Consider the following 72,089-nt stretch of genomic DNA (forward strand, 5'->3'; position numbering starts at 1 on the left):
AAGGTTTGGTGACAGCAAGCTTCCTCAAACAGCCCTTACCAAACACTACTGTCAAATACCAAAGGTGTCAGCAATGGTCATGGATGCAAGGATTTTGTTCTGATCCCTAACATGAGGAGACGAAGTCTCGAAGACCCCGAAGAGAAGAACAATATTCAAGCAATGAGTTTACCTCTTTCAGAGTATGGCTGCTTTAAGAAGACACAGTTATTTAAGCAGTTGAAACATGATTATCAACAAAGTCAGGCAGTAGCAGCTGCAGAAGCAGAAAAAAAGACAGGCATATTACTTCAAAGGCGAAATGTCTGATCAGAAGGGCTGAGTCAAGTCTGTGAGCTAGGAAAAGAAAGAAAAGTCAGCAAAATCTGGTGGCTATAAAGGGAGCAATTGAAGTCTCCAGGGGTAAGCTTAGTGATTAGTGAGGGAAAAGGAAATAATTTTATGAAAAATAGTGTAAAGCCCAGAAAGGAAAAGCAAAGTGGTACAAAAGGAAGTTCTAATGCCTCACAATCACCATTGCCCCCATTGAATTTGGCTCCATGAAGCACAGATGCATTGTCTCATCCTTGTAAATCTTTCATACACCTTCCCCAGTGCTTCTCTGTCTTTTCTGTAACTGACAGCAGGAATGTGAACTATATTCTCGGTGTGGTCAAACAAGTTCTCCCGTATGCTTAATAGAACTCAACTGCTTTTTTGATTTTGATCCTTTAAAAGTTAAAATCCATCTCTTAATTTGCACACTATATGGTCTTGCTACCTTGCATGGTTACTTCTAGCCATTTATCAATCAATACTCCTTGTTTAAGAAGATCTTGTGGTGTAGTGGGTAGCACCTGAGTTTAAGTCTTAGCCCAGGCCTTGATGGCAAAGGAAGGCACCTTCATAATGGAGTCAAACAGGTTCCGTATCATTCTACAAACCCTTCCAATAGAAACCGAAACTGGATGATAAGAATAGAAGAGATCTTGGGTCAGCCTTTCCTTTCTTTATTGATAGCTTCAGGCTACAATATTCGGGTACAATTGCGTGTGTTGCAGGAACTTGGACTCCTTGAATGAATAATAACACCTCCATCACCATTTATATATTCCTATGCTCTCCTCTCCCATTTGAACTCTTAGATCCTGTGTTCAAACTTATTTTAGAGACACAAAAACTGCAGATGCTGGAATGCAAGGCAGGCAAGCAGGACGCTGGAAGAACACAGTTACACCCGAAATGTTGACTTCTCCACCTCCTGATGCTGCCTGGCTTGCTGTGTTCTTCCAGCCTCTTATTTGTCTATCTTCAAACTTATGTTAGCATTCCTAACTAACTTGTCCCACAAGAACAAATTAGTGATTTATTATGGTCTTTGGTATCCAAACGCTGTGCTGCTCATGTTTTTGAGAAAGAGATAGAGGTAACCAATTCAAATCCTGTGAGTATTATTATCATCAAGAAAGAATCAAAAAAGAAAATCCACCAGAAATAAAAACACTTCATTTTTGTTGCAAATTACAAATTATATTAACCACAGAATAAGGAGGATATATTCTGTCTTTCCGTGTAAGATTATAAAGCCTTGGCAGAAATCCAAATACTTTACAAAGTTTCCTCATTCAAAACCATAACATAGGAGGATGGAAAAAAATACAACTGAAGTGTCTGGGAAGATAGACAGATCAGCATAAAATAAATAAAGTATGGTCGATCGATAAATAAGGATTTTAACTTGACCAGAACCAGTTTTGCCAAAACTGTACAAGGCACTAATCAGACCACAGCTGGAATACTGTGAACAGTTTTGGGCTTCATACCTAAGGAATGATAGACTAGCATTTTGGCTGATCCTGGGATGAAAACATCGCCTTGTGAGGAAAGGTTGAGTAGGTTGGGCTGTACTCATTGGAATTTAGAAGAATGAGACGCATCCTCATTGAAACACACAAGATTCTTATGTGACTTGACAGGGTATACGTGGAAAGGTCGTTTTCACTTGGGGGAGAGCACAGGACCACAGATAATAATTCCAGAATAAAGAGTTACTCATTTGAAATAAAGAGTTACTCATTTGAAATAAAGAGGAGGAATTTCTTTACTCAGAGGGTAGTGAAAGGCAGGACATGGAGTTGAGGATTATCAGACCAACAATGATCTCAATGACTAGTCGATCAGACTCACTGGGCTGAATGGCCTGAATTACATTTATGACTGATGGTCACAAAACAAATTGTGCTCAAATCGTATGTCATTCAATGGATCATAGTGGAGGCATAGTGGCCTAATGGTTATAGAAGTAGGCTTGCAAAAGTTAGCATATTATCCTAAATCCTAACATCAGAAGGCAAAAACATGATTTTAGGAAATATAGTAATTTATGCATCAATATTTTTAAAAATTGTTATGAAGCCTGCTGGATTATCCTTAAGTTAAACCTTATTAATGCTTCAGCAAGGACGCATACCTCTACCTCAGCTGGCCTACAAAAAAATTCAGCTTTATAATATGCTTTTGACTCAGTGAACATTTAACCATCAAAGAGAGCCAGGTTCAGGTGCAGGAGAATGGTTAAGGTCCTGAAAATTGGCATTGAGTCAGGAAACCAATATACTTGGCTTATCTCCTGCTTTCATTTTAACACAGCCAGGTTTGAGGCAAGCAGGAAATCCCTTTGAACAATTAGGTAATTAATTAAAATGTTCAAAATGGCAATTAACTGAGAACTTTGTCCAGAAATCTGGCAGCACATGGTTTTGCCAAGCTGTGTGGAACTCAACACATTAAACAAGATGTGAACACAGTGGGAGAGTTTCTTCCGTAAAACTAACAGGCTGGAAATTCTTCATACAGTGAGCCTAAAAAGCTGTAGCCTCTGGACAAGATGAAAGGTGGTTGCTCAAAACATCTTCTGAGAGTGTGCTTTTACTGCTTAACCAGTGATGCCCAATGTCTTGGCAGTCAGTTCACCTATCTTGGAACTTACTCACCTTGATCTGCACTTGCCTGCTGTCAGCTTTCTCCATGACATGGGAACAGCTTATGTAGCATTTTCTTGTGTCTCTGATGTGGAACAAGAGGAACAACATCACAACCTTCTCCTCAGGCAGGTATAGCTCTAGAGATCAGATGGGATGGAAGCAAGGATCAGATGGATGAAAATGAAATCCACAACAGAGAGTTTACAGAGGATCAACTCTCTCAATAACTGTAAACACCAGTACCTCAAGAGGGTCATAGTTTATAATACAAAGACAGAATGCGTTGGAGAAGCTCAATAGGTATTCCAGTGTCTGAATAGAAAACAGCATTAATGGTTTGAGTCCAGTGACTCTTTTCAGAACTGATAGCAGGTAGGAAAACATGGCATGATGATGGCCGGCATGGATGGGAAGGGGATGAAGGAGTGCATAGATAGGTGGGGAGGGAGCCAGAAAGAGAGAATAAAATGGTGTGTAGACAAAGGGATTGTTTTGTAGTTTCATAAATTGGTCATAATTTCAGGGTGAGTCACTGCTGACATCTGTATCTTGATAGTCAATGAAGAGTGGGCAACCCAGTGCTGAGATAATTTACAGCAGCCATACATGGACAATATCTTCATTATGTATATGATGCTACCTTGAATGTTAATGTCACAATTGGGCGGGAGGCAAATTCGGTGTCCAATTGACAACAAGGAGCTGGAGCTACCAATAGAGCAGGAGCAATGAAAGCAGACAACATTCATCACAGGGCTTGCTTCCTGTGTCTAGTGGAGGAGAGTAGGCAGCTCCTCAGAGGGCAAACAGCCTCACCATGTATGAACATGGACAAACAGCCAAATAAAATGAAATCCAAATTACTACCCAATCTCCTAGTGACAATAAAATTCTCTTTATATATATAATATATATATAAAACATTCCTGCTTTGAACCTGACAGTTATACACGAACATGCACCAAACTGTTTTCCAATCTATGGATTGAGAAACACCTTCTGGCCCTGTCTAACCCATTAACAAGCTCCAAAGCGGCGTGGTGGCTCAATGATTAGCACTGCTGCCTCACAGTGCCAGGGTCCCAGGTTTGATTCCATGCTCGGGTGATTGTGTGGACTTTGCACATTCTCCCCGTGTCTGTGTGGGTTTCCTTGGGGTGCTCCGGTTTCCTCCCACAGTCCAAAGATGTACAGGTTAGGTGAATTGGACATGCTAAATTGCCCATAGTGTTAGGTGCATTAGTCAGAGGGAAATGGGTCTGGGTGGGTTACTCTTCGGAGGGTAGGTGTGGACTGGTTGGGCCGAAAGGCCTGTTTCCACACTGTAGGGAATCAAATCTGAAAACTAGCTTAATAGCTCATTCATTTAAAGTGAATAAATCTTTGACTCCCTCTCCAACTGTGCCCATTTTGATAAGCTCAAAATGTTCTGAGGACATTTATACTCTGTCTGAGAATGCTACTTCCAAAACATTCCCGGTCCTTTCCTCAAACTGTGGGCAGCTGAAAATCAGAGCTCTGCAGGCGCCTGGAACTAAACTTCTTCCGAGTTGAGGAGAAAGTGAGGACTGCAGATACTGGAGATCAGAGCTGAAAATGTGTTGCTGGAAAAGCACAGCAGGTCAGGCAGCATCCAAGGAACAGGAGAATTGACATTTTGGGCATGAGCTTCTTCAGGAAGGCTTCATAAGGCTTTCAGAAGGCTTCATAAACAATTACTTTAGTTCTGTCTTCAACTAATAACTTACCAGAAATGCTGGGAAAGTCTGTTTGGGAAGGAGGAATTGAGAAAGATGACCATTAAAGGTGCTGACTAAATTAATAAAACTGAAAGCTGATGAATCCCCAAGACGCTGACGATCTATTTCCAAGAATGCAAAAGGAGGTTGCCATAGAAATAATGGGTTTGTTGATTGTTATTGTCCAAAATTCTATAGATTCTGGAGTAGTCCCAACAGATTGGAGGCTAACAAATATAACTGCAATATTTAAAAAGCAGGGAATAGAGAAAGCCAAAATTTGTAGATTGGTCAGCCTAACATCGTTATGAAGGACAAGTAATATAGTGATATTGGAAATGATGTGATAACAGGACACTTAGAAAATACTGACAGAATCACACAAAGTCAACATTTATTTGTGAGAGGGAAGTCATGTTTGACATACTTACTGGAGATTTTATTTTTGACAATGTAACTAGTGCAATAGCTGAGGGAGGACCAGTGGAAGTGGTGCATTTAGATTTTAGGTTTTTAATAAAGTACCACATAAGGGATTATTGTGAAAAATCAAGACTTATGGAATTGGTGGTAATATACTGGTATGGCTTGAGAATTGGTTAGCAGACAGGAAACAACAAGTAACAATGATTTTTTTTAAAAATGGATGATGATTTCAAGTGGGTTACTGCAGCAATCAGTGCTTGGGGGCTCAGCTATTCACAATATACATCAATGATTTGGATGCGTGAAGCACCTGTACTCTGAACAAGTTTGCTGTTGACACAAAGTAGGTGAGAGGGAGAGTGACGAGAAAGGTGCAATGAGGCTTCAAACAATTTAGACAAATCAAGTGAGGGACCAAACACATGGCAGATACAGAATAATGTAGATAAGTTCCACTTTGGAATGAGAAATACAGCAATTGAGTATTAGCTAAATGGTGATATTTAGAAATGTGTTGATGTACAGATGGAAATGGGTGACATTGCTCATCGGTCACTAAAAGCAAGCATACAGGTGCATGAGGCAAGTGGGTAAGCAAATGGCATTTTTTGTTTTTATTACACAAGATGGCCTCAGAACATGAGTAAGAAAGTCATATAGTACCTTAATAAAACTACACCTGGAGAATCAGTTTTAGTTCTTTACCTAAGAAAAGTTATACTTGCTGTTAAGAATGTGCAGCAAAGGTTCATCAGACTGATACCTGCAATGACAGATTTGTCTTATTGGGAGAGATTGGATCAACTGGGTCTATATTCACAGGCGTTCAGAAGAATGAGAGGGGAAATAATGAAACAAATACATTTTCTGACAGAGTTGGACAGATTAGATGTAGGGATGATGGTTCCACTGCCTGGGGAATCTAGAATCAGGAGTCAAGTTGTCAGGATACATGGTAGGCTATTTCAGGCTTAGATGAGAAGAAATTTCAGTGGTCAGTGAATCTGTGGCATTGTCTAGCTTCCAAGACTGCAGAGATCAAGTCACTGAATATATTTAAGGGAACGTTGGAAAGCTTTCTTGAGATGACAAATGTTAATGGGTATGGGGAGTATGCCATTGAAATAGAGGATCTGCCATGATCACGTTGAATGACAGAATGAGCACGATCAGACGAATGGCCTACTCTACAGGTCATTCAGCTATGACGTTGTTAATGCAAATTCGCTGTAACGTGATTGACGAATTGGGGACACTGTTTCTAAAGCTAGAAACGTGTGTTGGCTGTAACGCGATTACATCACCAGCACTTTAAGCTGTTTCTAAAGCGAGATTTTTCTACAATGTGGGATTGCTCAAGAATGCAATCAACGCATTATAGAAGAATTACTTATACTCCTATTTTCAATATTTACTATGTTTCTTGCCACTTTCTTTGCGATGGGTAGATTCAAGAAATAGCTCATCACAAGTGGAAGACTGATCATCAAAAAAAATGGAAACTTGTATTCTCGAGCAGCATCTTTACATCTTGTCCAAAGGTTTATAATTACTCACATTTTGGCCAATGTGGTGAGCAAGGTGAGAAAACATGATTAAGCCTTCTCAGCCAAGTTAGGCAGTGATGATCGAAGTCAACTATCCAGATCTGGCTTTGAGCTCTGATTCAAACATGGTGGTATGCGTTACACTGATTGGCATCTCTAATTTCAAGAAGGAATAATGAACTAGGTTTGCTGTCCCATATCAATAGTTTCTGTGTGTAAGTGAACATCGGTGAAGAGATGTTCACGTTCACTCTCTCCTCATTGCACTGCCAATAGTCACTTCATGGTTCACATGCAAATTATTCTAATCTGGGCAAGATACCATGGACCTGTACCCTGGTTAGAAGTTAACCCCTTCAGTAAAGATAATAGGGTGAGAAGATTGTTCAGCTTCAAAAAAGAATTGTATGCAAAGCAACTCAAAAGTAGTACAAGCGCCACGTTGCACCATCCTTCATAATTCCATGTTCTTATTGAGTACAATAATTTCATATTCTCCTTGAATTATTTCATGCATCTCTCAGCAAATAGGTTACATCTCTCATAGAACATGGACTGAGCATTATTGATGTTAACAGCATGAGAGTAGATATAAAACATAGAATCCCTGTTTTTTTTTAAAGATAAAACAAAATCTTTTTCTCTTTGGCAGTGATGCTACCGCAGTACTTACATGATAATTAATTGATCATCAGTCAAACCAATGTTTGCAGAATTTTCATTTTATATTTTTGCAGTCAGGTTCTGTGATTACTCTCTGTTTTAGCGTGCAGAATAATGTTTGATCACTTTTAATGCATTCTCATATGATTGTGGATCTGCCAGCCTTTTAATTCATCTGTAGGAGAGATGCTTAAAAAGATCTCAAAGTGATAAAAGATTTGACAGTGACCTCATTTAGCTGTGGCTGAGCACCAATCAATGAAGGAAACAGCTTGCTAAGCTATAAAGCCAGTTTTTATAAGGCAATCCTGTCGAAGCTTTGCAGTATTTCAGTTCATTCTGTACCTTGAATGCTGCATTGAGTTTTAATTTTTTGTTTGCTCATGGGACAAGAGCATTGTCAGCAAAGCCAGTATTTAGTACCCCTCCCCGATTGTCCTTGAGAAGATGATGGCATTCACCATCTTGAAACCGTTGCAGTATTTCAGTTCATTCTGTACCTTGAATGCTGCATTGAGTTTTAATTTTTTGTTTGCTCATGGGACAAGAGCATTGTCAGCAAAGCCAGTATTTAGTACCCCTCCCCGATTGTCCTTGAGAAGATGATGGCATTCACCATCTTGAAACCGTTGCAGTCACATGCTGCAGGTACATTGACAGTGCTGTCAAGCAGAGCATTCCAGAATTTGGACTCTGATAGTGAAGGAATAAACATGTTTTTCAGGATGGTGTGTGGCTTGATGTGGAATCTTTGGGTGGTGATCTTCGCCAAACTCAGTAATCTGCTCTTGCTCTCGAGGGAGTTAAGTGAAGGTTTGCCAGGCTGATTCTGGGAATGGCGGGACTGGCATATGAGGAGAGATTGACTAGATTAGGATTGTTTTCGCCGGAGTTCAGATAGCTGAGGGGGGATCTCATAGGGATTTATTCAGGGTTGATTCAGGGAAGATGTTTGGATGGTGGATGTGTCAAGAATGAGGGGGGGTCACAGTCTGAGGATTCACGGTGGACCATTTAGGATGGAGATGAAGAAGCATTTCTTCATCCAAAGAGTGGTGAGCCTGTGGCATTCACTACCATAGCAAGTAATTGATGTCAATCTTTGAATGCATTCAAAAGGTGGCTAGATATAGCACTTGGAGCAAATGGGATCAAAGGTTATGGGGAGAGAGCATGATTATGCTATTGAATTAGATGAACAGTCATAATTATGACGAATGGTGGAGCAGACTCAAGGGGCTTAATGACATCCTCCTTCTCCTATCTTCTATGTTTCTATGTTTCTCATGTTTCAGCTGCCCTTGTTTTTATAGGGATTAGAGGCTCTGGGTTGGGAATGTGTAAAGGAAATTGCTGCAGTAAATCTTATAAATGGTGCACGCTGGCCCCACTATGGGTCAGTGATGGACACAGTGATTGTTTAAGATAATGGATGAGGAATAGATCAGATATACAGCTTTGGTTGGACGATGCTGAGCTGCTGGAGTATTGGTGGAGCTGTACCCATCTAGGCAAGAGGAGAATGTTCCATCACATACCTGAAGTGGATGGGTTTCAGGGTGCCAAGAGCTGAGTTACTAATTGAAACATTATCCATCTCTGATTTGCTCTTGTACATACCATATTTAGGAAGTTGATCCAGTTTTGTTTCTGAGCAATGTTAACTCTAGTAGGGAGTATTAGTAGTTGGTGCTTGAGTAAAGTTAATTGAATGTCAAGGAATGATGGTTAGATTAATTGTATGCAACTTGTGCAGCATGAACGTTACTTGTCACTTATCAGCCCAAGCCTGAATGTTGTCCAACATTATTGCTCCATGCCACACAGATTATTTTCTTATCTGTGTCATTGTGAATGGAACTGAATGCTTTATAACCATTAATGAGTGCCATCATTTCTAATGTTGTGACAGAAAGAAGGTCATTAATGAAGCAAATGAAAATGCTTATCTCTAAGAAGTCCAAATAGAGATATCAGGGGCTGAGATGATACAGCCATAAACAACCCTCTTCAGAAGACTGCTCCTGCTCTCCAAGTGAATCAGCCTTCATCACATTCCCTTTTTGCAGGACACTCTGTCTGGAATAAACTGTGGCAAAGAGGTAGTAGCAGAGTGTGAGCGCTGCATGAGAACTGAACCTGTCTTTGTACATCTCTATAGAAAGGCATCAGGGTACGTAAGATTGAATTGCATTGTACTTACAGTTTAAGTTGAGAAGGAATCAATTCTATGCCCCTGAGTAGGCGAGGAGACTTTGCATTAGCTGTGTGTTGTAGCCTGCAGATGCCTCTTTCAAGGATGCATGTGATTACATTTGTTTCAAGAGAGATCAATGTACAATCTACATGGTCAATATAACATGCTACAAACATGTACATTTCACATGTATATTCAGATGCAAAATGGTATGATTTGCAGATGATTTCAACCTACCCTCTGCAAATGCATAATTTCTACAATTTCCCCTTGAAATAGACTCCTGTTTCTCAAAAGGGACAAGTGTCCGAGGTGGAGATCTGGAGGTGCAATTGGCAAGCTGGAATTGTCATGAATGCACATTAACTTTCATGTTAGGAATTCTCAGGCATATTAATGAAGCAAGATTAAGTAATTACGGTGGTAATAATGAACTGTCATCCCTGTAAATAGACCCCTCACCATTCATAAGTAAGAATCTCATTTTGATGTCCGGAATTTAGTTGAACAATGTGACTTGCCTGTCTTGATCTCAAGAAAGGCTTTGTGGGGGATCCAAGATGGCGGCGACCCAGCAAGACTGAGTCTATAGTGCTCCTCCCAAGACTTGGGTACAGTGGGTCACCCACCCCCTACCACGCTCACCAAATCATTTATAATAGTTGTGTAATTTAATTAGTTGTGTAATATTACATTTAAACAATTTAATCCTAAGTAAAAATGACTAAAGGGAAGGGAGCCCGCAGCTCTCAGAAAGCAGGAACCCTTCCCCCACCCTCTCCAGCTGCAGCAGAAGCGTCCACAGCCGCCCCGGGGGACTTGCCTACAGTGACAAGCCTTGCAGAAATGATTTCCAAGCTGGATTCGAAGATCGATGCCTTTATTGCAGAATCCAGAAATCGTTGGGACTCGCTCTCGGCCGCGCTGCAGAAGCACGACCGAGAAATCCAAGAAATCGAGCGCCGAGTCGGAGGGGCGGAGTTAAGGGCCGTGACCTCCGAAACTACCGCTCAATCGGCCGTGAATCAGGTCTGGACTCTCAAGCAGCGAGTTCGGACCTTGGAAAATCATATTGACGACCTCAATAATCGAGGTCGTCGAAAAAGTATTCATTTGCTGGGCCTTCCCGAACGGAAAGAGGAAGGCCAGCTTACAGCGTTCCTCAAGAAGTGGCTGCCACAGCTTTTAAATCTGCAAGCTGGATCAGGCCAGATAAGGGTGGAATGGGCCTACCTGGTCGCAATACGCGGGCCCGGCTTGAACCAGCGCCCACGCCCAGTCCTGTCCCGGCTGCAGAGCTACAAGGAGAGGCAGATACTCCTAGAAGCCTCTAGAAATCTCGGAAAAGACCCCCAAGCTATGATCTATAAAGGATCCAAGATCATGCTATTTCAGGACTTTTCCCCGGCTCTGGTTCAAAAGAGGAAGGCATTTGATGAGGCGAAGAAGCATTTAAGGGACTTAAATATTCAGTACTCCTTACGCTACCCAGCGACATTACGCTTTAACCATGAAGGATCCATATATAACTTTGGATCACCAGAAAAGGCTAAGGAATTCTTGGACTCTCTTAGATAAACTGTAAGACACAATGGATGTTGGTTTGCCTTTCCCCCCGCTTTGGTTTATATCCCCCCTTTTTTTATCTTACCTTACTGTTCAATATTATCATGGGGGGTGGGGAGAGGGATTTGATTTTCTTTCCCCCCCCTTGGGGTTGTTTTCTGTTATTATTTTATGTATATATGAGGGATGTATGTATATGTGTGTGTATATATATATAAAAGCTGGGAGGTTTGGTTAATGTTGGTGGGGGGAGGTGGTTACCTTATTCAATTTTACCTCTGTCTCTAGGAGCGGGGTTGTTTTCCCCTTGTTATTTTGTATTATTATATTTAATTATTATTTGTTGAGGTGGTAATTTTATAGTTATGTGTTTATATATGGTATTAACATTACCAAATATATCCAGGTGTTGGTATGTGTGGGGGTAGGGTGCTCACTGTTAACTCTAGCTTTGTATTATATTTGAATTCTCCTCATTTTATTGAGGAGTGCCTGGGTCAAGGGTGGGGCATTGGTTGGGAGAGGATATGATGGACTTTTGGAGAGGAAGTGACACCCCCTGGGAACAAGGGGGAAAATCTCCACTTAGAAATGTTTTATATTTTTTTTATTTAGAAATAGTTTTTTATTGTATTGTTGTGGGTGTATTAAAGAGGTTTTAATTTTGTAAATTTTATATGTTCTACGCTCGGGATGTTCTGGATAGGGTTCCCCCTCCCGAGGGGTCTCAGATTGGCCCAGAGGATTATGGTTGATCAGTCGGTTAAGTGGTGCACCTGGAATGTCAAGGGGAGTAATTCGCCAGTCAAAAGGAAGAAAATATTATCAAATCTTAAGAAGGAAAGAGTTGATATAGCTCTCCTACAGGAGACACACCTCTCGGATAAAGAACACTTGAAATTACGACAGGACGGATTTGATCAGGCCTTTTTTTCTTCCTTTAGCTCAAAAAGCAGGGGAGTTGTTATTCTTGTTCGGAAGAATTTCCCTTTCAAAATCCTAAAGCAGATAAAAGAAGAATCTGGGCGATATATCTTGATTAACGCCCTCATAAATGGAGAGGAATATGGGATTTTAAATTTGTACTGCCCCCCGGCACACCCCTTTAAATTTATAACGGAAGCCTTTTCAAAATTGATGGCTTTTGATGCCCGTCATACAATTATAGGGGGAGACTTCAATTGTATTATGGATCCGGAAATAGATAGGATTCCCAAGAGTACTGCAGGAGAATCTCCCAGATCTAGACAATTGATGGATCTGAACAAAGAATTAGGATTAGTAGATGTATGGATATGTCTTCATCCACAGGGCAGAGATTTTTCTTTCTACTCTAATCCACATAAATGTCATACCAGAATTGATATGTTTTTTGCCCCCTCGATTTTTTTAAATTCCATATCATCCTGTAAAATAGGTAGTATAGCAATTTCCAACCACGCTGCTGTATATATGGAAACTAAGGCGAGGAACAATAGGACATCCCCTCGGCATTGGCGTATGGACCCCTTCCTAATGAAAGATAGTAAATTTGTAAAGTACTTCTCTCAAGAATTTAAAACTTTTTTAGAAATTAATTCAGGTACAGCTAGCAACCCATCAATGATGTGGGAGACCATCAAAGCTTACACGCGAGGCTTGATCATCTCCTACTCAGCGACCCAGAAGAAATTGAAGGGAGAACAACAGCGTCTGCTTGAAGCTCGCTTAAAAGCGGCTGAAACAGCATACACTGATAGACCTTCTATTATTAAATTGCAAAGGATTACAGCTCTTAGGACAACTCTAAACACTACGCTTACTCAAACGGCTAAGAGGGAAATATTATTTGTAAAACAAAGATTATATGAATATGGCGACAAACCGGGTAGATACTTAGCATTTCTTGCAAAGAAAAAAAAGGCCCCTCAGACTATTACGTCTATCAAGGAAAGTACGGATATTGTGGCTCATGATCATAAAAAGATTAATGCGATCTTTAGAGAATTTTATTCTGAGTTATATAAATCGCAGGATTGTGAAGATAGGACGAGGAGGATGCAGTCATTTTTTAAAAATTTGACTTTTCCAGGCCTAACTCCAGAACAAGTATCGGTCCTAAATGCTCCTCTTATAACCCAAGAAATAGTTGATGCAATTAGGCAACTTCAGAATGGTAAGGCGCCGGGCCCAAATGGTTTTCAAGCTGAATTCTATAAAGAATTTACAGAAATATTGGCTGGTCCACTTATGGACATGTATAACTATGCATATAGCCAGGGCTGTCTCCCGCCTTCGCTGAAAGAGGCAAATATCTCTCTTATCCTTAAAAAAGGAAAGGACCCAGAAGATTGTACATCATACAGACCAATATCCTTGCTAAATGTAGATTTTAAAATCCTTTCTAAAACGTTAGCACTGAGACTAGAAAGGATACTGTCACATATTATAAAGGCGGATCAGACAGGGTTTATTAAGGGCCGTAGATCATCCAATAATATTAGAAGGGCTCTGAATATGATTCAAGCCTGTCATCAGGGAAAGATACCAGGAGTAGTGGTTTCATTAGTCGCGGAAAAGGCATTTGATAGGGTCGAATGGTCATATTTGTTTTACACATTGGAAAGGTTTGGCGTTGGACAGGTGTTTACCAAATGGGTCTCAACATTGTATAGTGATCCCAAAGCAGTTGTGGTTACCAATGGATTAGGTTCGGATAGCTTCAGTGTGGGTAGGGGCTGCCGTCAGGGATGTCCCCTCTCGCCATTGTTATTCACGCTAATAATTGAACCACTAGCAGAAGCTATACGAGCTGATCCTAATATAGTGGCCCCAAGGATTGGTACAGGTAAACATAAAATTACCCTTTATGCAGATGATGTTCTTCTATTCCTCAGTAACCCTCTGATGTCCATACCTCGCCTAATCCAAGTTATCAATACATTTAGTGCATTCTCAGGTTATAAAATTAATTTATCAAAATCGAAGGCTATGCCAATGGGTGGCCTTGTTATGATACCCCGCTTAGCGGACAGATCCCTTTTTCCCTTTCGTTGGTCCCTGGAGGGCTTCTTATATTTAGGCATTTTTATTACTCCAGTATTTGGTCAGTTGTATAAGGCTAATTTTGTGTATTTACTGGAAAGGATAAGGCAGGACCTCCAGCGATTGGGAGACCTATCAATTTCCTGGTTGATAGCACTAATCAAAATGAATGTCCTGCCCCGTCTCCTATATCCTATGAGAATGCTTCCGGTGATGCTGCCGAGGACGGCTTTATGTAAATTATATGGTTGGCTGGGCTCCTTTATCTGGAATCATAGGCGGCCCCTCATTAAGCTGAAGAAGCTACAGCTTCCACAGGCAAGGGGTGGATTGGACTTCCCAGACTTTAGGAAATATCAGTTAAGTTCCCTATTAAGTTACATAGCTGATTGGGTCTTGTCTGATCCACAATCAATCTGGTTGGACATCGAGGCCTCTCAAGTAAAATACCCACTCATTAACCTTTTATTCTCTGACAAGAGGAAAATCATTACAGATCACTGTAAAAACCCTATAATACTAAATACAATCAAGGCTTGGAATATAATGCAGCAAAATGAGGGCAATTCACATAAAACATCCCCCTATGCACCGATAGTGGGAGCATGGGGATTCCAACCGGGGTTAACAGATGCCACTTTTAAACTCTGGAGATCCAGGGGTATCTCATGTTTAGGGGATCTATTTAAAGATCCCCTGATGTCTTTTGAACAGCTGCGTCAGAAATTCGGATTACCTAATGGAGACCTCTTTCGATACTTCCAAATTCGAGATTATATACAGAAAAAGACTACGTTATTAGATAGTCTTTATAAATCAGATAGAGAATGTAGTGTCCTACTACCAGTGGGGGTATCTTCCGTCAGTACTATTTATCATTTACTACATGATGAAGTATCGGGAGATATGGATAATCTGCTTAAAACATGGGATCAGGATTTGGGACTAGAAATCTCCATAGAAATTATATTTGGGAAAATGCTAGAAGAATTACTATTTGTAATAGAACCCAGGCTATCCAGCTGAAGATACTTCATAGGGCCCATATAGCACCGGTTCGACTGGCAAAATGTAAGGCAGGAGCATCTCCAATGTGTCCCAAATGTAAAATAGAGGAGGGCACTCTTGTACATTGCCTATGGACCTGTCATAAGATCCGTAGATATTGGACTAAAGTAGCAAGTACCCTGACAGAAATTTTAGGAACGGAAATTAAAGTGGACCCTGTATCTCTCCTCTTGGGCTTTTCGAACTTTCCCTCCGTGGACACGTACGGGAAGAGACTATTTTCCATTCTTTCTTTCTGTGCAAGGAAAAATATTTTGGTGAACTGGGCGGCTGAGGGCCCCCCTGGACTTTCAAATTGGCACAGATTAATTATGGAATGTATTCCCCTTGACTTCCTTACAAATATGGTGCACCGAAAGACCGAATTATTTTATAAAATATGGCAGCCCTTCTTGAATTACATAAATACAGATATTTCGGCTATCCTAACAAGGGCTTTTATTTAATTGAGATTATAAACCTGGCTGGTCCGGGGCCCTTCGGGGGAGGAAACCCGCACGAATACGGGTTTTATTACATCTGATGTTAACACATTCCGAGCATGTAAGAGACTTAAATATACACTCTGGTTAGTTGTAGGTTAGATTAGTTGATAGTTGAGTTTTGTTTGTTTTTTTCTTCTTTTTCATTTTTTTTGTTTTTTTGTTAAATTTTGGCTATTGTATAATTGATTTAATTGTATATCAATGTTTATATTTGAGAGTTTTGTTTATTTTTGTAAACTTGTAAAAATGTTAAATTTCTAATAAAAATATCTATATAAAAAAAAGAAAGGCTTTGCCACAATTCTCACATGATTCTCCCAGATTTCCTGCCATAAATCCTGTTGTTTCAAGGTGAGAAGACTTCTGCCCATTGACTTCAATTCCACTGTTGAGGCACAAGCAAAGCCAGTGCAAAAAGGGGCAATAAATCAAATGCTGGGGGTTTAAAATTAAGTTATGAAAGAGGAGGAAAGAAACTTAGCCCAATTTTAACTCATTCAATACCAATTCTGTATTAATTAGATCCAAATGATTTTTGATCTGGAAGAAAAATAAATTAACTTTGTAGAATTAAAGAGATTAATATGCAAAGCACTGTTTTAACTGAACCAACGACTGGAGAAGAATGGAAACAGGGATGCAATCTAATGTTAAAAAGAATCAAACTCAGGACTGATGCCTTCATGCAAAAGTTGGACAAAATGTGAAATTATCTTCGGCATATGACAATGGAAGGAAATTGCAAGGCTCTTGCAACAATTAGTTAGATACATTTCTCTATACAGGTTGAATCTTATTAAAAGTCAGTTAAGTATAATTTTTTCCAAGATTCTTGAAACGTTATTGGCCCTGAGCCCTAACAAGTCATCTTTCCAAATCAGCCTTATTACCTGTACAGCACTCTCCTATTGTGCCCAATTCCCATTTGCTCCCACTTCTCACAGGTGTAAGTATTGGTCACTTCTGGAAAATCACGGGATTTGTGGCACCAGGGCCATCTTTAAAGCCTACCTGAGACTCAGTCAAGCAAGGGCAGTCCACAGTTGTCCTGTTTGCTTCATTTTATTTTGCCTCAACATGTTGGACAAGAGTTATTTGGCATCCTGATTTGTTGATGGGATCCTGGAGGTCCTGCTTGACATGCAGGGGCCCTACAATCAATGCCGTTGGAGTATATTCTGAGATGTTGGTGAGCAATGAGAACCAGTGGTTGGGCTCACCAGGGTACCACCCTGACCTGCATATTGGGTACTGTCAACATCTCATTTCTATCTATCTGATGGGAGAATGGGAAACTGCATATCAATGAGAAGAAATTAAACTTCATTGAGGGTATTTGTCTATGCAAATAGGCCACTTGTCATTTAATAGCAAGAGTCTTGTCTTGTTGTTCGACCCTTCATTGGAAAAAGTGACTTTTTTACTCTCGACAGTGGGATGCTCCTTATTATGAACCTCACGTGATTCTCCCAACATTATCATCAAAACATTAGCATATGTAGGAAGACTCTGTCCTGCATTTCTGTAAAATGATGCATTCAATAGACTTGATGGCTTTTCCCATCTACCCTTATTCGTGTGACCTTTCTCTTGTGACAATCAAAAAGAATATGCCTGGAGGCTTGGTGATTATGTCATGTGATAAATTTATAGTTGCTTTATATCTTTTTCATTGAGCAGTAAACTTGAATTTTTCAAATTAACTGCTCTGTTTATGATTGAATCATTGAATCATAGAATAGTTACGGTACAAAATGAGGTCATTCAGTCCTCTGGGTCTATTCTGGCTCATTGTCAGAGCAATTCAGCATGTTCCACTCCCCTGGTCTTTGCCTTTAGCCCTGCAAACATTCTCTCTTCAGGGGCTTGTTCAACTCTCCAATTTGAAAGTCATAACTGTACTTTCCTTCATTTTTAATAGTTAATTCCAGATTCAAGTAACTTATAGCATTAGAAAAAACACTTTTCCTCATGTCACCTTTTGTCCTTTTGCAAATGATCTTAAAGCAATATTCTTTGGTTGTTGATCCTATTGCCAATGGGAACAGTTTCTCCTTATCTACTTTGTTTGGAACTCCATGAAGTTGCATACATATTTCCTATCTCTTATCAAAAGTGTCTTCGTTTAGGAGAACAACTTCAATTTTCTCCAACCCACCAACTGAATAGAAATTCCTCCTTTATGGATTTACTCCAGGCAATCATTTCTGCATCCTCTCTAAAGCCTTCCAAGTTTGTCCTAAAACGTGACTTAGACATCATAGATTCTAACTGACCAGTCCCTGATAGGCATGGCCATTGGTGAGTCAATTGAGAAAATAGGGTGAGATTGGAAGATATGTGATTCTCAACATTGAGAAGAAAGTGTCTGATCCTCCAACTGAGTATAGAATAGCATGATGAGAACCTTCCTAGTGAGTGGCGAAATGATTATTTGTATTTATTGGCATTATGACCTAATCTCAACTTATGAGTACGCAGTTTCCCATTCTCCCACTTGCTGGAGAGAAACTAGATGGTGACAATCCCCAAAATGAAATCCAGGGCAACACTTGGAGAATCCACCTTGCTGTTTATTCTTTGGGATCTCCATCTTGGACAGCAGCGCGCAACATCTGAGGTTTGCTATGTGGGTAACAATCATCTGTCACCTCCATTCATGGACTTTAGCATCAGACATGTACTGGCCTTACCACAACTTTATGGCACATTGTTGTCCACAAAATACTAGAGTTCTGCACCTCAGCACGGCACTTTGGAATGCTTAGCTACTTTAATTGCAATATTGCTGCAAACAGTTTGCACAAAGGACAGACCATCCAGCTCTTGGATTTGACCAGGATGGGGCATTCTCAAAGTTCTTCATGAGTTCACTTAACACCCACTCACTATTCATGACTCGGATGCTCACAGCATTTCTGCCTTGGCTTTGCCACCTCAGGCAGAGTTTAAGGGCTCACAGTGCTTTTGTCTATTTGTGCTACTAAACATAATCACAATGTTGTTCAGTTTGTCATGTTTATCAGTTAGCAAGGGGTTGGACAAGTTGCTGTTTGGCAACATACAGCATCAATCTCATACCTCCACCAGGAGTTTACACAGCACACACACTACACATGCTTCAATCAAATGACTATGTCTCAGAGTTTAAGGGATGTATTCCTCAATGAAATAAAGGAAAATAAATTCCATTGGGACGGTCCTGGCACTATCAGTCAAGGGCAAATCTACTAACAGCCCAGAGGCTTTGACATGGTTAGTTGGAAAGCTGGACTGACATGTCACTACAATCCAGGGAGTGGGTAACAGTCTGACCTAGAGGTCAAGTGCAATTAGTCCAGGGAAGTTGTGCTAAGTCATTCAGGGAATTGAAGAGATCAGTTCGGGGTCTGATCCCTCGTCAGTGGGGGCTGCCTAACCAATTCGGTGAAGGGGGTGGCAATTGTAAGTCTTTGGGACCCATCCAATTACAGTTAAAGCAGTTTATTAAGTACCCCTGCTGTCACAGGGCAGCTGGGAAACTCCATAATGGGAATTGGAAGCATCATGCAGAGGGGGTAACACGTGTGAAGAAGAGAAGCAAGTGAATGTAAAGTGGGGAAGGGATTGTTTATATACACTGTGAGGGAAAGTAGTGATACAAGAGAGAATTATTGACAGTCAACACATGCCTGGCTTAGATGCAGGAGAGTGAATTACTAGATCTCACCTGATACAATACGCCTGGAGTTCGGGGGTAAAGCAGAAAGATGGACAGTTAAATAAACATGTTGGGTGGGCGAATATAGGGAAGATCAAATCTGCAGGGGTTGATGGGGAAAGGCTGCCAAGAAGGTGATCTGAAGATTTGGGGGAGTGGGTCACCAAGACTGGGAGGCGGAGTCTGTGGCTCACTCTGCAAAGCACAGCCGCTTTTTCTTCTATCATCATCCAAATTGTATGCGTGTAATGGAGATGAAAATGGCTGCCATCACAGCCAGAGAGAGGGAGGTGGAATCCACTGTTGTGTAATGTGAAGCTCTTTGAAAGGCAAGAGCATCGAACAGATATATGCACAGTTCAGGTGAAAAAGGAAACTGTGTTCAAAAAATGCCATATGTGGACCTTACATATTGAACTATTGTATGGAGTAAAAATCTTGTTCCAAAGACTATAACAATCAACTCTCATTACCAAGGTAGCAATCACCTACAATAATCACACAGCCAGGGTCAGGACCTTATTGTGAACAGTGAGTTCTGGTCTGGATTCCCTGGTCATTGGAAACACACATCCTGTATTTACCATGTCTCGTCCTGATAGAATTTATAGGTTTCTGAGATTTCCTCTCATTCTTCTAAACTCCAGTGAACATAGTTCTAACCGATCCAATCTGTCCTCCTACATCAGTCATACCATCCTAGGAATCAATTTCACACCTTGGATTATAAGGCATCTAGATCAATATCCAATATGCCTTTCTTGGGTATGGGAAGGGTAACAGTTGAGACGGTGAGTGGAAGAGATCCTCATTATTGTTGCCACATGTACAATCTTCTATTGTGTGTGCACCTCAAAAGGTTTGACCGACGGAGATATGAGTCAGGGCAATGATGTGCAATGTCAATGCACAGGCATGCAGCTGGCCTCCTTGTTGAAGGTCTCCATCTCCCAGGGTTTGGAGGATGCATGTACTGTGACTGAGGAGCCATTGTAACCCGTGTCTATGGATGAAGGCACACAAGTTGTGGTTGTCACTGTGTTCATTGCAATAACAGCTGCTATATGAAACGAGTGTGTAAGAGCAGGAACTGTAGCAAATTCCATGCGATGTGGAGCCAACCCTCCTGCAGGGTTCCCAACCATAGGTGCCCTCCTGATGTGGTGAACAAAGTTAAAAATCACACAACACCAGGTTATAGTCCAACAGGTTGATTTGGAAGTACAAGCTTTCAGAACACTCTCCTTCATCAGGTAGTTACTGTAGCAGGATCATAGGACACAGAATTCATAGTAAAAGGGAGCCAAAATTGCTTGTTGTCCATAGGCAGGCACACAGATGAGAGAGGGTCAGAGGCATAACATACTGTCCAGTGGTGGCATTCAGATCACCATATCATACTGTCTGGTGTCTCGATAATGGAACACCTTCATCCACTGGGCCTGTCAACAACATTAACACAATACAAACAAATTCCAATGATCAACCTAGGAGGCCTATAGACAGCTCATTTCTGACATACATTGATTGAAGATCTCGGCTCCAGAAAGACTACTAAGTTAATCATTAAATTGCCTCTTGAAACCCACATGCAACAAGTTAGAAATCCAAAATCTAAAATAAATGAAGTTAATGTATATAAATCACACACCTTGCACTACACCTCATCTGGCAGCAGGGGGTGGCAAAGATATGCTCCTGGCTCTAAGCTAGTTAAACAATCCTGATGAAGGGCTTATGCTCAAACGTCAACTCTCCTGCTCCTCAGATGCTGCCTGACCAGCTATGCTTTTCCAGTGACACGTTTTTTTACTTTGATCTCCAGCATCTGCAGTCCTCACTTTCGCTGAGCTAAACAGCCCACCAAGCAGTCAGTACCTGAGCTGGCGGAGAGTGCAAGATGCTCTCTTATCAGTTCATCCTCTGAGGGACCTGTAGCCTCTTCCTCAGAAGTGGGGAAGGAGATGTCTTCGGGGTCACTTTCCAGATGGCAGAACCTGTGCAGATTTCACAGGTGTCTGTATGAGACAAAGGAGAGAATAAGTTGTGAAATAGGGGGATGAGTTCAAGTATGGTGATTGCAGACAGGGCTGGCAGAGTCTGGTGCTGTCAGTCCTGAGCCAAGAAAGTGGTCCTCCTCTGCACCATAGCCTCCAGGTCAGCAAAACACAAAGGTAATTTCCCTCTGTTGGCTATAGTGGGGGAATTTACAGGAAGCTAGCCAGTCAGCTCTAGACAGGCAATACTTGACTGGTGCACTACTGTGTGATGCTGAGAATCTTGAGAAATCCTAACAGTAGTGAGAGGGAAGGTAGCTTGAGCAAGATACCATAGAGTCATGGTGAATGGATAATGAAGTGAGTCTCAGTGAATAGTGAGAGGATTCATGCCAGGCCTCACGGAAGAGAAATTTACCATGCAATTTGCCAAGATTAACATACAGCCGATTTTTATTAAAATTCAGCCCAATATCCCAGCTGAGGTCCATTTTCCATTACAGAGTTTGATTCTTTTTTCATAATTTCCTTAATGTCGTCCTTCCTGTCTCTATTTATAAAATACTATCTGCTTTTTGAACGATTTTCCTTCCATATCCTGCCACCTTCAAAGTTTTGTGCAGATGTGTCCCATGTCCGTCTGTTCCTGCACCTCCTTCAGAATTGTCCATTTTTATATATATTGTCTCTCCTTGTTTTTATGCCAAAATGTATCATGGCACAACTCTCCAAATTAAAGTTAATTTGCAAGATACGCGCTCATTTCGCCAGTTTATGTTCTCTTGAGGCTTTATCATTATTGTCATCGCTGTTCAAACTACTTTGAAGTGTTACATCCTTTAAAATTGTGCTGTGCACACCCAGTACTAGATCATTAAGGTATGGGAATTGAAAGGGGTAAATAATTTACCTTCGTCGAACCATGCCACTGTACTGAATTTAATATTTACATCCTGAATATTTATTTCCTTCATTGTCTAGATTGTGTAGATTGCTATTAGCTGTTGACTATTTGTCAGGTTTAGTTCAATCAGTTTTCAATCAAGAACAAATCATGATAGACATTTGTTTACTTGTGGTATGAGGTAAATGGCAGTTTCATTAACATTCATAGAGCTCCTGATTCTAAAATGTTACTTTGAAAATAAAATTAAAGAAATGGCTGAGCTGGCAAAATTCTGCAGTTTCTGAATAAAAGATTGACAATTTATTTGGAGATCAGTGGGGAGCTTGTCTGCTGTCAGTGCATATCCAGGAATTCATACCTGCTCCTCTTAACTGCTCCACTTCCTTATGGACTCAAACTTTTATTGTGTGTTACTGGTGGACAGTGCTCTCTGAAGCAACATTGATTCATCTTGTATGGCGCATCAAGCTCCTGGACTCATTGACCAGTCTTAGTTCCCAATCAAAGTGTTAGAGATGTGATGAAATCCCTCCCTGGCTTTGCCCCATCCCCTTCTATCTCTGTAACCTCATTCACCTCCACCACCTTCTAAGATCTCTGCAGCCTTCCAATTCAATCTTCTTGTGGCTGTCCAGTTTCATCACTTCGTCACTGGCGACCATACCTCCTGCTACATAAATTGTTCCGCTTCTTTACGTCTCTTTTCCTTTGGAAATTGGGGTTCTCTTTAAAAAGTCTTATAGTATTCAATTCTTAGTGTTTTTTATAGCATTTTGCTGTGTTACCATAGTGACTGCAAATTAGATGAAAGATTTATCATAATGATTCCTGATGAAGTGCTTCTGCCTGAAACATCGAGTCTCCTGCTCCTCTGGTGCTGCCTGACCTGCTGTGCTTTTCCGGCAACACACTCTCGACTCTGATCTCTAGTATCTTGCAGTCCTCACTTTCGACGAGAAAGATTTATCATGCCCACACTACCCTATTGTCTATGTGTTGTTTGACAGAATAGAATGCCTTGATCGTACAAGGAATGGCAACTAGCCTTCAAATGGAAAGGGAAAGAGGACAATGGTCAATTGATGCCATGAGTAGAATTCCCAGGTTCATTGGTCAAGAGGGTTCTGATAGATTGACATGGCAGAAGTCACCAGTCTCTAGAAATAGGGGAAATCAACAACTGGTAAGGGCAAGGGCCAACCCTCATCAAGCAGTCCATGTAGGCTTTGTCAGAGAACAGAAAAAGAGGAGGAGGACCAAGGGGAGTGTTGCTTAATACTTTGGCTAAAGAACAGGATGTTACCACCCGCCCCACCACCCCCCACAATAAAGAGGCCAACAGTCTAAACCAACTACCTGTTTACCCTCTGGTGAATCAGCCCCAATTCACATTTTAATGCATCATGTCTAAACTGCTGCTTCTTTTAACAAACTCAACAAACACTCTGATGCTCGCTCAGAAATGATCAACTGTCTATGTTGATGTCATGAACCTCCAAAATACTAATGCTTCCTTTATATTGTTTTAAAAAAATTAAAATCCTTTAAATTGTGTAAATTATTAAATCCTGTCTTTTGAACAAACGTTTGATCCACTCTCCTAATATTTACATGTTGTGGTGTGAACTTTTATAGAATCATAAAATTTTACAGTACAGAAAGACACCATTTGACCAATCGTGTCCATACCGGCTCCCAAAAGAGCTACTCAGCAAGTGCCGTTCTCCCACCTTATCTCCATAGTCCTCTCAATTCATCACTATATAAATTCAGATCCCTTTTGAAATCTTCTACTGAATTTAGACAGTGTATTCTAAATCTTAACAATTCTCTGAGTCAAGAAGTTTCAGTCTACTAAATCTCCTTTGAATTTTCTGCGGGGCTTTTATGTCCTTCCTTACACAAGGTGCCCAGAAATGAGCACAATACTCCAAATGAGGTTTCACCAATGATTTGTAAGGTATAGTATCACTTCCTTGCTTTTGTAACCTATGCCTCTATTCATAAACCCAAGGATCCTATTAGCGTTCTTCACAACTATTTCAACTTGCCTGGTCACCTTCAGAGAATCATGCACAGGATTCCCAAAGTCCTTCTGCTCCTGTACATCCCTCAGAGCTGAACTATTGTGCCTATATTGGCTCTTCATGTTTCTTTTGGCAAAATGCATTACCTCACTTTTCTCTGCATTGAAGTTCATCTGCCAGATATCTGCCCATTTGGCCAACCTTTTTCAAGGCCCCTCTTTCAACTCTTCTCCAATCTTACAAATGCTCATATACCTATCCCATGTTTCCTATCGTTTAGCCAACTACTAATCCGTGTGCCAAGGGCCCATCAATCCCAAACATTTCTAATTTGCTAAACAACCTGCCACATGGCACAGTATCAAATGCTTTCTGAAAATGCAACATCCAGTGCAACATACAACATTCAGAGCACTACCCTAATCCACTGTCTGTGTTATCTCATCTAAGAAATCAACTAAATTTATCAAAAATGACATGCATGTGACAAAGCCATGTTTTAACATTATTTTGCTCTAAAAGCATATTTACCTGATTCCATATTATGGCTTCCAACAGATTTCCCACAATTGATGTCAAGCTGATAGGTCTGTCATTGCCTCGTTATCCTTTGCTCGTTTTTTAAACAATAGTGTCCCATTTGCAGTCCTCCAGTCCACCAGAATAATCCCATGTTCAAGAGGCCTGGAAGGTTTCTGACAGCGACTCTGCAATTTTCTCCCTTAACCATCTCAACAATCCAGGATGAATTCCATCCGGGCGTGGCGACTTCTTCATCTGGCAGCCTTTTCAGCACGTCTTTACTTATTGCTATACTGCTCAACTACTCATTGCCCAACATTTTCAACTAAGCAATTGTCACCATCTTCTAAGTTGGTAAAGGCAGAAGTCAAATAATCATTTAGTACCTTTACCACACACTTTGCTTCAGTGATCAGCTTAGCCTGCTTGTTCCTTATGGGCCCCATTCTTTCCTTCATTAAACTTTTACTATTAATACCTTTGAAGGATATTTTGCTATTTGTTTTAACACAGCCTGCCATCCTTTCCTCATGCTTCCTCTTAGTCTTCCTTTTTCCAGCCTTCGCCTCTCTCCTGCATTTGAGATACTCTTCCTGATTTCTATTGCTATTATTTTTCCGATGTGCAGCATATGCCTTCTTTTACTTACCTACTTTCTCATCAATATCCTTGGTTATCCAGGGTACTCTGGCTTTGGACACCTCATATTTACTTCTCAAGGGAATGTACCTCACTTGCATCCTATTCATGTCTCTTTTGGAATTCTCCCATTTTTTATCCATTGTTTGTCCACCCAAAATTCATTTCCAATCAATATGCTCCAGCTCAACTTCTAAACCCATAAAGTCTTCCCTTTTCCAGCCTGGGATCTTAACCATTGCCTGATTTTTATCTTTTTCCAACTTAACATTAAATCTTATTGTGTTATGATAGCTATTTCCCAAATGGTTCCCTGTTATAAAGTTTTCCACTTAACCTGCCTCATTTTGTAGGACACCACCCTCCCTGTTGGAACTGGAAATGTATTGTTCCAGAAAGTTCGTACTATCACTCCCTATATTGTTGGTTCTCACATGAAACATAACTATTGATTGTTCACCTTTCCTTTATAGACTTTATTCAGACAGTTTGTTATGTCCAGAACCCTTGCACTTGGAGGCAACAGACCATACAGGATGCATGCTCTTGACCACATACTAGACTGTCCAGCCCACGACCCATTGCGATACCCACTACTAGTACCTTTCTAATTCACCTACCATCCTCTCTCTCTTTTCCCAGAGTAACCTCAAGCACATGGTACTGTGGTTTTCCTTTGAGGTCATCCATCCCCGACTCAGTCATGTTGCTCATTAACCAGGCATCTAAAATTTCAGAGTTGATAAAGGGTGGTGCTGGTAAAGCATAGTAGTTCAGGCAGCATCCAAGGAGCAGGAGAGTCGATGTTTCGGGCAGGACCCTTCGTCAGGACTGGAAGGGGGAAGGGGCATGAGAGGTAAATGGGGAGGGTGTGGCTGGGGGAAAGGTGGATGCGATGGCGATAGGTGGGTGAAGGTAGGAGATGATAGTGAAAGATCGGTGGGTTGCGTGGAGTGGATAGGTGGGAAGGAAGATGGACAGGTAGGACAGGTCAAGAGGGCAGAGCTGGGTCTGAGGGTTTTGGATGGGATGGGGGTGTACATTTGGAAATTGGTGAATTCAATGTTCATGCCATGTGGTTGTAGGTTCCCGAGGTGGAAGATGAGGAGTTCCTCCTCCATTTTGCAAGTGACCTTGTGTAGGTGCTGGAGGAGGCCCAGAATAGACATGTCATGGAGGGAGTGGGAGGGGGAGTCGAAATGGATGGTTACAGGAAGGTGGGATTGGTTGGTGCATATGGAAGAGAGATGTTCACTGAACTTTGAGTTTGCGCTCGGTCCATCTGAAGTAGATGAGACCACATCAACAGTACTGGATGCAATAAATGAAGTCTGAGGATGTACAAATAAATCTCTGCTAGATTTGGAATGACCCTTTAGGTCATTTGACTGAGGTGAGGGGCACAGGTTTTGCACCTCTTGCGGCAGCAGGGGAAGGAGCCATGTTTGGAAGAGAGGTTGGTGGGGAATATGGGCCTAACGAGAGAATTGTGGAGGGAATGGTCCCTACAGAATACAGATAGAGGTGGGGAGGGAAATATATTTTTGGTGGTGAAATCTGATTGTAGGTGGCAAATGTGACAGAGGATGATACGATGGATTTAGAGGTGAGTGAGATGGAATGTGAGGACCTGGGGATTCTATTCTTATTGGTGTTGGGGGTGCATGGGATTCAAGGGCAGAGGTGTGGGAAATGGAGGAGACACAATTGAGGACACCATTGATCACAAGGAAGGGAAAATTGTGGTATTTGAAGTAGGAGGCCTTCTGGGATGTGCTGGAGTAGAATTGCTCATCCTGAGAGCAGATACGGTGGAGGCAGGGGAATTGGGAGTAGGGGATTGCGCCTTTACAGGGTGGAAGGAGGTGTAGTCAATGTAGCTGTGGAAATCAGTGGGTTTGTAGTAGATGTTGGTATGGAGTTGATCACTGGAGACAGAGACAGTAAGGTCCAGGAAGGGAAGAGAGGTTAGATGAGATTAGATACTCTACAGTATGGAAACAGGTTCTTCAGCCCAACAAGTCCACACCAACCTTCTGAAGAGTAACCCATCCAGACCCATTCTCCTCCCCTATATTTACCTCTGACTGATGCACCTAACATTGTGGGCAATTTAGCATGGCCAATTCATCTGACCTACACATCTTTGGATTGTGGGAGGAAACCAAAGCAGACACGGGGAAAATGTGCAAACTCCACACAGACAGTTGCCTGAGGTAGGAGTCGAACCCAGTCCCTGGCACTGTGAGGCAGCAGTATTAACCACTGAGCCACCATGACACCCTAAGTCAGGAAAGCCTTCAGCTCTGGACAGTTTCGAACCACTTACCCTCCAGTAAACTAGCAGAACATTGTGCCACAGATCCAGGTGCCGGACATAAACCAGGTGAACTTGAGATCAGGGTGGAAAGTGTTTGTGTGGTGAATGAACTGTTTAAGCTTGTCACAGGAACATGAGGCAGCACCGATACAGTCATCGATGTAGCAGAGGCAAAGGTGGGTGGTGGTGCCAGTGTAGCTGTAGAAGCGGGCCGTTACATACTTCCTAAGCAAAGGCAGGGATAGCTGAGACTCATGAGGGTACCCTCTAGTCTCTACTTGACAAACAGCTTCAAGGGGTCCTGGACTTCCTGGACTTGCTGTCTCCTTTCCTGGCAGTGAATGGTCACCCATTTACCTACAATCTCATCACTCCTCCATGCATGCCTAACATGATGTAGAGTAACCACTTTGTAGTATGTCTATTCCAGAAACCTCTCCTTATTGCTCACTGAGGGGAGTCTTTATCTGATATCACTCCTGGGAAACACATTAGGAGATTTTATCATAGTAAAGATGTCATGTAAAATCAATTTGTTGTCATCATGAATATAAGATCAGTGTCTGCAACTGGGGACAGTGTTTCTTAACTTGGACTTTGCAATTTGTCCTGTAGAGTATCAAGAGTATTCATCAATTCCAGCCTGTAGAAGAAGGCAATCCTGAAGACTCTATCTACATTTCCTAAGGCAAGTTTGACATGTGCAGTGGCTGACGTTAGTTGTTAAGTAGGAATAGAATAAACAGTTTTCGCTGTTAAGTGGGAATTAATGCAATGTTACAACATGGAAGTTTTTTGCCACTTGATGTGTGCAAAACATTTGTCTAACCAAAAGGTTCTGTCAAAATCAATTATGTTTGCTGTTAGAGCAGAGTAGTCAGATGGTGAATGGTGAATTAGCTATGCCAAAAAAAGATTGGTGTAGAGCAGACTTGAAGGCAAAGTATTTCTTAATTCAGTAAAGTTTTTTTTTGGTAGTAATGAAATTCAAGAAAATCCATCTGTAAATTTATTTTGCTTGTATGAAGAGATTTGTTTTCTCTCACATTTGGCATTTATGGAACTCAGAGTTGTATATGATAGCAGAAACTGCAGCTTGGCACAGGATGTAAGTAGCTAACAGGATCCAAATGTATTTGTTTCTTATTAAAATGTGCACTTTATTGTTGGCTTTGTGTTGATGAATAGAATCAGCCCCTGTTCAAATGTTGACTGCTGTTCTCCATTTTGTTATGTCACTAGATAGTGTGTTCTATAGGTTTCTTTTGAGGTGAGTCTTAAATTTGAATCCCCAATAATTGATAAACCTATCCGTTAGATTTGCAGTACAGAAATAGGCTATTTGATACAACAGTCCAGTTGATATGTTATATTCCACATATACCCCTCCAACCCTTCTTTATCCAACCATTCAGATTACCAATAAATTATTGTGTTCATTTTCTTCCAATCTTTAACTTTCTAATATTTTCCATGGGCCTTTATAAGTGCAACTACTTGAACAATTGCACCTCAGGATGCAGATACTTTGATCAGAGTGTTATTGTAATGGTGTAACTGGGAGAAGAGTATTGGTTAGGAACCTAACCTAAACGAACAGGAAATGACATCACCACAAACCCCATCCAGGACAAACATATAAATAGAAAGCAGGAGACAACAGCTTCTCTTCACTTGGAGGTCGCCACTGATGATGTTACCTAGCCAGGTAATGAAACATCTGGATATCAAACCTACAGCTCAGCGAGCAAACCTACACCCTAAACCTAATTGTTCTGTCAATGGACTTTGCCTTGCTTCTTTATTTCAGCCAAGAGATAAGCATCACACTGTCAGGGTTTCCAGCCAAGACATGAAGGTAGGTAGAATGACCCCAGTCAGCAAAAGAGAGGTCTCCGACTGGGGTCAGAATTACTGAGCTGGACAGTGATTCCTGTGATGTCAGAAACCATAAGGTTGAAAAAGAGACAAGACTACAACTTAGACTCTTATGGAATTCCAGAATCTGTGGGAATGGAAGGTGTTCGTGCCGACCTAACATTACCTACCCTGAAATTCAAAATCTTAAACTAATAGTCTGGAAGCATAGCCTCAAATCTCACCACAGCAGCTGGTGCACTATAAATGCAGTTCACACATATGGAGCATAAAGCTAGTCTCAGCACTGGTGCCATGAGCCCAACATGGATTGTTGTAAAAATCCATCTGGTTCACTAATGTATTCAGTGAAGGAGATTCAGCATCCTTGTGTACATTACTGTGTAAATCACATACCAGGCATACTCTGCATCTTTAAGACAGTTAGATGACATTGTGACATGTAACATTCTTGTATAAAAGCAGAATGCTCATCTTCTGTAGCAATAACAATAACAACAGTTACTGTACCTTTGCTCAATGTGGTCAGAAAGCACAGACGATTTGAATAGTCATTGCCTTCAAGGTCATATTTGGCTATGTGTCACATCAAGGAACCCCATAAAACTGATGTCAATGGGAGTTGAGAGCAAACTCTCAGCTGACCACCCTCGAGCTGACTGTCTGGGTGGAGTTTGCATATCTTCCTCCCATGTTTGTATGGGTTTCTCTGGGTGCTCCGATTTCCTCCCACAGTCCAAAGATGTGCAGGTTTGGGTGGATTGGCCAAGCTAAATTGTCCCATAGTGTTCAGGGATGTGTAGTTGTGTCAAGGTAAATGTAGAGTCATAGGGTAAGAGAATGGGTCTGAGTGGATTACTCTTCAGAGGGTCAGTATAGACTTGTTGGGCCTGTTTCCACACTGTAGGGATTCTATGATTCAATGATTGAAGTCAAACCTGTCATATAGGAAGATGGTTGTGGTTGTTAGAGGTCAGTTATCTCAGCTCCAGGACATTCCCGCAGGAGTTCCTCAGATTAGTGTTCTGGACAGAATGATTTGCAACTCCTTCATCAATGACCTTCCCTCTATTCTAAGATCAGGTGGGGGATATTCATCAATGATTGCACAATGTTTGGTACCATTCGCAACTCCTCAGATACTGTCGTAGTCAATGTTAAAATGCCAAGGTCTGGATATTATTCAGGCTTGGGCTGGCAAGTGGCAAGTAACATTTGCCCCACACAAATACTAGGCAATGACTATTGCCATCGCCCCTTGATATTCAAAGTTACTATCTCAGAGTCCCCCACTATCAATATCCTGTGTGTTGCCATTGACCAGAAACTCATCTGGACTCACTGTATAAATACAACGGTTCCAACAACAGGTCAGGGGCTAGGAATACAGTGGCAAATAACTTACCACTTGATTCCACAAAGCCTGTCAACTATTTACAAAGCACAAGTCAGGATTGTGAAGAAATGCTCCCCACTTGCCTGGATGAGTGTAGCTCGAACAACTCTCAAGAAGCTTGACACCATCCAGGACAAAGCAGCTCACTTGATTGGCACCACATCCACAATCAGCCACACCCTCCACACCGACGCTCTGTAGAAGCAGTGTGTAGTATCTGCAAACTGCACTGCAGAAATTTGATAAAGATGTTTGACAGCACCTTCCAAAGTTATAACTTCTTCCATTTAAAAGGACAAGAGTAGCAGATATATGGGAACACCACCACTTGCAAGTTCCCCTCCAAATGATTCACCACCCTGACTTGGAAATATATTACCATTCCTTCACTGTTGCTGCATCAAAATCCTGGAGGAACAATCCTCTCTAAGGGCATTGTGGATCTAATTATAGCACATGGACTGCAGCGGTTCAAGAAGGCAACTCACCACCACCTTTGCACGAGCCAACTAGGATGGGCAATACATGCTGGCTAGCCACTCGTGTCCATGGAATACAAGTGAATTTTAAAAATGGGTAAGTCTATGCTCTTACAGCAGTATAAACTGCTTATGTTGTTAAAAACTTCAAGACATCTGTGTCAACAAGAGTCCAATCTTTGTGGTATATGTTACAAGGATTAACAATATAGGAAGCACTCAGGCCATGTTGTAGTGTTTTACCCAGAAATGATATCACCTACCTGGCCTAGCCTACATGTGACTCCACACTATGGCTTGCGTTTGACTCTTAACTGCCCCCTGAAAGGGCCTAGCAAAATGCTCTGTTCAAAGGCAATTATGGATTTGCAACAAATGCTGGGTAAAAACAATGACTGCAGATGCTGGAAACCAGATTCTGGAGTAGAGTGGTGCTGGAAAAGCACAGCAGTTCAGGCAGCACCCGAGGAGCAGGCTGGCCCAATTAGTGAACTCCACATTCCATGAGAAAAACTAAAAAGTGAGACAATGACTAATGTTACACTTAATTTAAGCCTCCTTAGATGAGACTGACCCTGTTTCTCAATATCTACCATATTAAATTTTTTAATCATATTTAATGCCTTAATGAGATCATCACTTGACCTTTTATATTCAGGAGAATATAAGTCTCATTTCTGCAGCCTTTGATCATAATTGAGCTATTTGGGCCTGATAGCTGTTGTTAATAGAGCTGAGTCCGGAGGAGACAAGGTGAAATTTTGCAAGTGCGCCTGCAGTTTTTAGAAGGGCTGGTAGAGGAGTCTAAATGGTTGGGAGGAAAACAATCAGTTTCCCAACAGGTATTAAAGGTTTTGTTAAGTTTTCAGAACTTTTCTGGTGGGTTGGCTTTTCCAACCATAGTCTCACATTAATTAGCTTGCCATGAATAGCCATTAAGACTGCCTTCACAGTTACTGTCCTGTTTGGTCAAAGTGGGAAACCCGTATTTTCACAACCCCAACCGGAAACATGAGGTGTGCATTTGGAAGGTTAGACTCTTTCCTCGAAGCTCTAATAGTACTAACTTCTTCACCGCCTGACACTCCAAAGCTACATTCACTTTCTAATAGTACAAACTCCTTCTGTTACTTGGCGTCTTGTATGAACAATTACAAATATAATGGATGAAGCCTGGTCAGTCCAACCAGCTCATTAGGAGTCTCTGTCACATGTCATGAAATGCTTACAGTGTAAGGAGTGAAACCTGACCGGGTAAAAAAGCCAGCCCCATGTGAGGTAGCCACTTTGGCTGTCACTAAGAAAACTTGACCAGGGTAGACAAGCAGGGCTTAAGTCAAAAAGGTTGTTCAATTTGAAAAGTTCAGGAATAAGTGAGATGGGTGGAAAGGAGCAGTAGGGAATAAAACTTGAAGGATGTGGTTATTTGGAACACTGCAAAATCCCAAGGAATGGAGAGAGGAAACTAAGACACAGACACAGTCATAAAGGCAAAGAGTGGGAGCAGCATATTTAAGGTGGAAAACACAATGGGATAATTCGGTTTGCTAAGGAGGGATAAAGACCAGGTGAATTGAGTTTACCCGTCACTATTGGCCAGACTATAGTTAAGCTTTAACCACATTGCGGTGGATCTGGAGTCACTTGTAGGTGAATTTCCTACAGACCAGGTGAAGATTCCTGTCAGGAAGTAAATTAGTGAACCAGATGGATTTTTAATGACAATTAACAGTAATCATTTGATTAGCTTTGAATTCCATATTTCATATCTTTTACCAAAAAGATATTCTTTGATGAGGTAACACACAGGACAGATAAAAGGAAACCAGTGGATGTAATATATTTGGATTTGGAAAAAGCATTCGATAAGGTATTACATATGTGGCCACTTAATCAGAACATATTATGTTGGACATAGTATATTAGCAAAGACGGAGGATTAGCTAACTAACAGAAGACAGAGAATTTAGATAAAGGGACAATTTTCAGGATGGTAACCCATAACTAGTATTATGGTACAGTAATCAGTGCTAGGACTACAGTTATTTACAATATATACTAATGACTTGAACGAGTGAAGTGAATGACTTTTTCCAAGTTTATGGATGATACAAAAAATAGGCTGGAAGGCAATTAGTGAGAATGAAATAAAAAGTGTTCAGAGGGATGTAGACAGGGTTAAGAAAATGAGCAAAACCTTGGCAGATGGAATGTAATGTGGGGAAATGTGAGGTTATGCTCTTTTGCAGGAAGAATAGAGGAGCTGAATATTGCTTAAACTGAGAAAGATTGCAGCAAGTTACAGAATAGAAGGACTTAGGAGTCCTCATCTATGAATCACAAAGAGCTAGCATGCAAGTTCAGTAGGGAATAGAAAAGGAAAATGGAATATTGGCTTTTATTTCAAAGGGAATGGATTATGAAAATAAGGAAGTTTTGCTAAAACCATACAAGACCAAAGCTAGAATATTGTGAACAGCTTTGCGACCCTTATCAAAGGCATTGGAGGCAATCCAAATCATGAAGGTTGACACCAAATATAGAGGGACTGTTTTATGACGGGTACTTGAGTAGAATGGGCCCATATTTTTCGGAATATAGAAGGATGAGAGGTGACTTTATTGGAATATGCAAACTCCTTAAAGGACCTGACAGAGTAGATGTTTCTCATTGTGGGCGATTCTAGAAGCAGAGGGCATAGTTTCAGGTTAAAGGGTCATACATATAAGACAGTGATGAAGTGAAATTTTGTCTCTCAAAGGGCAATGAATCCATGGAATTCTTTTCTACAGAAGACTGTCAAGACTGTGTCTTTAAGTTTTTACAAGTTTGAAACAAGCAGATTTTTAATCAGTAAAGGGAGTTATGGGGAAAAGGCAGGAAAGTGGAGTTAAGGCTTATCAGATCAGCCATGATCTCATTGAATGGGATAGAAGACTCAATGGGCTGAATAGCCTATTTAGTTCCGCTGTCTTATGATCTAATGATGAGGAAATCTATTGTAAAGAACCTTAAGAGAAAAGTGATACCACAGAAAGAACTGTCTTGTTGGGGATTGATTTAGCTGAAGAGGGAAGTTTACAAATTGTAACTACTATTGGAAATCTGGCCAAATACAGGAAATGCCAAGAAGTAACATCTGGCATAGTGTTTTGAGAAGGAAGAAGACAACGGGTAAAGCTAAATAAATGAAGGGAACAGTTTTAAGCAACAAGAAAATAAAAGAAAAGTTATTAAGACCCACATTGTGGAATTTGAACAGCCCCCACAGCTAATGGCAAAGGATATCTGGAAATATCTTAATGGGAAATATTAGCCTGTAGAATTTCCTTTTCCTGACTACTGTACTAAAAATAGTGGACCTTGTATTATTATGTAACTAGCTCTGTCAAGATGATTAAACTTACCTAAAAAGAACAGCAGTATCCATGCTGTGAAATATTCCATTTGCTGTAAAAAATTGCTAAATCTCTCTTCACTAATTTTAACATTCAGTCAATTTCATAACAGCCTTTGGTGAGAGCAGCAGTGTTGGCATTTGTTTTTTTTGCACGTATAATATTAAAAAGTATCACACTGTTACGAATAATGACTGTGAATAAGCACTCTGCTTGTCAGCATTGGAAAGGTTAATCATCTTTTACTGAATACAAAAAATTAATTATACTTCACTGAGTCATTTACCGTTGATCATGGCTGTTCGAGTTTTTGTACTTCTAATCTTCTTAAATAGAAAACACAAATGATGAAGTGTGATTATTGTAAATTTAGCAAATAGTCATTCAGTGATATATTACAATGCTGCTCATTCAATTGGAAGAATTTTATTATTAATGCAATTGTTACACTGCTTCATTAAAGTCTTTTCTGAGGCTGTAGTTGAGATGTCTAGTTGTGTGGTTAAAGGAAAACTCAAATTGCCTCTGTTTAAGAGAATGATTAATTCTTTAACAATTAGCCTATCATTTACTTTTTATGGACTACAACCTTAGACTTGGAAGACCATGAAATATACTATAGAAATCAACATTAACATCAGATAAAAAGGACTCAAAAAAATCAGCAACAACACAATGTTTAAGAAATAAAAGGTCATTGATGTACTTTTTATCACTAGTGCCAACGAAACATACTTGTAAATTGAAAGTTGCAGTCCCAGTTGGACCTCAGAACATAGCACATAGGTACGGGAGTAGGCCATGCAGCCCTCAAGGAAATTCTGCCATTCAATGAGATCATGGCTAATCTGTGGCAGAACTCCAGCTGACACAATGTGGCATGGAGACTTTGGCACAAAGCCAACGACTTGTCTCAATAAGGAACTCTGAAGTAGATGACAATTGTCCAAATAAGTAACGCACAAAGTGCTAGTGTTAAATTTGGGAAAGGAAATTCTGGCATTAATCTATCCTCATGGTACTCCTCCCAAAGAAGTCACTCTTGAACATCACAGACCATGTCTTTGCATGTCTTTCAATGTATAAACATGGAGACTTTGAAACTTCATCTTCCCCAGTGTCAGGTATGAAATGTGATACAGGAATGGCAAACTCAGCTGAAACTTTTCAGTTTGCATTTCTTACATTTGCTCATAAATTCATGAATGCTTGAGCCAAAACCTTCTTATCTTCATTCTTGCCAAGGTGAATGACCTGCCAGTGAATTACAATCAGATGACAGATGGGTGACGAAACTCAGTCAGTGAATAGAGGCTTGACACAATTGCCCACGAGCAGGAGCTCACATTCAAAGAATTATACTCCAGCCTTGAAGAGAAAAATAGCAAGCTGCCCACTCTATATGTATTGACAGTATTTTTGGCCACTTATTACACAGTTCATTTTGGCTCAAAGTTGGCACAGTTTCAATTTTGTATCATCATGGTGACGTACAGACTTCGCCTCAGATGCAGAATGCTGATCCCATCTTTCAGGCTCCCTTTAATGTTGCTGTCCTTGTGACCCTGATGATCTTAAAACACCTCTCCTTCTAGCCCCAGTTTCTGTCAGTTCCATTTGTAACCATTAATGCCTCCCAATTTGCCCCAAGCCCATTGTTTTGTGAATTTCTATCACCTTTTTGGAGATATATCACCCCCTGAGGCCAGAGTAATCATGATTAGTGAAAATCCTCCCTCCTCGGACTCCTTCTTCCCTCCTCTGGGCAATATAATCCCACCTTTCTATCCTGAATTGTCATCTTTTACCGTCTTCATTCTAAGGAAGCAGTGTGGGCAAACCTGTACTGAATTTGAAAGGGTAAAACAAAGTCATTTTGCTGGATGGATATGGGCATTAGGAGTAAAAACCATGTACAAAATTCTCAGCGAAATTTAAAAGTTCATTATCTTATGTGATAAAAACATATTGAAGACCAAAGGGGTTATAGTTGCTAGACAGGCTGCAGAAATGGCTGACACTTATGAACTGCTCCGTAAAACTAAATCTTTCATTCGTCACCCCCGAAACTGAGATGGATAGAGGTTGGGAAAGTGAAAGGAAAGCAACTAGCCAGCGTATAGAATCATTAGCTGGGCACTGCCCAAAGGCTACCTCATGGAGATAAGACTTTTAAATCTGGATATTTCCCCGTTTAGTTTTGGCTCTGTTTTCCATTGGATTTCTGCTTTATTTTTAATTCTAGTTTTGGTATCTTAGGTGGTTGTTTTTTTTATCTAGGTGGTTGTTTGTTTTAAATTCACATTTTTGTACCGAGGATGCGCCTGTGAATGGTGACTTTGTACACTATTCACTGTACTCCTGTACTTCTGCACTTGAGTACACATGACAATAAATCCCAATTCTAATTCTAATTTCTGTCCTCATATCAGAAAGGAAGGTGCTGGAAGTAGAGGTGAAAACCAAAAGCCTAACTGTGTTCAATAGAATAAAATGGGACACTTTTCATCTGGATGCTGAAAGTTGACCGAGAACCCCATGGAAATGATTGAAGTTCAAGACAAGAATTCAAAAGGAAAAGACCATGTATTAAATTGTAATTTTAGTGCAACTATGACATTTGAGATAAATACTGCCGTGAGTACAATAGTCGTGAATGAAGAGAGATAGAGAAGGGATTTTTTTCAAAAGGAAATATCAGACCTTTCTGTTCAAAGAATTCAACTAAACTATAATTATGTTATGAGACATGAGTAACTCAAACAACAAACAAAGAAAGAACAAAAAAATTACAGCACGGGAACAAGCCCTTCAGCCCTCCAAGCCTGCACCGATCCAGATCCACTATCTAAACCTGTCACCTATTTTCTAATGATTGGTATTCCACTGCTCCCTGCCCATTAATGTATCATAGAATCTTTACAGTGTGGAAACAGACCATTTGGCCTAACGAGTCCACACCAACCATCTGAAGAGTATCCCACCCAGACCCACTGCCCTACATTACCCTTGATTAATGCATCTAGCCTACATATCCCTGAACACTATGGGACAATTTAGCTTGGTCAATTCACCTGACCTGCACATTGTTGGACTGTGGGAGGAAACCAGAGCACCCTGAGGAATCCCAGGCAGACATGGGGAGAACATGCAAACTTCACACAGACAGTTACCTAAAGCTAAAATTGAGCCCAGGACCACTGTGAGGCAGCATTGCTAACCACTATGCCATCTACTATCAAGATACATCTTAAATGATGCTATCATGCCCGCCACTACCACCTCCGCTGGCAATACGTTCCAGGTACTCACCATCCACTGCATAAAGAACTCTCCACGCATATCTCCCTGAATGTTTTCCCCTCTCACCTTGAACTTGTTACCCAAGTAATTGAGTGCCCCACTCTGGGAAAACGCTTCTTGCAATCCACCCTGACTTTGCCTCTCTTGACTTTGTAGACCTCAATCAGGTCCCCCCTCAATCCTTGTCTTTCTAATGAAAATGATCCTAACCTACTCAAACTTCCATCATTACTAGCACCCTCCATACCAGGCAACATCCTGGTGAACCTCCTCTGCACCTTCTCCAAAGCATCTACATCTTTTTGGCAATGTGGCGACCAGAACTGGATGCAGTATTTCAAATGTGGCCAAAAAAGTCCTATACAACTGTAACATGACCTGCCAACTCTTGTACCCAATACCCTATCTGATGAAGGAAAGCATGTCTTATACCTTCTTGACCACTCTATAGACCTGCGTTGCCACCTTCAGGATACAATGGACCTGAACACCCAGATCTCTCTGGAAATCAATTTTCCCCAGGGTCTTTCCATTTTCCATATAGTTCACTCTGGAATTGGATCTCCCAAAATGCATCACCTCACTTTTGCCCGGTTTGCACTCCATCTGCCATTTTTCTGCCAAACTCTCCAATGTATCTATATTCTGCTGCATTCTCTGACTGTCTGCTTCACTATCTGCTACTCCACCAATCTTAGTGTCATCTGTAAACTTGCTAATCAAACCAGCTATATCTTCCTCCAGATCATTTATGTATATCACAAACAACAGTGGCCCCAGCGTGGATCCTGTGTAACACCACTGGTCAGAGTTCTCCATTCTACTATTACTCTCTGTCTCCTGTTGCTCAGCCAGTTCTCTATCCATCTAGCTCGTACACCCTGGACCCCATGCAACTTCACTTTCTCTATCAGCCTACCATGGGGAACCTTATCAATCAACCTTACTGAAGTCCATGTATATGATATTTACAGCCCTTCCCTCATCAATCAACTTTGTCACTAGCTCAAAGAATTCTATTAAGTTGGTAAGGCACAACCTTCCTTGCACAAAATCATGTTGCCTCTCACAGATAAGCCCATTTTCTTCCAAATGTAAATAAATCCCATCCCTCAGTATCTTTTCCAGCAGCTTCCCCTGACATCAGGCTCACCGGTCTATAATTATCCCTGCTAAAGATTATCCCTGCTATTTTTCTTAAACAAGGGGACACATTAGTAATTCTCCAGGGTTCTGGGACCTTATCCATATTCAAGGATGCTGCAAAGACATCTGTTAAAGCCTCAGCTATTTCCTCTCTCGCTTCCCTCAGTAACCTGGGATAGATCCTATCTGGACCTGGGGACTGTCCACCTTAATGACTTTTAGAATACCCAACACTTACTCCCTCCTTATGCCGACTTGACCTAGCATAATCAAATATCTATCTCTAACCTCAATATCCGTCATGTCCCTCACCTCGGTGAATACCGAAGCAAAGCACTCATTCAGAATCTCACCCATTTTCTCTGAATCCACATGTAACTTTCCACTTTTGTCCTTGAGTGGGCAAATCCTTTCTCTAGTTCCCTCTTGCTCCTTATATACAAATAAAAGGCTTTAGGATTTTCCTTAACCCTGTTTGCTAAAGATATTTCATGACCCTATTTAGCCTTCTTTATTCCTCATTTCAGATTGGTCCTACTTTCCCGATATTCTTCCAAAGCTTCGTCTGTTTTCAGTCACCTAGAACTAATGTATGCTTCCTTTTTCCCCTTAGCTAGTCTCACAATTTCATCTGTCATCTATGGTTTCATAATTTTGCCATTTCTATCTCTCATTTTCACGGGGACATGTCTCTCCTACACTCTAATCAAACCTTTTTGAGATTTCCCTATAGAGATCATGATGAGAGTTAAAGAGTTAATAAATAGGATAAGTGGAGAATTTATTCCAATTCTGTTATATAAAATGCAATTGGATTGTGACTTCTTGTCTGAAACAGTGATGGTAGAGTTGTTAAGAAATTACCCGTGGTCAGAGATAACTTATTCCTCGGCAATAATTTGACTGATGTGGAAGTTATAGCTTTGCATATACTTATAGAAAGGCTGAGTGAGGTTAGAAAGATTGAACAAGTTCCCAAGTATTTTTCAACCGTGTGTGGTGACCAGAGAAAAGACTCAACAAAATTCATCACCAGTGGTTGGAGTAATACCACAAGCACATGCTAGAATAGACTAAGGATGTGGATATTTCACAAGAATTCTAAATATGTTTTCATTAATAGATCTGGAGTTAAACAACTTAGTGCAATCAGCTCACAATGAAGCTGAGGGTGAAGGTGTTCAGAAGCATTATTGTATTGAGAAGCAGAGTTGTGGTGAGGAAGTGGAGACAGCCTCTCAGACCTGCAGATGAGGAACTGATGGTTGTTCATCACTTGGTGTGACCATCCATATACTGTGATGAAATATGGCAAGCAGCGCATGAAATTTATATGACAGGACATGCAGGAATATGGAAAACCTAAGTTTCAATAAGTTGGCATTTGCATGGTGAGACTTCAAGAGGATGTAGTGCAGTTCTGTAACCAATGTCATATATGTCAGGTAGTGGGAAAACATCAATATATAATCAAACAGTCATTTTAATATCCATATTTGATTTTGACGAACCAGTCAATACAGTGTTTGTAAATTGTGTCAGACTATTACTGAAAATGAAAGCAGGACACCAGCATATCAATATAATTATGTATATGATAACTTGACTTCCAGAGGGCATTCTTTACAGAACATCTACAGTTAGCATGGCAGTGGAAACAAATCCGTTTTTTATTCATGATGGAATAATATTGAAATGCAATCTGATCAAGCTTCTAAATTTATGCCTAAAGTTTTCCAGGACATTATTGATAGTTTGTGTATAAACAATTGAATTCCACAGTCTATTATTTGCAAACACAGCGGGCTTGAGAGAGATATGTTCATAGTCCTCCAGACTATGGTGAAGGCATATTTTCACAACTAATCACAGGAGTGAGTCAAAGAATACGATTTTATTATGATTTGCTAACAAATTAAGAAAATAAAACATGGGTTTATTCTATTTTATTTAATCCAATGTTATGAGATAAGAGGTCCATCAAACTGATTAATGAATATTTTTAAGAGAAAACAACAAGTCCTCATTGTTGCAGTACAACCAGACCATTTCAAACAAGAAGCAAAATGCTAATGTTGTCACTTTTACAAGGCAAACTTCAAAGTCGGATTTGGTGGTCCCAATAAGGTAGTTAGGAGGGTTAGTAAAATGACCCATTTGATATTGCTGATTGTAAGAAGAATCAGTTTTGTCATCTAACATGCTAAAGTTATCTCATCATAGGGAAGAAAATAATAAAGAGAAAGTATGTCAGACAGTAAAAGTAATGGACGATGACAGAGACAGTAAGAGTGAGGCTAAAGAAGATGCTTCACAAAGCAGTTCTTCTATAACCTGAGCAGTCAATATTTGGGAAACATTGTGGTGGCTAGACAATGTATTTTTGTACTCAGAAGAATTACATTGGAAAGGTCTCATAAGACTACTTAGGAGATTCAAGAAAATTAATAGAGATACACATGGATGCTCAAATGGACAGATATGTTATGAAAACAGGCAAAAGCAGTATGGCCAACAGAGTGTCAAGCAGCCTTTGAAAAGTTGAAAGCAATCCTAAAAAATAAACCAGTTGCCTTTCATTTTACGAATGTATTTGAAAAGGCAATTGGTGCTGGTGACATGGGGGTAAGTGCAGTCTTGTTGCAAGATGATGAATCTGTGATTAAAAAACCAGTGGGGAATTTTTCTCAGAAATTAAATAAATATTTCAAAAATTATTCTACAGTGGAAAGTGAGACTTTGGGATTATTATCAGCACTGTGGCATTTTGAATTCTACGACACTCACAAAACAACAGTAACATACACTGACTATAACACTTTAGCTTTTGTAGAGAAATTTAAGACTCAATATGTGGAATTGTATTGATGGAGTTTATAATTCAACCATTTAATGTAAAAATATCCCCATTGCTGGAAAAAAAATGTAATGGCCCATGAAATAGGAAGAGTTTGATTATGCTGGGACTGTTGAAACATTTGGAAGGAAAATAACAAAAGAAAAGTTCAAAGCATTCTTTAAATAAGGAACAAGTGAGACTGAATGAATGTAATTTTATTTTACAGCATTGAATGCAAGTTATTTTTCCCCTAGTGATAAAATGTATTTACAAATGGTGTTTCATCTCTTTCAGATTAGCTATATATAAGGGACAATACACCTTTTTATTTTTGGACTATAAATTGGAATGGAAGTTGGACACTGCCACACAGCAGATGTACTAAGAGCATTTTGCAACTTGAAAAACCAACTGGCACATTTTTCGCTGTACAAGACTACTTTCCTTTTGGAACAGTGAGATTGTTACATTATTGAATCAAGACAGCACCAGGAATATTTGAGTTAAGGAGAAAAAAACTGCCCGACAACAGGTTCAGTTGTGCTGCAGTTTAATACAGATTAGTAATTCAAGCAGAAAACTTCTGTTGCTTAATAGAAGCAGTGCATCTTCATTGCTACAATCAAAACAAAAAAACTGTGAGAAATAACTTCTTTCTTGGATGTCTGGAGTTTTGTTTTTTGGAGTTTTATTTTCTCTGTTTTTACTTTGCACCATAATACTTGTGACAAACCATTTTTCTTTTGTATGTCTTATTAATGAATACATGTGCATGTGGAGTTTAAAGTGATACATTACTAAAATCACATAGTAATCAACTAGTAATCCTTTTTCTCTCTCTTCCAATTTTTAAAGAATGCATTTTTTGAATAAAAAGAGCTATTTGCTGTTAATGATGAAACCTGGTGTGAATTAATTTTATCCTGAACAATAGTCAGTCAGGCAAATTGATCAATTTGGTGGTTTAATTGTAAATATATATATTTGTGATTGCTTGTGAAACAATGGGGCTCAGTTATAGATTAACTCTTCCAGTTCAGTCATAACAGTCTCCACAGCACCCTGAACGTGTACAGGTATATGTAATCCTTGGACTGGTTGTATTTAACCTACAGGGCTGACAGTGGACCAATCCCCGAACTGTAAGGACACAGATCTCCAAATACTGGTTGGACCAATCATTTGACTGACTGAATTTGAGTTGGTCTAGCCCCTTAACTAACTGTGGCACTGTCTCCAGCTTGTTGCAGCTCACTTCGACTCCACTAAAAACTGCTCCCTTTTAACTTTCAGACATGGCCATTGGCTTGGAACATGTGCCGTGCGTAACACATGCTGTGCAAACTGCTGACGCATGATGTTGCCTAGTCCTGAGCAAAGAAGAGTCAGCGAACAATTGACAAACTTCCTCCTCCTCTCTCAGGGAGATAGGGAATTGTCTCACCCTCACTGCTCTTTCAAGCAGCTTGCAAAAGAATTAACATAGTGTCATTCCAAATAGCAGCATGTACAAATTCTTGACTCTTCAGAACTTCCAACCATGACAAGTTGCCTGCCTCTTCCCTGAGCTGAAAACCAACACAAGCTCTACAGGCTAATAGGCTGTAGCTTCTCACTGAAGAGCTGGTGTACAAGAAAGCAATGCACACAGTAAAGGCTGGCACCCTCAAGTAAGTGCAAAATTAGTGAGTGCTAAGGAATGAAAGTAAGAACCATAATCTTGCAAGATGTGTGGGTGTCCCTGTGCTCAGACAGGTCTGGCAAAAGCATGCAAGTCACTTTTGTCTCTGAACTCCAAACAGAAATCCTGAAGTGGTGTGTGAGTCAGACTGAGAGTAGCTGTGAGGACGTGATGATACTGTTAGTTTGGTGATGCCAACTTGCATGAAGGAAGGGTGAAAGGAGGACATTGTTCATGAATAATGCAGGGAAATGGTGGTGTATTTGGATTTGGATGAAGATCCGGAGAAGCAAGCAGCAACCTGCTGCCACCAGGATGTTGCTCTGACTTTTATGTCAGGAATGGGCATCCTCTAGAAGATCATTGGGGAGCTGCATAGAATGAGGACAGTTGGGGCAATTTAAGAGGTGCAAATACATGGAAATAAGGTAGTTACTACTCATTAGTGAGATTTCAAATTCACTATTTAAACCTTAAAAGGGAGAACAGAAATGTATTTATTGCCCTCGAGATTCTGACTATTTTAATTTTTGTCTGTTTTTCCCACTTTTCTTACCGTTGTTAACATGGCTGAAGGGAATGGAAAATTCCACCCAATTTAACAGAAATGTTTGTTGATATAGACATTAGTCCTATCAACATAAGTTAGGAAGCAATGGAATGTGTGATAAATAGTTGCAAAAATAATAGCTACAATCATTCAGCTTGCAAATGGATATAATCCAATTTATTAAATCCACTCAATATTGGATCATTATTTCTAATTGTGTTCTCTCACCACCTGGAAGAATTGATTTATGTGATAATTTGACAAAATTAACTCAAACTAAAAATTCAAAAGCACAACTGGACCACTGAGTTTTATTTTGGCTTTTTTTCCTCTTTATCTTCCCATTTACTTGTCGTCCATTCATCCTTCAGAAAGGAAGATGAGCCAGTTTGAGGAATAAAGTGTTTTTCTACAGATATCAATGTTGCCTACTCCTTAGCCAATAAGAGTTAATGAGTTAGAGATTGATGGACCTCCCCCACCCTTCTTTTCTTTATACACATGGAGAACTCTCTCATCCACTGCTCTTTCAAGCAGCCGGCAAACAATTTGCCAACATTCACCCAAGAGCAAATGAATATGAATGTAAGCCAGATCTGGAATTCAAATATGCAAAGCTTAGATCTCTGAGTCTACTGGCCTATAAATTGGAAAATATATTCTTTTAAATACTAAAAATTTAAGGGACTACTCCATGCCGAGGTTTGAGAAAACTGATATTCTGCTAATTTTTGTGAGATTTTTAAAATTGTATGAGAACTTATTACCGAGGTGTTACATCAGTCACATATTTCAATTACAAGGCTAATCTAATATTAAAATATTCCATTATTTTAATTAAACAACCATTGCTAGTTTATGCATCTCTCCAACCCCATTTTGTTAGCAGTTCACAGCAGTTGTATTTGGGACAAATGGACAGGCTGACATCAGATTCCCCAGCAACATCCTCCAGTTCGACTGGTGTTATGCCCTGAAAATTTTGTGTAGAACAATGTTAATTTTATGGTTGATAGATTTATTTCACATAATCAATATTCTGTGCATGGTGACTAAAATATTTATTGTAAATAAGTACCATTGAAAACTAAAGCTCTTTTTTTTTGCCAAATGGCTACTTACATTTAGAAACATCAATAATAAAGTCAGTGAAAGCAAATTTTCCTGATTTAGGCTTTTCTCCGTCTTATTTAAATTCTGTAGGGAATTGCAGCTTGCATAACTATTTGCACATTCGATAATCATTGTTTCAGGTATGCTGTGAATAATGATAAGGAGAAAATGCGGGCTGCAGATGCTGGAGATTAGAGTCGAAAAGCGTGACGCTGGAAAAGCACAGCAGGTCAGGCAGCATCCGGGGGCAGGAGAATTGACGTTTTGGGCATTCCTAATGAAGGGCTTATGCCTGAAACGTCAACTCTTCTGCTCCTCGGATGCTGCTTGATCTGCTGTGCTTTTCCAGCACCACACTTTTTGACTATGAATAATGATAAGCATGCCCCAAAATGATTCATTCGCCATGCACTCAAATAACCTGCACCAATAATTGTACAGATTTCTGTCACAACTGAACCCCCAATCCCCAATCTATTAAATATGCACAGAAAGAAAAGAAATCCAGCACATAAAATGTAATAGTTACTACAACTGGACACTACGCCATTTCATGTTCAAAATATCTGGAATTTTATGCCCATCCTAGAAGTGGACTGGAAGACAGGCGTTTGTGTAAAACTGGATGGCATGGGAATGGGCACTGTACCCATCACCCTATTGATGGTCACTTAAAAACCTCCTCCAAATACGACTGAGATTTTATCATCAGTTGGAGAATTTTCATTCTTGGCAAGATAGCAACGGACTTGCTAAAGTTTGGCGACAGGCTTGAGGATTGGTGAATGGAGCCTGTTCTGTTCGAGCAATGGACATCTCTCCCAGTAGTGGCTGTTGCACCCACTTGTTTTCCCCCTGCAGCCTCAACCTTGACTGACCTTTGAATCAGGCCTCCTTTTGCTGTCCGTTCTAATAGACTGCTACAGATCCAGCTGTTCTTGGAGGTATAGCTAGGACTGTAGAGCTGACGGCAGCACTTGGATGCGGATATTTTCAGAGAAGACGACAGCCAGCCACAACCATAGGTCCTTCACATTCTGATGACCATCAAACCAAGTCCTGGCTCTTTGGGATCAGGCTTGCCCAAGCATTTACCAGCTGGGACACAGTGCAATGGCGACTGTGGAAACTTCCAGCCATGAAACCGACTGCTAAATCCTTAGGGAAGGCTTGCCTTTGAATTTGCAGAGTTTAATCTAACTGCAGTGATTTAGAAATAAATAGAGAAAATGTCTGTACAGCGATACACCAATTTACCAGATGCAAATTTGAGAACTTCCACTCACTGACTCATGTGTGTTGGTTGAATATAGCAGTGGGGTTAAAGCTGTAACATTTTAGCTTTAACATTTTGACGTGTGCTTGGGTTGCTCCTTTTCTCAGCAAGTCAGCGGATGAATTAATACTGAATGGGTGAGTGTGATGATGATACTACTGTCCTCTTAGAGAAATTCTCTTTGGTCTGACACCATCTACCACTGTCACCACCAACCCTTGCTACTGTTCATGGCAACATAATCACAGACTGAAAAGAAACTATTTCTTCTCTCAGTGTTAGACATGCATACGTCATTATTCTCAGCCTGAAGTACCAACCAGGCGATGCAGACGCAATTAAATTCTGTTTATAGGCAATTGCATAAATAGACGTTGCCTGGCTTAACATTAATTGCTAATTAAAACCGTATTGTGTAGTGCTTAAACTCAAGCTGTAAGACAAAGTGGAGGTCAGAACGAGTGAGCCTGTGAAAGAACAATGTAAGAGAAAAAAAAACTGCAGATGCTGGAATCCAAACTCGACAAGCAGGAGGCTGGAAGAACACAGCAAGCCAGAACTACTTTTAAACAGGATGCAGGGAATCAGTCAGTACCAAGGTAAACACATGTGAAAAAGAGAGAAATAAAAATCAATGGATGATGTCAGAAGAAGATAGCTAAGAGCTTTAATGATGACTATTTCCATTTTTCGCTCTGCAAAGTGGGACATTCTTCTTTGATTAGGTGCTGGGATAATTAACATTTTCAATTGGAATTAAGTTGAACAGTATGCGAATAAAAGGGATCTTATAAAATATAAGCACTCCTGCTGAGGGTCCTTTGGGTGCGGTGATAATGTGGGGGAATTTAAAAAAGAACAGGCGATTCAGAGACTCTCTTGATTCTGGGCACTGGATCTGAGCTGGCTGGTCAGAATCCATGGTTTTAATAAAACAGAGACTCTCCTAACAAAAAGTGATCTTATGACTCTTCCAACTCTATTTCGATTTAGCCCCCTCCCACTCTGCCTCTCCCCACCTTAACCACATCTTTGTTGGTCTGCATTACCCTTATCAGGTTTTGGATGTAAATTAATCAATTGGAGAACATGAGCGATTTATTGGTGGTAGCTGATAATGGAAAAACTACCATGTTGATTTGGTGATCGAAAAAAAGCATATTGTGAAAGAACACTTCTGGATTAAAAAAAAAGTAAAATAATAATGTCGCTTCTCCCCTCTGAGTCAGGAACAAGTTCCAGCTGCCTCAAAGATGTGTCACACAGCATGTTCAAGCAGGTACATTAAAATAACTAACAGTACATGAATTAATAAGAGTTTTGGCTTTGGAGGCATTCATTCAAATTAATAGTTTACACAACTCACTAGCTGAATCTTAAAAGTGAGAATAAAGTTGACCAAGCTCATGGATAGGACATTGAATTCTGTTGCTTGCAATTCCACGTGGGAACTTCAGGATACTTTGTATGTTTGGAGAGACAACGTGTGTAGAAAGTGCCGTCAATTCAAGCTCAGGTTTTCCGAGACTGATGGACTGCTATATTAATGTAGAACATAGAGAACAGGATTATTGAACATTGCAGAGCATGTTGAGAGAGCAGTTAGCAAAGTATATGAGATACTAGGCACCATAAATTTATGTACTGAGTGCAGCAGAGATGATTTGCTAAATCTTAATATACCTCTGGTTATTACATCCAGTTATTGTCATCATACTTTAGAAAGAGGTGAGAGGACATAGAGATCTTCCAGAATGATTCCAGGATTCGGAGCTTTTAGGTTTAGGCTGTTATCCTTAGAACAACTGATATTCAGGGAAGGTTTGGCAAAGGTGTAGCAGGCGATAGATTCAGGTGTGGAGAAGTTAAAAAAAGGTAAAGTTGTTTCCATTAGCTGATGGTACAAGAATTAGATATCACAGATTTGGGCAAGAACTTCAGGGAGGAGGTGAGGAAGAGCTTTTTTATGTAGCAAACAGTAATGATCTCAACCTCAAACTCTGAGAGTGATGCAAAGGAAAGAGTTTAGAGTGACATTGCAAAGAGGTCCAGGAGTAGGCACAGGCCCTTCGAACCTGTACCACTGTTCAGTATGATTATGGCTGATCATACAATCTCAGTATCCCATTCCCACCTTCTCCCCACACCCTTTGATCCCTAAGCTGAAAGGGCCATATCCAGCTCCCACTTGAGTATATCTAATGAACTGGCCCCAACTGCTCTCTGCAGTAGAAATTTCCACAGGTTCACAACTCTCTACGTGAGGAAATTCTTCCTCATCTCAGTTCTGAATGGCTTAGCCCTTATTCTTAGACTGAGACCTCTAGTTCTGGACTTCCCCAACAACAGGAATATTCTTCCTGCATATGTGTTTCTATGAGATTCCCCCCAATTTTTCTAAATTCTAGTGAGTACAAGCCCAGTTGATCCAGTCTTTCGTTATATGTCAGTCCTGCCATCTCGGGAAACAGTCTGGTGAACCTTCGCTGGACTCCCTCAATAGCAAGAATGTCCTTCCTCAGACTCAGAGACCAAAGCTGCACACAATACTCAAGATGTGGTCTCACCGAGGCCATGTATGACTGCAGCAAGATATCCCTTCTCCGATACTCAAATCCTCTCACTCTGAAGGCCAGCATGCCATTAGCTTTCCTCACCAACTGCTGCACCTGCTTACTAACCTTCAGTGGCTGTTCCACTGTGACATCCAGGTCTCATTGCACCTTACCTTTTCCTAAACTACCACTATTCAGATAATAATCTGCCTTCCTTTTCTCTGTGACCGAAGTGGATAACATCATATTTATCAACATTATATTGCTTTTACCAAGTATTTCCCCATACAGCCAGCCTGTCCAAGTCACATTGCAACCTCTTAGCATTCTCTTCACAGCACACACTTCCACTCAGTCTAGTATCATCTGCAAATTTGGAGTTATTGCTCTATGAAGAAGTTGGATAAACAATTGAGTAAAATAGAGGGTGACAGGAATATACTGACTGGATTGCTGTACTGATAGCTAGCATGGACCCAATGGGCTGCATGGTGACTTTCTGTGCCTTCTTTGGATTCTGAGGGTTGGAAATTATCTTCACACATGCAGGTAATTGTACATTGTTTCCAGTTTTGGTCTGTACTGGGTTTTATTTCTGATTCACTTTGTATAGTTAAAAGGGGATGCAGATTGACTTTCCCTGACCTTGAGCTGTTGGTGAAGACTAATTTCACCTCTTCTTTGCCTTGGGCTGAGGTTTAAGCAATGTATCTTCTTAATGAGGTAACCTTCATTCCTTGGTTCACCTTTGAATTTGTCATAGAGCTGACCAAACCCCGTGAAAATATATTAGGAAGATAGTCTAGACCCTATTTTTTTCTTATTTTAAAGGTAGGTAAAAGGCATTGTGTTCCAGAGGCAATTCAATTGGTCAAACTACACAAGTTTAAGCAACACATACCTTATTTTTACACTACAGTTGAAATACAGACAAAATAAAAATAAAGAGTCTTCACTGTAAATCTATTGAAATACTGAATAAAATAATATATATGCATAAAAATATAAATTACTATTAATTAACCACTCCAATATAGTAACATTCTATCAATGCACCTTTGGCAAAGGCAAATTCAGTAACATATTTGTCTCACTTGGAATTCTAGCAACAGGAAAAGAATCCCAGCTTTTCGCTGTAACAGAGAGAAGAATAAGAGCTTCCACATTGAGCTTCAAGGCCCCAAAAACTGCTGAAAGCTAAATTAAAATCTTGATTCTGAGGGAGCTTGAACCCACCCAGCCAGGCTGCTTCTATTGTTCTAACTTGAAGTTAAAAAAACACCCAAAGGCCTCACAAGCTGTTTACTTTATTGGCTTTGAGCATTCTGCTTGCATCTCCATCTCAACCTTTCTTCATAACAAAATGCCAGTACAAAAGACTCTTAAAATCATAGTATTGTCACTAATTTTAACTTCAAGTTCCAATTTAACTTCATAGTTAAAGGAAATGGGCTAAAAACACGAGTGCATCCATAATTGCGCACAGGAAAAATTATGCATGAGTAAACCACACCAGTTCTAGGACAAACATAGAAACTTTGTTTTCTCCATTTTGGCCAGAAAAGTAAAAAGACAAATTATTATTTAAATGGGGAGCAGATTCAAAGTGCAACAGTGTAGAGTGATCTGGACGTCTTTGTGCATGAATCACATAACTGTATTTGCAGGTACTGCAGACAAGAAGAAAGATAAATGGAATCCTGGCATTTATGTCAAGACTGTGGTGCTGGAAAAGCACAGCAGGTCAGGCAGCATCTGAGGAGCAAGAGAATCAACGTTTCTGGCATAAGCCCTTCATCATGAATTTTATTCTCAATGCTCATTCCTGACGATGGGCTTATGCCTCATTGCTGATGAAGGACTTATGCCTGAAACGTCGATTCTCCTGCTCCATGGATGCTGCCTGACTTCCTTTGCCTTTCCAGCACCACACTCTCAATTTGGATCTCCAGCATCTGCAGTCCTCACTTTCTCTTGGCAGTTATGGCATAAGGTCTGGATTATAAAAGTTGTGTTGTGATAATTAATATAAGGTGTTGGTGAGACCACAGCTGGAGTATTGTGTCCAGTTTTGATCTCCTTACTTGAGGAAAAATGTGATGGCACAGGAGGCAATTCAGAGCTGGTTTGCCAAGCTGATTCCAGGGATAATAGGGCTTCAAATGAGGAGCAATTGAATAGCTTGGGTTTGTGCTCACTGGAGTTCAGAAGAATCAGGGGAGAACTGTTAGAGGTATATAAAATGCTAAAGGGGACTGATTTGTAGCACAAGGCTAAACATGTTGTTAAGTGGTTTAATTTCTCATCAGGGGGCTCAAGTTCATGTGAGGCTAACCCCATTAAAGTTAGCCTGAACTATTTAAAGCGAGCTTATACCTTGTTTAGGTGAGATTTAATCTAACTGCACGCTCAGCAAGTAAGTGAGTCCATAAAAACATTCATGGCTGATAGAGGCAATTAACACAGTGGTGGTCTTGGGTGAGGAGAGTCTATGTATCGAGTGGTCTATATGCACTCAGACAGTGAAGAGAGTCATGATGTTTCAGTGATCGCATGGCTATAAGAAGGATGGGGAACAGTAAGCATTGTGAGTACAACATACTGAAAGCAAGGCAACAGATGCTCTATGCATTAAGGTAGTCAGAGGTAAGGTCACACAGAGATGAGGATCAAGATTCTCATGACAACCAAACGTAAAGCCCTGGGCATGAGGTGGAATGAGTAGGAAGAGACCATACTTTCAGCACTGAGTGTACTGTTGAGGAAGAAGCTACCTGGACATGTCAGGGAATCGGAGCTGCAGGAGTGTGCACTTATATCAACATCTTGTCACTGAGAATTGTACTTTAATTGGGAAAAATCTCAGACCTCACTGTACTCCTTTCTATGCCCAATAGCCATTGAAGTTACTGTGACTTTGAATTACTTCAACTCTGTTTTTTTCCAAAATGCATCTGTGGATCTTGGTGGCATCTCATGGGCAACATCTCAGGACAGGACCTGAGAGGCCACTGATACCCTATGTGCAGAAAGCTTGGCACTGTGATTTCACAGTGTACTGATGGATTCTCAGAGCTCATCAATCATATGTAGAGACTCATCGAGGCATCCCATGGATAACCAGTGAGATTGGTCAATAGGAAGGTCTCCTACTCCCTCACTTTCATATGGACTGGTGCTACATCAAGTGTTTTCTACATGTGTGTTTGTTTTCCTGGCATCTGAAATGCCGTCTTCATCCTCTGGTACACCCAGAGGCTGTTACACTAGTGATAATGCAGGGGGGCATCTCCCTCACTAGGTCCTGCTGCAGAAATGGTAGCTCAGAGTGGCTAGGGTCACCAATGGTGATGATAGAACCTTCTGAGTTGTGGCATCTTTATTCTTTTTGCTGATTGCCTCAATACTTGGCAGTCACTCCTGATGTTGGGGCGGAACTTGCATCCACTCCATGCATCTTCGTAACATCAGCTCCATTGAATGATCCATAATACATTATGTTGCCTTCACTCTATATTTATTAGTGTGTCATTCACACATCCACTCAGAGTGCTGCTGCATGTGGCTCTCCATTGTGAGTATGAACACTCTCTCAGAGTAGAGAACAATGTAGTCCTGCATAAGGGGGTGCAAATTAGCTGAATGGACTCATTATTCTTAGCTCCGGACTACTCTCTTATGAGGAAACTCTGATACGTAGGCAGATATCTCTCACTGTTGGTCATATTGGAGATACTGTGCTCCTGCAAACCTGAATTTGTGTCCAGTTGAGCAGGGCTCTGAGTACAGTCTAAGGGGTATTGCCCAGAGCTTCCTGCATCTCACTCTCAAAAGATAAAGAGAGAAGGTAATACTGGTCTCTCTGAATACTGCTGGCAGTACATTTAAAGAACAAGGCACAAATATCCATAATGCCAGATCCTGAAAAGTGCTTGAGCTCTGGTCATAATTCCTGAGTGATTGGTCACCCATTTCTGGGTGACTATGTGCCCTCCTTTCACTGAGCTGGTCTTTCTGCTGATGGCTGCCGGCCTACATGTGTCTCATTTGGATCTTGCTTAATTGTATGTCACTTTGTCAGAGTGGAGAAATTTACTAACCATCTTACATACTGCATCCAGTTCTTCCTCATGACAAGTTGCATTCTGGCAACTTGTGTCACTTATGGTGAGGCTGTTTTGTTTGACTGAGGGCCTTTTCCTGATACCTGCCACAACACCACCCTCTCACATCTCTCTCACTGTCTCCAGCAGCACTTCAAGAGCTACCTCTGACCCATGGGGGATGGCCTGTTCCAAATGTCAGATCTCTGCCTCTCCTCCTGAAGAGCTAAAAGGAATACAGGAACAGGAATAGGCCATTCAGCCATTGACTCTGCCCCACCATTCAATATATTCATGGCAGATTGAATAATCAGTCAGTAACATGAAGGAATCAATTCTTTTACCTAAACTATTTCTATTACTCTACTTGTCACTTGTAATCAGAATTTTATAATCTCTATCTTAAACATAATTAATGACTGAGCATCCACAGCCCTCCGTGGGAGAAACTTCCAAAGGTTCACAATCCTCTGAATAAAACAAAATGTTTCAACTTGGACCGAAGTACCATCCTTGTTATGTTTAAATTGTAACCCACAGCTTTAAACTCCCCAAACATGGAAACCATTCCACCTTTAACGATCCCGTCTTTTCTTTAAGAATTTTGTAAGTTTCAGTTAGATCATCTCTCATCGTTTGAAACTATAGAGAATACTGACCTAATTTGCCCCAGTCTCTTTTTATTGGACAGTTCTGCCATCCTGAAACAAGTCTGGTGAACTTTTGTTGTAGCCCTTCTATGTTAATAATAACTGCTCCTGGGATAAGGAAAACAAAAGTGCACATAGTACTCCTGGCGTGATCTAACTTATCTGTTATGTAATTTAAGCAGGACTGTACTCAAATCCTCTTCCAATAAGGGCCAACATTCAATTCACTTTCCTAATACTTTGTTATACCTGCATATTAGCCTTCAGTGACTACTTGACAAGGATACAGAAGATCTCTTGTATATCTACACTTGTCAACTTCTTATCATTTGAGACATACTCTGCACAACTTTTTCTCCGACCAAAGTGCATGACCTCATATTTTTCCGCATTAAATTCCAATTGCCATGTACTTGCCTACTCGCCAGGCTCTTCTAAACCTTCCGAATCCAAAATTTGATGTTAAGTGGGAAGTCAAAATGGCTGCCACAGTAATGGCTGACATCATGCCATTAAATTGGGCCCAATTCCATTTGTGCCAGTGCTAATTGAACCCCAAACCCAACCTCCAGCCAATTAGCCTTTGGCATTGGGGAAAATCAGAGACTGAAACTCCCTGTTTCACCCTCCCAGGAACCCAGTGTGATATGGTTTTGACTTCAAGCTGCCAACTTAAAGTAGAGGTGAAAGTCTTCTCTTTCTCTCCCCTCTTTCTCATTGTTAAAATAGTCTTTGAAAGTTAACCCTTAAAACAATGAATTTAGCTTCATATTAATAAATGCTACATGCTAAACCATTCTTCCTAGATTATAGTTAACAATTTTATTGTCTATTTATAAGCCTACACTACCAAACCAATGTTGACAATATCGTCTCCTTCTTTGAGGGGATAGCAGCTGAATTGATAGGAGGGACTGATAGATGTAATGTGTTTTCATAAGGCACTTCTTAAAAAGTGCCATACAAAAAGGTCATTGTATAAGATTGGAGCTCATAGTTTTTGGGGGCAATGTATTATCATGGATGTCAGATTTTATTTCCATTGTCCCTGGTTCTTGAATATCAATAATGCAAGGTGGTTCTAACATTGGGATACACCCAATGTTCTTTGTGAAACGAACATTGTGAAAATTAGGCAAATATCTTAAGGTACAAAGCTTGCCAACATAAATTAACCCATTTACTTGGACCTGCATGAGAATTAGACCAAGAAAGATAATCAGCCTGCTCTGTCCCAACCTCCAGCCACTGATCAGACAACTCTTGAAGTAGCTATGTTCTATTTTATTAATACTTTTCTTCCATACAGACATGCTGTTCATTCAAGCTTTACACTGTTCAGCCTCTAGCAAATGATCAGTTCGATCACTGGCAAATATCATCATTATGTCATGTAGCACGGCTAGTTTGATTAATTGCTCATTAAAACTTGCTTGTGTCTCTCTGGAAAAAGGCTAGCTGAACTCTGACCTCAGCTTGAGTTTGCTCATGCTGTTGTCAATCTTATGCCAAAAAAATCCACCATATGATATTTGCAGAGCACAATTCTATGACAATCGAGAATTAAGCTGATAAATTGTTCACGTTATTACAGCTGATTGGTTGTGTCTGTTTTAAACAAAACTTCAGCTTTTCAAGAGTTACTATGATAGCTCAGTTAACGTTAGTGAGGTACAACACACATTTCTTCAGCAAGACACAGAAACCCATTAAAAATAGTGATCTTTCTAATCATTAGGTCACCACCATCCTTCACATGTTTCTTTCCCATCTGACTTACATTCATTTGCCCAAGTAAGCAAATTTTAGGTTATTATCTATAGGATTGAGAATTGATTAACATACCAGAAGATAGAGAATCAGGACTAATAAGTATGTTTGTCAGTTTGGAGAGAGTGCCACAATGATCTGTCTGTCTCCTCAATTATTTTCTATATTAATGAGTTGGAGGAGAGGATAGAATGTAATGTAAATTGTGTAGCTGCTGGTACAAAGAGTGGGAGTACACGTTGTGATGAGGACATAAAGAATCTGCAAGGAGATTGAGATAGGTTGAGTGAGTGGGAGAAATAAAATTAGCAGATGGAATTTAATGTGGGAAAGTGTGAGATTATGCACTTTAGTATGAAGAACCCAAAGGTAGACAGACAATTAATTAGTTAATTTGGAGAGAGATGCCAAAAAAGTGCAACACAGAGGGATCTGGGTGCCCTGGTACATGAAACACAAGAAGTTAGCAGGCAGCTGCAGTAAGTAGGCACACTGCATTTTAGCCACTATTGAGAGGGGTTTAGAATTTTAAGAGATACGTCTTATTACAACAGTAAAGGTACTGGCAAGTTTGCACCCTGAAAGTGGATTACCCGGAATACAAAAACCAAATGTAGTTTTGATCCCATATTGAATAAACAAGCATTGGAAGCAGTCCAAAAGAGATTCACAAGGTCAAATCCTGGGACGAAGGAGCTATCTTATCAAGAATGGTTCAACAGGTTAAACCTTTATTTATTAGAGTTCAGAGCATGAAAACTGACCTAATTGAAACATAAAAGATTCTGAGGGGTTTGACAGAGTAGACTTCAAGAAGATGTTTCTACTAGTGGGGGAATCTTGTGCTGGGGACATGTTTATTTAAATTGAGATGCAAAGGAGTTTTTTCTCAACATGGTTTTGTGAAGGGTAGGTTGTGCCTGACAAACCTTATTGAGTTCTTTGAGAAGGTGATCAAATGGGTGGATGAGGGTAAAGCAGTTGATAAGGTGCATATGGATTTCAGTAAGGTATTTGATAAGGTCCTCCACAGTCGGCTAGGGTGCAAAATACTGGACAATGGGATTCAGGGCGACTTAGCGGTTTGGATCAGACGTTGGTGAGCTGAAAGAAGACAGAGGGCGGTTGTTGTTAGGAAATGTTCATCCTGGAGTTCAGTTACTAGTGGTGTATCACAAGGATCTGTTCTGGGGCCATTGCTGCTTGTCATTTTTATAAATTACCTAGATGAGGGCTTTGAAGCTTGGGTTAGTAAATTTGTGGATGTTACTAAGATCAATGGAGTTATAGATAGTGACGAAGGGTGTTGCAGGTTACAGGGGGACATAGATAAGCTACAGAGCTGGACTGAGAGGTGGCAAATGGAGTTTATTGTGGAAACGTGTGAGGTGATTCACTCTGGAAAGAGCAACAGAAAAAAGAGTACAGGCTAATGGTAAGATTCTCGGTAGTGTAGTTGAGCAGAGAGATCTTGGTGTCCATGTACACAGATCCCTGAAAGTTGCCACCCAGGTTGATAAGATTGTTAAGAAGGCATATGGTGTGTTAGCTTTCATTGGTAGAGGAATTGAGTTTTGAAGCCACGAGATCATGCTGCAGCTGTACAAAACTCTGGTGTAGCTGCATTTGGAATATTGCGTATAGTTCTGGTCACTGCATCACAGGAAGGATGTGGAAGTGTTGGAAAAGGTTCAGTGGAGATTTACTGGGATGTTGCCTGTTATGGAGGGAAGGTCTTATGAGGAAAGACTGAGGGACTTGAGGCTGTTTTCATTAGAAAGAAGAAGGTTGAGAGGTGACTTAATTAGATAGGGTGGAAAGTGAGAGCCTTTTTCCTTGGATAGTGATGGCTAGCACGATGGGACATAGCTTTAAATTGAGGGGTGACAGATGCTGTAGTAGACTCACCAACTTTAAGGGCATTTAAATGGTCATAGGATAAACATATGGATGAAAATGGAATAGAGTAGGAAAGATGGGCTTTAGATTGGTTCCACAGGTCTGCGCAACATTGAGGGCCGAAGGGCCTGTACTGCATTGTAATGTTCTATGTTCTATGTTCTCACAGAGGGTGGTGAATGATTGGAATTCCTCACCCCAGAGAGCTATAGAGGCTAGATCACTGAAAGTACTTAAAGAGGAAGTAAATAGATTTTTGAAAAGTTAGGGAGTTGAGGGCTATGCTGAGCTTAGAAGGAGTTGAAGCCTGGGGTAGATCGGCCATGATCTTGTTGAATGGCAGGGCAGGCCCGAGGGGCCAAATGGCCTACTCCTGCTATTTCTCATTTTACTTTATTTCCACCTGCCTCTCATTACCTGACATTTCGCTTTTCAAATAATTATCTTATTGAATTTTAAACAATGTTGCAATCCCTGTCTCAATCACTACATATAACAAAACGCGGTTCGAGCCCGGGTGTCCTTGGAGAAGGAGCACGCGGTGTCGACTAACACCCTGGAGTTGTTCAGGGAGAGGTGGGCGCCGCAGGGAGTGGAGTGCATCATTTCTCCCTCCAACTCTATTTTGATTTAGTCCCTACCCTCCCCTTCACTGTTTTGATCACACAGCACTGCCCTTTGATGTGAAGGGCAGTGTTTGTCACTGGCCACCCGGGTGTTTTCCTATCTTCCTGGTGGTGGAAATTGAATAAAGATTCGTGCACTTTGTGTCTTCCACTGTGTCTCACACCTGCACACACACACCATGGGTGCTGGGGATAAAATAAGCACTACCGCACTTAGGTGGTAGTGTGGGGGTTAAATAAATAAATAAAAAAGAAAAAATAAATAAATAAACAGGAGATAAAAAAAAGAAAAAAAAAACAAAACAAAACACGGTTCAATCAGGCTCTGTGTGAATAACATTTTTATTTTCATCCGGTTAGTAATAATCCACTGTCTATATCTGCTCATTATCGATTTGTCAACCAGCAGGTAGAATCTTTTCCAATCATCTTGTAAACTTTAATATTTTTAAACCCCCTATTTGATTCTCCTACAGTTTAAGTAAAACAGCATGAAAAGAACAAATTTTCTGACCCTTTCTTCATAACTAAACCTTTGATTCTTGGAATGATTCTACTGCATCGTGATTATACTTTTTCAAAGTCTTTTACATTCGTTTTAAGATGGAACATTAGAATTACCATGCATACAATAGCACTACTGGGGCCTGATTTATGCTGTGTTTATACAAATTGAATATTGCTCCCATGCTTTTGTACTCAGTTCAGCTGGCTAGATAGCTAAACAAAAAAACACAGAACTGTGGATGCTGGGAGTCTGAAACAAAAACAGGAATTGTTGCAGAAACTCAGAAGGTCTGATAGCAGCTGTGAAGATGAGGAAGGGTCACTGGATTTGAAAGATCAACACTACTTTCACTCCACAAATGCTGCCAGACCTGATGAGGTTTTCCAGCAATTTATGTTTCTCTTTGGCTAGACGACTGGTTTGCAATGCAATGTGACACCAACACTGCCTGAGGTGACTACAAAGGATCTCCATCTCTCCCCTCGCCTGAGGCATGGTGACCCTCAGGTTAAACCACCATCAGTCAACACTGTCTCTCCAATGAGAGAGCAGCCCTATGATCTTCTGGAACTATAGTGGCTTTGCCTTTTATCTGTATACAAAATTCAGAATTCCATTTTTCATTTTAATGGTCATCTCTACCTAGACTGCCAGCTTTAAAGATTTATATATTTGCAATTGCACCCCATTCTAGCTATGTGAATGGTTCAACACAGAATCAGGGACGTGTAGCATCTTCAAATGAGATATTAAGCTGAAGTCCCATTTTCCAGTTCAGGTTGATATAAATTATTCACTGGCATTACTCAAATAGCCATAGGGTACAGAGCAAAAGGCTAATTATGCCTTTACTCCAACAGTAGCTACTAAGTATGTGCTTAAGGAGGTCTGTCATGGAGATGTAGGAACAATTTGGAACCAGCACCTGAGGATACAAGATTTCAAACAAGCCCTCTCTTATCACCCTTGCATGTCGTTAAGTAGCATTTGCCTCTACAGCAAACTGAAGAAAGTGCATTCATAGCTCATGCAGTGGCTGAATCTGTTGCATCACTGCCTGCAACATTACAGGACTTGGTTAATGGCCTCATGTTTCAAGTTTATTTGATGTAGCTGCCAAAAGCGAATTACAAAACTCCACACCTGGACAAGTGCTCAGAAAGCAGTCTCAGTGGTAGGTGACCCAGGTACCATAATACCTAGAATTTCACCTTCTGCTCCAATCCCTGAGAGAAGTGGCAAATCAGACATTGAGGATGGACCCAGTCAGACAGTGAGGGTGGAGTGATGGGGACCTCCAGTCAGTGAGGAGTGGGTCCTGTGGGATAGCCAGACAATGAAGGGTAGGGTGAGGGGGGCAGCCAGACAGTGAGGGGTGGGCCTAGTGGGACAATCAGACAGTGAAGGGTGGGCTCTGTCGGAGAGCCAGACAGTGAGGGGCGGGCCTAGTGGGACAGTCAGACAGTGAGGGGAGGTGGGGCCAGTGTGATAGCCAGACAGTGAGGGGTGAGGTGAGGGGGACAGTCAGACAGTGAGACGTGGGCCCTGTCGGAGAGCCAGACAGTGAGGGGTGGGCCCTGTCGGAGAGCCAGACAGTGAGGGATGGGCCTAGTGGGACAGTCAGACAGTGATGGGTGGGCCCAGTTGGACAGTCAGACAGTGAGGGGTGGGTCCAGTGGGACAGTCAGACAGTGAGGGGTGGGCCCAATGGGATACCCAGACAGTGAGGGGTGGGCCGAGTGGGATAGCCAGACAGTGAGGGGTGAGCCCAGTGGGATAGCCAGACAGTGAGGGGTGAGCCCAGTCGGATAGCCAGACAGTGAGGGGTGAGCCCAGTGGGATAGTCAGACAGTGAGGAGTGGGCCCAGTCGGATAGCCAGGCAGCAAGGGGTGGGCCCAGAGGGACAGCCAGACAGTGAGGGGTGGGCCCAGTGGGAGAGCCAGATAGTGAGGGGTGGGCGCAGTGGGATAGCCAGACAGTGAGGGGTGAGCCCAGTGGGATAGCCAGACAGTGAGGGGTGAGCCCAGTCGGATAGCCAGACAGTGAGGGGTGAGCCCAGTGGGATAGTCAGACAGTGAGGAGTGGGCCCAGTCAGATAGCCAGACAGCAAGGGGTGGGCCCAGAGGGACAGCCAGACAGTGAGGGGTGGGCCCAGTGGGAGAGCCAGATAGTGAGGGGTGGGCGCAGTGGGATAGCCAGACAGTGAGGGGCAGGATGAGAGGGATAGCCAGACAGTGAGGGGTGGGCCCAGTGGGACAGTCAGACAGTGAGGGGTGGGTCCAGTGGGATAGCCAGACAGTGAGGCGTGGGTCCAGTCAGATAGCCAGACAGTGAGGGGTAGGGTGAGGGGGAGAGTCAGACAGTGAGGAGTGGGCCCAGTCGGACAGCCAGGCAGTGAGGGGTAGGTCCCATGGGATAGCCAGACAGTGAGGGGTGGGGTGAGAGGGATAGCCAGACAGTGAGTGGTGGGCCCAGTCGGATAGCCAGACAGTGAGGGGTAGGTCCCATGGGATAGCCAGACAGTGGGGGTGGGGTGAGGGGGACAGCCAGACAGTCAGGGATGGGCCCTGTCGGAGAGCCAGACAGTGAAGTGTGGGCCCTGTCGGAGAGCCAGACAGTGAGGGATGGGCCTAGTGGGACAGTCAGACAGTGATGGGTGGGCCCAGTTGGACAGTCAGACAGTGAGGGATGTGTCCAGTGGGACAGTCAGACAGTGAGGGGTGGGCCTGGTGGGAGAACCAGACAGTGAGGGATGGGCCTAGTGGGACAGTCAGACAGTGATGGGTGGGCCCAGTTGGACAGTCAGACAGTGAGGGATGTGTCCAGTGGGACAGTCAGACAGTGAGGGGTGGGCCCAGTGGGATAGCCAGACAGTGAGGGGTGGGCCCAGTGGGATAGCCAGACAGTGAGGGGTGGGCCCAGTGGGATAGCCAGACAGTGAGGGGTGGGCCCAGTGGGATAGCCAGACAGTGAGGGGTGGACCCAGTGGGATAGCCAGACAGTGAGGGGTGGGCCCAGTGGGATAGCCAGACAGTGAGGGGTGTGGTGAGGGGGACAACAAAGAAGAAGCAATACAGTTTGTTTCAAATTTCAGTGCTCTGTGTGCACACATTGTTGATGTCATGATTTGGAGATGCCGGTGTTGGACTGGGGTGTACAAAGTTAAAAATCACACAACACCAGGTTATAGTCCAAAAGGTTTAATTGGAAGCACTAGCTTTCAGAGCGATGCTCCTTCATCAGGTGATAGTGGAGGGCTCGATCGTAACACAGAATTAATCGCAAAAATTTACAGTGTGATGTAACTGAAATTATACATTGAAAAATTGCTTGTCTGATAAGCCTTTCATCTGTTAGAATACAGTGATAGGGATCAAATAGTTTATTATTAATTATATTGCTGTTTGCAGAAACAAACATCAGGCGAACTGTAAAATGTGCTGTTGACTCCTATTGTGACTTTGCATTAAAGTCAAAGAGGATTTCCTTCCCTTCTTTCTTATTCTAGTCCATCACAGAGTAATTAAACCATTGAGGTTTTGAATCATTACAATGCTTATCAAAGCAATTGTGTTTTTGATTCACTCACAGGATGTGGTGTCACTGTCTGATCCAGCATTTATTCCCCATCACCCTCAATTCGTTTCTCACTATGTGTTAATCTATATTGCCTTTCGATCATGCAATAAGATCTCTTATTCCTGAATGCAACCACTATTAACAAAAGCTTTCTTGCAGTGGCTGCAATGTTTTGATTTAAGTTGAAAATTTATTTTTCTTTCAGTATCTTCCTTTTTTTTGACCAGGGATATTTAGTTCCTGGTCTCTTTCTAACTGGAGCCAAGTTCCTGTCAAGATTTTGCCATTACATCTCTTCAGTTTAATTTGCACCTTAAGATTTTAGCTGGTATTTGAAATGCTTTGCATATTTCCATGTAATTACTAAAACCCTGACATGCTTATTTCTACTTTCCACTTTTTCTTTCCTTTATAATTCTTCTTCTTTACTGGTCTCCTGTCATACACATCTTGATTTTATAGTGCTTTGTCCCTTCAATTAATTTATTCTTAATTCCGTCCTCACATACCTCAATGTTCCCTCTTTAAGTATTCCCTAAGATAGCTTCACTGGCGAGGATGTTGAGACAGAGGAAGCCCATGTTACATTCCCCCACAATAGATGGTTCTTTCTCCTGACCTGGGACTTGTTCCAGTGCCATTGAAATCTCAATTTTAACACCACCAGTGAGTCAGTGTATTGATCTATTTCTTCTTAACACAACCAAAAACAAAGTATGTTTCATTCTATTACTACCACCTAGAAAGTCTTGTGTTGTACTCTAATATCTATCTCTTCAAACACCCTTTGTAAGGTCTCTTATCCAAACTTATCCCTGTGTAGTTGAATCTGATGTGAAATACAGTTTTGGGCTGCTTTGACAGAATTCTTCCCAACCCTTCTCGAGAAGCAAGTTTATTGTTGTAGTAAAGGCAAGTAACTCTCTGCTTATAGAGCGTCATGTAACTGATGGTTTTTTTTTGACATGATCACGTCTTTTCGATGGTTCATCAATTTGTTCCTACATTATAGCAGTGACTATAGTTCAATAAGAAGTTAATTGACTCTAAAGCACTTTGGGCTACCCTGAGGTCATGAAAGACATTATAAACAGGAGGCTTTTTTTTAATAATGTCATAGTGTTGTGTCTAATTGCCTTGTTGACATTATAAATAGTCAACTTCACCGTTATCAATCAACTTCAGAGTATCTTATACTGCTACTCTTCAAGCAATCAATAATCTATCTTTTTCAAATGCCAGATAACATTTTCAGTATTTTCTGTTTTCTTTTCAGATTTCTAAATTATGCAAGATTTTCTTTGTTATCATTTTCCTTCCCTTTTCGAGAACAGTTTAAGACAGTTTAGTTTAATTTAGTTTAGTTTAGTTTGGAAATATGTTCAGCATGGACTGATTGGACTGCAGGGTCTGTTTATGAGCTGTATGACTCTATGACTCAATGACAGCCTATGATCCTATTAGTTGGCTGAGCAGAAATTGAAAAGCTGTACGAGACAGGCTAGGGAAACAGTGGGAGCTCTGCTCTGTGAAACTCCAACTGCATTTAAAGGAACATAAGTAGTGACACCACGGGGAAATTGTTCAGTGATTGACTGGTGAGTATTTTGCTCATTTAATTTATAAAATTTAGGACATTTATTAGCGATGGTAAGATTAACAATTAAATGCACTAGCAGTAATAATGCTTATCAGGAGTGAGAGAAAGTGAGAACTGCAGATGCTGGAGATCAGAATTGAGAGTGTGGTGCTGGAAAAGCACAGGAGGTCAGGGAGCATCTGAAGAGCAGGAGAATCAACGTTCCAGGCATAAGCCCCTTCGTAGTTCCTGATGAAGAGCTTATGCCCGAAATATCGATTCTCCTGCTCCTCGGATGCTGCCTGACCTACTGTGCTTTTCCAGCACCACACTCTTGACACTCATCAGGAGTGGGTTAATTTATTAATAATAAATTAGTCATTTAAAATAAATAAATTAAGACAAAATAACATTGACATGGGAGGTGAAATGTTGTGACTGCATAATGTCGAGGTTTCTGTAAGCCATTGGGATCCAGCACAACCACATTGGTTGTAAATGGAAGTGGTTTGAGGATCTTCAGCTCAGAGTTTATGACAGCTGACATTATGTGCTTGGGAATGACAATGTTAGCTGGACACTTCATTATCGGAGACAATCACACCCCTTAGAATATACTCACTTAGTTAGTGGTCAGAGATAAGAAGGCAGGTATGGGGACCCAGGAGCTGAAGGAAACTCAGCCTTTACGATAGTCCAGCAGGTTCATGGTTCTTGCAGCCAGCATAGATAAATGTAGTGGCTGCAGGGTGGAAGAGATAATTGGCCAAGACACTGTAGTACAAGAAGCAATCCAGGCAGGGACAGAGTGGTAGTAGAAGACAGCACAGTCAAGGGTATTTGCAGTTCTCTGTAATGAATAGCAAGAGTCCAGATAAATATAGTGTTTGCCCAGTACCAAAGTTTGAGACATCTAGCCCGAGCTGGAGAAGTCTTGTAGTTAGAGGAGGCCTATCCAAAGGTTGTGATCCACATAGATAGAACATGGAAAGAGGTTCTGCTGACAGAGTATGAGCAGCTAGGGGTTAAATTGGAATACACAGAATCTCAAAAGCAATCATCTCTGGATTACTGTGTAAGTAGATGAGAAAATAGGCATTGCATTAGTAAGAAGCAAGAGATGATTACATGGCTCAAATTTTGGCTTGGGGAAAATGAGTTTTGATTTCTTAGGTATTGGCACAAGCACTGTGGAACATGAGCTCTGTGCTAATGGGATGGACTACACCTGAATCATTGCTGGCTGGCTCCAGTGTTTTGGTGAATCTTATAATGAGGCTAGAAGGGCTTATGCCCGAAACGTCGATTCTCCTGCTCCTTGGATGCTGCCTGACCTGCTGCGCTTTTCCAGCAACACATTTTCAGCTTTAAGCTAAACAGTAAGGGAAAGGGATCAAGTGAGGGCAGATATGGTAAAGTAAGAGGAAACAACAAAGTAAGAGAACAGACCAGCAATTGAGTAATAATTGTGAGATACTGATAAAAGAGGACAGCACACACAAATGGGAGATTGAATTGATAGAGAAGACCAGAGGTTGTAAAAATGGCAATTTCGATGAAGAGTCACCAGACTTGAAGCACTAACTCTGCTTTCTCCTCACAGATGCTGTCAAACCTGCAATTCTCCAGCAATTTCTGTTTTTGTTTCAGATCTCCCTCATCTGCAGTTCTTTGTTTCATTTTACCATTAAATTCACTGCCACAACTCTCCCAGGTAGGCCTTGTTCTGCTCCTCTCTCTGACAGGATTTCCATTTTCATCTTTCTCCTTGGTCACCATCATTTATTTTATTTTCTGTCTGAGTATTTGATAAAGTATTTGCCAAAACTTGCTTCCACAGCCACATCTTATTCATTAGTGACTGGCCCCGGCACAGATTCACGCCACATGGATTCTGACTGTAATCTCATCTTTTGTGTTTTGAAACCACCCAGGTATCTCCATTTGTGTGTGCTGTCCTCTTTTATCAGATAGCTGCTCTCATTGCATCCTGAATCCACACTCAGTGCTATGTGCTGGCGTATGCACACTGTCGACACCATCAGTACTGCCTCACGCTGTCTCAGAGCTGTCCTGTCACCAGCCGCCTTGCCAAGTTCCACTTCATTCTCTGGCTTGTTCAATGTTCTCACAAGAAATGTTTTCACTTCCTTTCAGGCATTAAGGAATGCAAGTTGCATGACTCAGAGATACCTGTCCCTCTAGAGCCTTCAACCTCTCCCCTTCCCTCTGTCTCCAGCTCTTCTCCTAACCCCACCTGGAAAGAAGAGTTGAATAATGATCATTAAACCATTACTGATTGTCAAAAGACTCGTGTCTTTTCGGGAAGGAAATCTGACACCCATACCTGGTCTGGCCTGCATGTGACGCCAGATCCACAACAATGTGGTTGCCTCTACACTGCCCTCTGTGCAATTAGGGATGGGTAATAAATGACAACAACTAATTTAAAATAAAGGCTTTTTAAGAATGATAACTTCTTAATTTCATCAGAAAGGATGAAAGGATAATGTTAAAGTGAAAGAATCATTGAACAAATCTGCACAGATTAGTATTCGATCGAAAAATTGAACAGATTTTAAGAACCAACAAGAAATCGCTAAAAAGATAGTAAGCAGAAGGTAAGGGAGGTAGGAGAGAAAACTAGTCAGTATTTGGCAGAGTTTCTACCAGCATTTGAATAGGAAAGAGTAAATAAGACTGGTGTTTGTCCAGTAGAGAGTGAATCTAGAGGATTGATCATGAAAAAAAAGGCTTTGATTCAATATTTTGTTGTGACAATAGAAGATTCAGAAAATTTCCCAAACATAATTGAAAATAAAGAGGTAACAGGGAGATGAACATAAAGAATCACCATCACAAAGAGAAATGGATTCAGGAACATTATTGGACATAAGAACTGACAAGTATTCAGGGCCAGCTGGTCTATGTCCTCAAGTCTTAAAAGAAATGGCAGCATAGATAATAGATGCATTGCATATAATCTTTCAAAATTCCTTCAATTCTGGAAAGGTTCCAGCAGGTTGGAAAGGAGCAAAATATAATACCTCAAGACAGGAGGAAGGCAGAAAACGCAAACTATAGAATAATTAACTTAACATCTGTCATAGGAAAAATGTTGGAATCTAGTATTAAGGAGGTTACAGCAGAATACTCAGAAAATCACAATTTGATCAGACAGAGGCTTTGTGAAACGGAGATCATGTTTAATTAGTCTGCGAGAGTTTTCTGACAATATGGTGCATTTGCATTTCTAAAAGGTATTTGTCAATTTGATGTGCCACATCAAATGTTGGTGCATGAGATATGAGCACATGGTATAGGGAAAACAATAAAGGCATGGATTAAGAATTGGTTGGATAACAGGAAACAAGCTATCAGTCATTTTTCAGTTGGAAGATTGTAACTAATGCAATGTGAACTGGATCCGTGTGAGGTCCTCAAGTATTTACATCTATGTTTCCAAATAATTGAGATGAGAGGCCCAAATGCATAAGAATCAAATCTGCCAATGATGGCAAAGATAGGCAGTTGTCAAAAAGTAAATTGTCAAGAGGAGGTGGAGAGAACGCAAACAGGCTCTAGCAGGTTAAGTGAGGGAGCAAAAAAGATGGAATACAATGTGAGTAACACCCATCAGCCATGATTAAATGGTGGAGTGCACGCCATGGGCCGAATGGACTTGCTACCACTCCTATGTCTTATGGTCTTAAGTGTGAACTTGCCTGTTTTAGCAGGAAAAATAGAAAAAAGTATATTATTTAAGAGAAGACAGATGACATTACACAGATATCTGAGGATCCTGATATATGAACCATAGTTTGCAGATGCAGTGAGTGATGGAAAAGTGAATGGAATGTTGTTGTTTGTTGCAAGAGGACTGGAAGAGAGTGGAATGATTTCACTGCAGCTGTACAGGGCATTGGTGACTCCCTAATGGAGCACAGTTATCGTGTTGGTTTCCTTATTGAAACCAAAAAAAAATTATTGTTTTAAAAGCAGTTCAGATTCACTCTACTCATTCCTGGGTTGATAGACATACCTTATTAAAAGAGGTGAAACAAGTTATTCCCATACTTATTGGAATATAGAAGAATGAAAAGTGATCTTTAGACTTTGAGATGACTGGACTGATACTGGGATGATGTTTACTCTTGTTATGGAGACTAGAACTTCATTTTTATGTATTTTCTTGTATGTTTTCTTCTCATTTCTCTTCCTGAAAAATGAAGATAGGTGAACATTCAGCCTACAGTGGGGAAAATGGTGAAGGGAATGCTGTGCTGGGATAAACAAAGTCGAGTGGAGATAGTGGACACTCTATATGCACACCATCACGGAAATGAACTGTAGCTATGATACTTGGCAGAATTGTGTACGTGCTGCAGACACCATCTTGAACCATTGAGGACACTCAAAACACTCCAAAAACTCGCTGTACTCTGTGCATCTATGATTTGAGGCATTAGACTCCTGTGTAGCTTCAGCAGTGTAGCAGCCGTTTGATTGAAAGTATCTTGTTTAATTGTAAAAGCCAAGATTGCTTTCAGTGTGTTGCACTGTGCTGTCTTCCAGTTTGATTGATAACCTGTTTCTCTGTGCTTCAATAAACTCTTTTTATTTTGTCCCACTGTGTTCAGCATACACTCCATCTCAGCCTCCATCCAATCGAAAGGCATCAGGGCCTGTTCATTGGGAGCTTTGCTTTGTAATTGGGAAGGCCAGCATTTATTGCAAATCCTGAGCTGCTCAAAATGGATAAGGTTGGGCCACCTTACTGAATAACTGTATTGTTTTGTTATGACAGGAATAGCTGTTGAAGCCATTTTAGGGGGATATCTAAAGTCGACCACATCAAAAGACATTCGTGACCTGCCTGAGATTTTAGCTTTGCTAAAACTCCTACGGAGACCTAAAATCTTAAAAAGACTTTCAAACTTTCATTTGATAGTTGAATTATTGCAGATCAAAATTTCACATTTTAGCACTTTTACTGAAACGAATAATTCAAGGCAGTAGTGACTGAATACTACTGGCTGAATCTTACCACATTTTGGAAGAGTCATTTTTGTCAACATTGAAGGGTTTCACTCCCCAATAGCCTAATGTATTTTTCACATAATTTTCCCATGCCTGCCTGATTAGCAATTTATCACACCACAATGTTGTCCCCCTCATCCAGTTCTCCCAGTTACTATAGTTGTAGGAACATGCCACTAATCAGATATTCACCATATACAGAACAACCTCGGTTATCTGAACATCAATTATCCAAATTTCAGGTTATCCAAACAAGATTTCAAGATCTCATAAAAAATTTATTAAATTTAAATAAAAGCACAGCGAGAGCAGGCAGCCGGGACTGGCGGCGGCAGCAGGAACAGAGTTGGCACGGGAACCGATTCCTGCTATTGCCGTTGTCACAGGAGCTCTGTTCCTGCTATTGTCACAGCCACAGGAACCCTGATCAGTTATCCGAACAATCAGTTATCCGAACAAAATGCTCCCCGCCTGTCCCGTATGGATAATTGAGGTTGTTCTGCATTGGCATTCCTGACACCAGTTTTGAATGATGTTGTGGCAACCAGTTAAGCACTGGCATTCTGGAGCTGCCCTGTACAGTTCCACCTGTTTTAAACAGGCATGGCAGAGAAAGGCAAATTGGGGCCCCGCTTTGCCAACAGAGACCTCAACATCTTGGTGGACGGTGTATTGTGGAGGACGGTGTTCTCTTTCCAAAAGACAGCCAGAGGAGGCTGCACCTCAAGACAGTACTATCTTGATGTGAGGTTGCCACCCAGTCAGTGTCATCTCCACAGGCTGGAGAAATGAACTGCAGTGTAAGGACTATGACCTTCTGTGCTCTACCAGAGTAAAGTGCCACCATTTTCTGTCTGCCGCCACGCACTCACTCTATCCCTGATATTGCACTCATCTCCCACTGAGGTACATGCTTTTCCACTCTCATTTTTGCATGCAATGTTTCACTTACTCTGACCTACCACACCATACCGCCCCACTTCCTAGATTAATATATGACCTTGCATGGTCTCTGCACTGCCCATTCACTCACTTGGGCCACTCCCTACCTTTCCCTCACCTGCAAAAGCATTAACAGTGATAGTAATCACCTTCATTTCATTTAATACTTCTTTCTCTCATTCCAGGAAAAAAATATCTGCCCATGACAGGGCAGGGTAGGAGACAGGCTGTCCAACATTCAGCTCCTTATCAGAGAATGTAGCACTTATCACACCTACTCCAGGTGTGGTCACTGGCATTTTCATCTCTACTGTGCATTTTTGAGCCTGCATCTGTATGACACTCTGAGATGTTCAAGATGGCAGTCAAGAGGAGCATGTAGTAAGTTGAGTTACCAGATACCCACTTTGATTTTCATATCAGGAATTCTCATTGTCTTGTTTCCATCCAGCTGATCATAGACTGGGAACCTACATGTTAATGAGGTGAGACTCTGTTATAATAATGATGATGAGTGATAATCCCCACTGGCAAGAATCTCTTCTTGACATCTACAGCTTAGTTGCAAAATGCACCTTTTTGACTCCGATATTGAGAAAAATCTTGCTCAAATTCTAACATGTTTCTCCCAAATTGCTCCCCAAATTGCCCATGTTATTCAGAGCCTGGGAAGACTCCACTCTATTTTCTTTTAATTGTCAACATTTACTTTAAACAACAGGAAGTGAGCTTTCCCCTTTGATACTTTTCACTCTTTGAACTTTCTAAAGTGTATTTTGCAAACAGTCCATACTTGCTGATAGCTTCTGATGGTCTGCACCTCTCCCTTTTGCTGAGTAATCTCCAGGGTCTTGCCTCAGTTTTCAGAGTTGCTTAAGTCTACCATCAGCAGGAAATGGTTTAGATGGTTCTTCATGCCTCCGACCATGCCAAGGTGAATTTCCTGGAATCCATAGAAGACTGCAGGATGCAAATCTTCGGCTGGAGACAATCTCCCTCACATATCCAGCTGCGCTGGCTCACAAAAACCAAACCAGGATAGAAATGCTAATTATTGATCCTTGAACTCAACCCCCTTTCATCTTAGAATTTTATTGCGTTTATTGTTTGCACACTGGTATAACTTTCTAGGATTTTGGTGGTCTCAAATCTACTCATGAAAAATATCAGGACTTGTTAGAATTGTCTACAAGCATAAATACCTTGTACATTCTTATCAGTAAAGCAATCCTTTGATCTCTAATAATCAAAATACACAGGCTTAAAGTCTGACAGACTCCAGAACAGGTCAGACAACCCCTTTATTTGTTCTAAATATAAAGTCAAAGTCCAAAATATAATCAACTCATAAATCTCATAATTTAGACCAGCTTCATAATCACTTTTATTTTACTTAAATCTGTGTTTTTCATTTCTAGATAGTTGACTGAATTAATGTGCTCTTGTTATCATAGTAGGATTGGATTTCTATCTATTGTATTAACCTGTGCACTGACTTGATCACTACATTACTGTACCCGCAACATTGCAGTAATGTAAATTTAATGCTTGTTCCTCTTTTCTTTTCTAAATAAGGTTTTAAATATGACATCGGGATGCATCTTCAGTGTTACTTTGTTTTTTTCATAATTGCATTTTGTAATGCTGTGTTGGAAATGCAGGCGTTTGTGACCTATTTTCTACTGAATACAACTCAATATCCCTAGCCTGTCTCTCCTATTCAAGTCCAAGGAATGGCAAAATAATATAGAGCCAATTTAAAAATGTGCAAAATACTTCGTCTCTGAACCCTCTGAGGTGATCCGTCAGATCTCTGGCAACGAGGAACACTGGCAATCATGACCTATCTTTAATAATGCTCTTTAAGGTTCCTCAAACAGCTAACAAGCTACACGTAGTGCAAGTACCTTGAGAATCATTCATCTGATTATGGTCTGTGCAAAACTTTCCAGGCACAGTTCAGCGAAGAATTCATGAAACCTTTCTCT

This window comes from Chiloscyllium plagiosum, unplaced genomic scaffold (assembly GCF_037043375.1).
Source record: "Chiloscyllium plagiosum isolate Xiang-an unplaced genomic scaffold, Cpla_swu_hap1 HiC_scaffold_11, whole genome shotgun sequence".
In the NCBI taxonomy this organism is placed as follows: Eukaryota; Metazoa; Chordata; class Chondrichthyes; order Orectolobiformes; family Hemiscylliidae; genus Chiloscyllium; species Chiloscyllium plagiosum.